Source organism: Zingiber officinale, chromosome 5A (genome assembly GCF_018446385.1).
Source record: "Zingiber officinale cultivar Zhangliang chromosome 5A, Zo_v1.1, whole genome shotgun sequence".
In the NCBI taxonomy this organism is placed as follows: Eukaryota; Viridiplantae; Streptophyta; class Magnoliopsida; order Zingiberales; family Zingiberaceae; genus Zingiber; species Zingiber officinale.
This window is the reverse complement of record NC_055994.1, coordinates 127,261,090-127,333,178: the sequence shown is the minus strand read 5'-3', so window position 1 is coordinate 127,333,178 and position 72,089 is coordinate 127,261,090. Positions and strand designations below refer to the sequence as shown.

At 36.6% G+C, this 72,089-nt stretch overlaps 4 protein-coding genes across 9 annotated transcripts in view; 2 read left to right on the top strand and 2 right to left on the bottom strand.

Moving 5' to 3' along the window:
* The window catches only part of LOC121981672 (transcription termination factor MTERF15, mitochondrial-like), a 12,344-nt gene extending 846 nt beyond the window's left edge, over positions 1–11,498 (top strand). Inside the window, exons 1-2 of one of the 3 annotated variants that reach the window (XM_042534310.1) lie at positions 1–400; positions 11,044–11,498. The exon at positions 1–400 is cut by the window's left edge and continues 846 nt beyond it. In XM_042534310.1, coding sequence (XP_042390244.1) covers positions 1–350 — 350 coding nt within the window. In that variant the 3' untranslated portion in view covers positions 351–400; positions 11,044–11,498. Of the gene's footprint in view, positions 401–3,841; positions 4,550–6,339; positions 7,598–11,043 lie in introns of those variants that run through there. The other 2 variants (XM_042534309.1, XM_042534311.1) reach the window with 2 other exon arrangements.
* Positions 11,499–32,878: 21,380 nt separating this feature from the next.
* On the top strand, positions 32,879–39,455 carry LOC121981671 (transcription termination factor MTERF15, mitochondrial-like). 2 transcript variants are annotated; one of them, XM_042534308.1, is made up of 4 exons: positions 32,879–33,390; positions 33,472–34,138; positions 37,581–37,670; positions 38,484–39,455. In XM_042534308.1, the coding sequence occupies exons 1-2, from the start codon at positions 32,969–32,971 to the stop codon at positions 34,085–34,087; spliced, it is 1,038 nt and encodes a 345-aa protein (XP_042390242.1). In that variant the 5' UTR covers positions 32,879–32,968; the 3' UTR covers positions 34,088–34,138; positions 37,581–37,670; positions 38,484–39,455. The 2 variants fall into 2 exon arrangements, with proteins under 2 accessions (XP_042390242.1, XP_042390241.1); XM_042534307.1 differs by having other exon boundaries at positions 32,880–34,138.
* Positions 39,456–39,971: 516 nt separating this feature from the next.
* Positions 39,972–45,515, bottom strand: LOC121981669 (Golgi SNAP receptor complex member 1-1-like). 2 transcript variants are annotated; one of them, XM_042534304.1, is made up of 5 exons: positions 45,377–45,515; positions 41,593–41,820; positions 41,307–41,471; positions 40,407–40,520; positions 39,972–40,299 (listed from the first exon to the last, which is right to left on the bottom strand). In XM_042534304.1, the coding sequence occupies exons 1-5, from the start codon at positions 45,410–45,412 to the stop codon at positions 40,186–40,188; spliced, it is 657 nt and encodes a 218-aa protein (XP_042390238.1). In that variant the 5' UTR covers positions 45,413–45,515; the 3' UTR covers positions 39,972–40,185. The 2 variants fall into 2 exon arrangements, with proteins under 2 accessions (XP_042390238.1, XP_042390239.1); XM_042534305.1 differs by having other exon boundaries at positions 45,331–45,452.
* On the bottom strand, positions 43,961–49,861 carry LOC121981670. 2 transcript variants are annotated; one of them, XR_006111903.1, is made up of 5 exons: positions 49,550–49,861; positions 47,686–47,709; positions 45,746–46,282; positions 45,377–45,631; positions 43,961–44,481 (listed from the first exon to the last, which is right to left on the bottom strand). XR_006111903.1 is itself a non-coding variant. In XM_042534306.1 (3 exons), exons 1-3 carry the CDS (start codon positions 49,767–49,769, stop codon positions 45,981–45,983), a joined length of 546 nt encoding a protein of 181 aa, XP_042390240.1. In that variant the 5' UTR covers positions 49,770–49,861; the 3' UTR covers positions 45,726–45,980. The 2 variants fall into 2 exon arrangements, 1 of the variants encoding a protein (XP_042390240.1); XM_042534306.1 differs by lacking the exons at positions 43,961–44,481; positions 45,377–45,631 and having other exon boundaries at positions 45,726–46,282.
* Positions 49,862–72,089: the final 22,228 nt, after the last annotated feature.

Sequence of the window (72,089 nt, the reverse complement as noted above, 5' to 3'; positions counted from 1 at the left end):
AGTCAGACTTCTTCACTGCAGTCAGGAAGACGCCAACCTTGTTAAATATTTCTCAACCTGAGATACGTAGGAAGATAGAATTTTTCGTCAAGGAAGTTGGCTATTCTCCTTCTTTCATCACTCAACATCCATTAATTCTGCTATATAGTTTGGATAAAAGGGTGGTTCCTAGGTTTCAGGCGTTGGAGTTGTTGAAGTCCGCAAATTTATGGACTGGAAAAATGAGTCTGCTCTCTTATATATGCCTATCTGACAAAAAGTTCATTGAGAAGTTTGTGCTTCCATATAAAGAGAAGGTCCCTAAGCTAGTTGACATTTTTCGCCGGCCATCAAGGGAGGTGTCCGTCTAATTTTCGGCTCTAGCATCCCTATAAAAGAGATTTTTAGAATATGTATTCAGGTACGAGACTCTTCCTTAGCTAACAGATAAATCAACAATAATTCTGCACTGATCTATTTGTGTTTTCAATCAATCTTCTTTTCCAAACATTTTTCTAGATACTCTCTGCTTCAAAATTCAGTTTATTTAACTAGTGATTGTTTCTATTAAACACCCTGTTATAGCTATTATAAATAGTTAACTGGTCAATAACCTTTCATCATAAGTTTGTTTAAAGAATGTCTTACCATGGATCATAATTATGCATCTCATTATGTAGAAGTCATTCAGGTGTTGATGGGTATGTTTTCCTAGGTATAACACCAAATGAACCCTTCCATCTGTTTGCCATTTGAATGGTTGCTTTGAAGGCTCTGCATTGGTATCAACAACATATTGTCTTCACATTCAAAATTTTGTGTCTATTAAACAGTTGCAGTCTATGTAGTCATTAGAAAGTACCTATTTAGCAACCAACTTCCACTAGGATTGAAAGGTACTCTAATTGTGACATTCTATAGTAAACATTCTATGGTAAACATTCTATTGATGCCAAAACTATAATCTGTTATTCCTATAAGTATGTAACCACACTGCAATGTTCCAAAAGTCTCTTTTCTGTTAACAAGCTCTAAGATGTCCAGTAGAATATGAAACAAAGATGATCCTTTGCATTCTTAGTTGATTCAGATCAATTTTTGCAGTTGCCTTAGACAATAAGCTTAGTTGCTATCTTATGTTTCTCGTTTGCTTTTCTTATATGCAATTATTTATCACAAAGTAAGCAAATGACAATTTTGCTATACTAGATAGGAGCATTCCTGCATTTGTAAATTTGTATTCTTAGGACAGAATAGTGAAATCCTATAACCTAATTGGTGCATTGCTTTCAAATGATATTGATCCAACTGATGAGAGTTTAAATAGATTAACTCAAAGCATGAATTGTGGAGAGAAAGTTTAGAAATCAAATGTTTTAAGTTGAGCAGATCTAATATTGAATATATGATATAATCCATCAAAATTAAAGACTAAAAAAATAGTTTGGATGGACGGACTTGAAATTCAATAAGAAAGAGACATTAATGAAAATTTGAAGAAAGAAAAGGAAGCATTGGAAGTCATATATTATCTTTGTGTGGCTCTTTGGTCTGAAGGGATTTTTTTAAAGAAATATGGTATAACATGCCATAATATATTAGAATGTCAAACAATTAGGAGATAACACACATAAGAATTGATGTAGGAGAGAGGAGAATTCTCAATAGATACATAGAGTTAATATAGAAGATAAAATAAAAATGGTATTTTACGGAACCACGTAAGCAAGTTTCAATATTACTCATTTTATGTACCCAAGTTTCAAAATTCAAAAAATAAGTAGCGTTTTCCCATTATACCGTTTCCTTCTTTCCACATTAAAATTTTTTTCCCTACCCATTCAAAAATTTAGGGTTCTTAATTTACGTTGTCAAATTTATATCTAAGGACATGGATACATTAAGGAGGCTTGTAAGAGTATATTGGTTTTAGTTTGAAATAATTAGGAGTTCCCTAGGTCTATCACCTAGTTTCGAACAAAACTGGTTGATGGACCTAAATAACTCTAAATCACTTCAAACCAAAGCCAATATACTCATGGAAGTCTCCTTAATATATCTATGCTCTTAGATCTGAATTCGACAACGTAAATTGTGAGTGGTGAATTTTTAAACTCGTAAAGGTTTAATAAAATTTATCACAAACTCATTATAAGACCTAGGACAATGATACTCACTAACCAATACCATCAACGGGTTCCTAGGACTCTTCTGACTTGAAAAATATCAAACTTATGAATTTTCGAATGATGTAGGTCCATCAACAGACAAAATTGGTTGATGGATCTAGAGAACTCCGAATCACTTCAAATCAAAACCAATGTACTTCTAAAAGCCTTGTTAATATATCCATGCCTTTTGATTTGAATTCAACAGTGTAAATTAAGAGTAGTGAATCTTTGAATGGGTAGAGCAAAATTTGAATGTGGAAAGAAGAGAAGGGGTATAATGGGAAAGTGCTATGTGTTTTTAGAGTTTTAAAACTTGGATATGTGAAATGAGTAGTACTGAAACTTACTCACACGGTTCAGTAAAATGCAAAAATAAAAAATACTGCTATCAATGATCAATTAGGAGAGAATATGGTACGAAGATGTGCAAAAGCAATTTATAAATCTCTATAGTTAGATATGTTGAACCGAATATAAGATATGTTGAATTGATTTGAGTTGAAGGTATAAGAATAACACATACAAAAATTTGATGTTGCAATATGAAATTCTAAGATGGATGCACAAAGATACTAGAATAGATAAAATTAAATAAAACAATACTACTACCATTGAGGAAATAATAGAGAAAACATATTAAGATGACCTGAACACCTTTGAAGATGATTAATGATTAGGCGGTCACCCAACTACATAGTGTCTAAGAAGTCGACATTAAAATTATTAACATAGGCATAATGATATTAAATTAAGAATGATTAATATTAACTTCTATATATAACAACTGAATCCTTGCCCCAGGGCCTAGCCGATGTAGTCATCATTTGATAGGTTTGCAGAACTAGGTAAGGGTCAATTCTTGGCAAAATTGGCGAAAATACCCTCTCATGTGGTGACCTACTCGATTTCTTAATTTATCTCTCTACAGATGACTGTGGGCTAGCCGTGTAGGGCACTTGTGCCAGCATGACCTTTTGCATAAACTGAATCCTTAATCTATCAAGATAATTTTTGCAATCACAAAAATAACATATTATAATTTATAAATAAACACTAAATAATAAGCATAACCAATAAACTATTTTATATTTTGCATTTTTACAATAAAACATAAAACTTAATAATTCATAGTCATAAATTTAAATTGCAAGAAAAGATATAGTAAATTTATAATTAGTGTTATATTGCAATATTAAAATTAGAAAAGTTAACTATGTCAAATGAATAAACAACTTATTAAAAAAAATCTTAGACTTGTTTAGATCTTGGCATGGACCCCTTTTTAAAAAGAGCCACCTAGCCACTAGGTTGAACGACTATTGTTGAAACCTCCTAGGATGCCTTTTTGAACAATCCAATTCATAAAATTAGGTAGATTTGATTTATAATAGTTTGAAAGCATTACATGTACAAGGAGGTCAAAGAATGCGTATTACTAGAGATTTATTTCTACATCAACCTCAATGGAGATGAAATTCAGGTAGCCAAATGCAAATGCTTAAATAGTTTAGAGAAGCACTGCCTTAGGATTTGATTTGCTGAATTTTGATTAACTTTGAGTATGATATTTCTGTTGATAGCTCAAGAATAATTGAAATTTGATGAATTTCTGAATAGCTTAGCCAAACACAATTTATAGATTTGATTAGGTGCATTTGGATTAACCTTCAAACTCATTTTTTTTATAACAGTTCAAAAAAAATTGATGTTACACTTTGGCACATTCAACTGTCGCGGCTCGAGACACACTTGGACAACCTACCCTGCTCAAACTTAAGCATTTCACCATTCACACCATTCACACATTTGACAACTCAAAAACACTGAATCTGAATTCTTAATTGGCACATCAATAACTATAGCTTGATAAGAAGTCAAGATTTGCTATATTCAGTTGCCATTGATCCTAGAATTATAGAGAGAGAGAGAGAGAGAGAGCAAAGAATGGCATGAGCGTTTCAAGAGAACTGATGGTATTTGTGGCAGCACCGATCTCACAAACATGAAGATGTAAAGGGTATGGTAGTCTAATGTTTTGGAATTTATTGTGTTTTAGGAGAAGAATTTTCTCCATTTCAATCCTACATGATTTGAGTAGCCTATCTTTACGGCTTTGCTGCCCTGCATCCCAATTCATGCCGTTTCTACCATAATTTTAATCAGAGTGCAGATTGAATCATCCTGTTTGACTTGGAAGGAGGATTGTATTGTAGTAAAAGATGATTATACTCATCGTAGGTGCCTTGCACTGATCCGGAGGTAAAAATCCGGAGCCCCATAAGGAGTCAACGCCGAGGGGAGGTCAAAGGGTCCAGTGGCTCGCCGGAAAAGGGCGAGCCGACCGGACTCAGAAGAAAGGGAAATCTGGTAGTAAAAGGCACCCTGGTAGGGACCAGGGGTCCGACGCTCAAATAAAGCAGTGCGTAATAACCGAGCGGAAGGAGGTGCCGCCCGGACGGCGCAAAGAATCAAGGCCGTCCGGACGACGTTCATCGCCCGCTCGGCGGGCCAGGCACCCCACTCAGACGGTGGGTAAAAGACGGGGACATCTTCTGACAGCCGTCAAGTCGTATGGCTGTGCCATACTTCTAGTCTGACAATGGGTGGTCCTGCCGTCCCATCAAAGAACATGCTCGGACTGTGGTAGCATGGTGTCAGGTAAGCTCTCTGACAAGTGCATACCGTGGTATGGGTTGCTGACACGTACGCACCTCGGTGGGTGTGCATCAGTCCCTTCTCCGTCTTATATAAAGAAGCTATTACTTCGCCGAAGGTAGGCAGAATACGAATTTGGCAGCCACTTTCTCCACCACTTACCTGACTTGAGCGTCGGAGGATCGTCGCCGGGACACCCCTCCCGGCTCGGTTTTGTTGCAGGTTCGCCGGAGCACTCGAGGATCCAGCAGAGAGCGCCACGTGCCCAGCGTCCGCTGACTCTTGGTTCGGACAGGATCAACATTGTCAAATCCGTCTTTTAAGTTGTGTGAAGGGAGATAAATTATACAGTTGACTTATAGTCGACCGCATTGAGGGATGGGTGGAATTCTTTTTTTCCGAGAGTATTCCTCCGTTGGAAATTAATTCTTTGTTCCATTGTAGTAAATTTAACATGTGTCATTTGCTACCATTTGTCATTTTCTAACCGTTATTCAACACTTGGTTTCCATTGTGCAACTTTCAATTTGAATAATTGCATTATATATATATATATATATATATATATATATATATACTCTGGAAGCCTCAATATCATTTGCAAAATCATGAGCATCTCCATCGTGTAGAAAAATCAAGTTGCTCGTGATGTTATTTAGGTTTCGGTTTAAAAAAAATTCATTCAATTTCATTCAATTATGTTAACTGAGTTGAACTTGACTTTGATTTTGTGGTCGAAATCATTATGGAGTTGAGTTTAAAAATATTATTAGTATTTGATTTGTTAATCTCTAAACATGTTCGTTTAAAGTCTTGTAATTTTTTTTTTATAAAGAGGTTCGTGAATATATTCCATCGTTTAAGGAAAATTCAATCCCTCTAAATTTAAATTGGACGGAAAGCAAAGGGAAAGAAAGAATAAAAAACAAAATGACATTAAAAACAAAATAATCCTTCGGCGGATAATAAAATTAGGTTTTATTTTACCTCTGCTCTTTCTGTCATCCGTCGTACCAGCACGTCCATATAATTAGGGACCGTCACAGCGACGCAACAATTTGTTCTGTGTAACAGTCCATATAATTGTGAGCTTTCAATCTCGGTGGCCTTTTGTCCTTTTGTCGTTATCAAAAAGCTCGTTTCCAATTAATGTCAGATGAACACCTCCATTTAACACGAACAACGGAAAATTCTTAACTTATTTCATCATTCGGCCCTCTAAAACTAGCAATTAATTTGTATAATAGCAAGTTTATATATTTTAATTTTACTTTTCTGATAATTTAATTAAAATAACATTTCTTTTTAATTAGACACTCGCTATATGCATTTTGGTTAAAATACTTCATCGAGTAAAATAAATATATAGATTCCATAATATTTATTACATATAAAAATTAGTATGTAACTAGCTTCTACAATAATACGGAATCAATGATAAAATGATAGGAGAGCGTCCATTTGATTTAATTTGGAACGCCCTTCTAATTTTCCCCCAATAAAATTTATATTAAAACGTGTCAGCTTCACAGCAACACGTCACTTTTCTCTGCGTAACGCTTCCCATAAGGTGACTAGGTTTCACTTCTCCGTGCGATAAACACTCAAACAGCGCCGCCGCGATGCTGCCGTTCGTCATCCGCTGCCATATCCGTAGTATCCCGGCACACTTCCGACCCAGTAACCTATTCTCTTCTTCCTCCGCTGCCTCCGCAGTTCCTCCGCTGAAACCGTTTTCCGTTGTCGAGTACCTAGTAGATTCCTGGGGTTTATCTGCCGCCGAGGCATACAAGGTCTCCCGCTCCTTATCAGATCTCAAATCTAGTCAGAAACCCGACTACTTCCTCAAATTCTTGAAGTCCCAGGGCTTCACCGACTCCCACATCAAGAGGATTATCAATGTCAACCCCAGAAGTGTCTGCGTAAAGGTGGAGCCAAAGTTCCGATCTTGGCTTGACGCGGGAATCTCTCAGTCCGACCTAGTAGAGATAATTACATCATATCCACGTATCCTCCACTATAACATCCGTTCTGTCGTCTCCAAGTTGGAGTTCTGGGATCGTCTGTTTGGATCGAGGGAGCTTCTTCTTAAGCGTTTACAGGAAAAATGGTTTTTTACCTGCAGTGTTGAGAAAAGAATCCTTCCCAACCTCAAGTTTCTTATGGACGTGTGCGGTATCTCAGAAGAGAAGGCGTCTCAAGTAATGAGAAGCCGCCCTGAGTTCCTTGCCCAGAAACTAGATTCACTCCAGACTTTGGTCGGTAGAGCCGACGAGTTGGGCGTCCCCCGACAATCGGCAATGTATCCACTCTTGCTTATTGTTCTTTACGGTGTCGACAAAGAAAAATTCGAAGCCAAAATCAAATTTTTTAAGAGCCTTGGTTGGTCGGAGTCAGACTTCTTCACTGCAGTCAGGATAACGCCAACCTTGTTAACTATTTCTCAACCTTACCTTCAGAGGAAGATAGAATTTTTCGTCAAGGAAGTTGGCTATTCTCCTTCCTTCATCACTCAACGTCCATTAATTCTGCTATATAGTTTGGATAAAAGGGTGATTCCTAGGTTTCAGGTGTTGGAGTTGTTGAAGTCCGAAAGTTTATGGACTGCAAAAGGGACTTTCTTCTCTTATATGAGACTATCTGATAAAAAGTTCATTGAGAAGTTTGTGCTTCCATATAAAGAGAAGGTCCCTAAGCTAGTTGACATTTATTACTTGCCGTCAACGGAGGTGTCGGTCTAATTTTGAGTTCTAGCAATCCCTATAGAAGATATTTTTAGAATATGTATTCAGGTGCGAGACTCTTCCTTAGCTAACAGATAAATCACAATATATTCTGCATTGATCTATTTGTGCTTTCAATTGATCTTGTTTTCCTAACATTTTCTGGATACTATCTGCATCAAAATTCATTTTATTTAAGTAGTGATTGTTTCTATTAAACACCGTGTCATAGCTATTATAAATAGTTAACTAGTCAATAACCTTTCTTCATAATAAATGAACGGCGCGTTTGTTTAGAGAAAGTCTTATCATGAATCATAATTATGCATCTCATTATGTAGAAGTTATTCAGGTGTTGTTGGGATATGTTTTCCTAGGTATAGCACCAAATGAATCCTTCCATCTGTTTGCCATTTGAATGTTTGCTTTAAAGGCTCTCCATTGGCATCAACAACATATTGTCTTCACATTCAAAATTTTGTGTCTATTAAACAGTTGCAGTCTATGTAGTCATTAGAAAGTACCTATTTAGCAATCAACTTCCACTAGGATTGAAAGGTACTCTAATTGTGACACATTGGATGTGATAAAAGCATTTTTTATGGTGTAAACATTCTATTGGTGCCAAAACTATAATCTGTTATTTCTATAAGTACGTAACCACACTGTGAAGTTCCAAAAGTCTCTTTTCTGTTAACAAGCTCTAAGATGTTCAGTAGAATATGAAACAAAGATGATCCTTTGCATTCTTAGTTGATTCAGATCCATTAATTAATTTTCACAGTTTCCTTAGACAATAAGCTTAGTTGCTATCTTATGTTTCTCATTTGCATTTCTTATCTGCAATTATTTATCACAAAGTAAGCAAATGACAATTTTGTTATACTACATAGGAGCATTTCTGCATTTGTATAATTGTATCCTTAGGACTGAATTGTGAAATCCTATAACCTAATTGGTGTGTTTGCTTTCAAATGATATTGATCCAACTGATGAGAGCTTTAATAGATTAACTCAAAGTATGAATTGTGGAGAGAGAGTATAGAAATCAAAAGTTTTAAGTTGAGCAGATCTAATATTGAGAATATGGTATAATTCACAAAAATTAAAGATTAAAAAATAGTTTGGATGGATGGACTTGAAATTCAATAAGAAAGCGGCATTAATGAAAATTTGAAGAATGAGCGACTGAGATGAAAAGAAGCATTGTAAGTCATATATTATCTTTGTGTGGCTCTTTGGTCCGATGCGTCTTTTTTAAAGAAATACGGTATAACATGCCTTGATATATTAGAATGTTAAACTATTGGGAGATAACACATACAAAGAGTTGATGTAGGAGAGAGGAGAATTCTGAAATGGCGACATAGAGTTAATATAGAAGGTATTTTAAACCGTGTGAACAAGTTTCAGTATTACTCATTTTACGTACTCAAGTTTCAAAATTCCATAAACATGTAGTGCTTTACCATTATACCGCTCCCTTCTTTCCACATTCAAATTTTTGCTGTACCCATTCAAAAATTCACTGCTATTTACGTTGTCGAATTTATATTTCAGGACATTGATACATTAAGGAGGCTTGTAAGAGTAATTGGTTTAGTTTGAAGTAATTAGGAGTTCTCTAGGTTTATTTGCCAACAAAAGTGGCTAATGGACTAGAGAACTCCAAATCACTTCAAATCAATACCAATAATCTGAATTCAACAATGTAAATTTAGAGTAGTGAATTTTTAAACTCACAAAGGTTTAATAAAATTTATGACAAGCTAATTATAAGACCTAGGATAATGACACTAACCAACACTAGTTGATGGACTTAGAGAACTTCGAATGACTTCAAACCAAAACCAATGTACTCTTGAAACACTCTTAATGTATCCATGCCTTCAAATTTGAATTCGTCATCGTAAATTAAGAGTAATGATTTTTTGAATGGGTTGAGCAAAAATTTGAATTTGGAAAGAAGAGAGGGGTATAATGGAAAAGTGCTACGTGTTTTTGGAGTTTTAAAATTAGATATGTGAAATGAGTAATACTGAATTTGTTCATGCGGTTCAGTAAAATGTAAAAATAAAAAACACTACTATTATGGAGCAATTAGGAGAGAAAATATGGTATGAAGATGTGCAAAAGCAATTTATAAATCTCTATAGTTAGTTATGTTGGACTGAATATAGATATGTTGAATTGATTTGAGTTGAAGGTGTAAGAATAACTCATACAAAAATTTGATGTTGCAATATGAAATTCTAAGATGGATGCACAAAGATACTAGCATAGATAAAATTAAATTAAACACCATTGAGGATATAATAGAGAAAACATATTAAGATTGTCTGAACACCTTTGAAGATGATTAACAATGTTTCTAAGTTATAGGCGGTCGCCAACTACCTAGTGTCTAAGAAGTCGACATTAAAATTATTAACATAGGCATAAGGATATTAAATTAAGAATGATTAATATTAACTTCTATGTAGAACAACTGAATCCTTAATCTATCAAGATAATTTTTGCAATCACAAAAATAACAGATTATAATTTATAAATAAACACTAAATAATAAGCATAACCAATAAACCATTTTATATTTTTCATTTCAATTAAGAAATTAAATATTACAATAAACATAAAATTTAATAATTCATAGTCATAAATTTAAATTGCAATAAAATATATAATAAATTTATAATTAGTGTTATATTGCAATATTAAAATTAGAAAAGTTAACTAATGTCAAATGAACAAACAACTTATTAAAAAAAATCTTGACTTGGTTAGGTCTCTGCCTGGGCCCCTTTTTAAAAGAGCCACCTAGCCACTAGGTGGAACTACTATTGTTGAAACCTCCTAGGACGCCTTTTTGAAAAATACAATTCATAAAATTAGGTAGATTTAATTTATAATAGTTAGAAAACATTACATGTAGAAGGAGGTCAAAGAATGTGTATTACTAGAGATTTATTTCTACATAAACTTCAATGGAGTTTAAATTCAGGTCGCCAAATGCAAATGCTTAAATAGTTTAGACAAGCACAGGTTTAGGATTTGATTTGCTGAATTTTGATTGACTTTCAGTATGATTTTTCTGTTGATAGCTGAAGAATAATTGAAATTTGATGAATTTTCTGAATAGCTTAGACAAACACAATTTATGGATTTGATTTGGTGCATTTTGATTAACCTTCAAACTCATTTTTTTATGACGGTTCAAAAAAAAAAAAAAGAACTTTGATGCTATACTGGCACATTCAACTATCTCAGGTCACACTCGGACAACCTACCCTGCTCAAATTTAAGCATTTTACAATTCACATCATTCACACATTTGACAACTCAAAAACACTGAAAATCTGGATTCTTAATTGACACATCAATAACTATAACTTGTTAAGAATTCAAGATTTTTGCTATATTCAGTTGCCATTGATCATTGTCTTTTAAAGTTGTAGTATTGCTATTCTAATGGTTCGTTAAAGAAGTAATAACTAATCCTTGAATTATATCCACAGAGAGATCAAAGAATGGCATGAGACTTTCAAGTGAATTTTGTGATGGTATTTGAGGCAGCACCGAGCTCACAAACATGAAGATGAAAAGGGTATTGGTAGTCTAATGTTTTGGAATTTAGTGTGTTTTAGTAGAAGAATTTTCTCCATTTCCAGCCATCATACATGATTTGAGTAGCAGAACTTTACGGTTTGCTTCCCTGCATCCCAATTCAAGCCGTTTCTACCATAATTTTGATCAGAGTGCAAGATTGAATCATCCTGTTTGACTTGGAAGGAGGATTGCATAATGCTACGATGTGTCATTTGCTAACATGTATTCAACACTTGGTTTCCAATGTGCTACTTACAATTTGGATATCTGCATCACAATTTTCATCTTTCAACACAGTTTATTGTGTTCCTCGTGAAATATGTCTACTCTGAAAGCCTTGATATCATTTGCAAAATGATGAGCATATCTCCGTTGTGTTTACTTTATTAGTTCAGTGTAAACGAGTCAAGTTACTTGCGAGCTCGGGTCTCATTCAAAAAAAAAAGTTTATTTGAGTTCATTCAATTAAGTTAACGAGTTGAGCTCGAGTCTGATTTCGAACTTAAAAATATTATCGAGTTGAGTTCGAGCTTATTAGTATTCGATTTGTGAACTCGTGAATATGTTTGTTTAGAAGTTCACGAACGTATTTATTAAGAGGCTAGTACATAGTGTGTGTATATATATACTAATAATTTTTCTTTTTTCCATCCAATTATCATCATTCAACAAAGACATATTATAGTTAACATCATATTATATATGCACACATACACACGAATTTGATATCTCGGGCGACATCCATGCGCGAGGCGCCTCCTATGCAGAGAGGCGTTCATGCGTGTCATGCACGGATGTCGTCGAATATATATATATTCCCTTATTTACTTTATTGACGTGGGTTCGACAGAGTAATCTTTCGAATGTCATATGACCTTTGGCTTAGGGCACATAATCAGGCTCTATCAGTGCTTGTGTATGTAGAATTCAGAGATCTACATTTATTATTAGGAACCCATAATCACCAAGTTTTGGATCAAAAAAACATCTTTTAGGTCTTTTTTGGAGCCTCTGAAGATCTTTTTACTATTTTTAATAATTTTTATTTTTATGATATTTAGGGTAATTTTGGTATTTCTGATATTTATGGGTTCAAGCTTCTCTTTGTTAATTTTTATTTCTGTTAAGATTTTTTTTTTGAAAGATTTTTTTTTTCTTTATAAGTTAGAAAAAAAGGTCCATATATTGAGATTTCTTTCCTTTCTTTGACTCTTACTAGAGTCTATATAAACAATTGTTTGAATTGATGGAAGAGATAATTTTTGATTAATGCTATTTTTGGCTCCCATTTCCTCCTTGGAATGATATGTTTTTTCTTTTTCCTGATATTCTTGTGTGAATCAACAGGAATTAGAAGGTTGTTTTCGGTATTCGTGTATAAATAAATAGATTTGATAGTCACTTCCTATATTCATGTGTGAATCAACAAAACCGATAATTATCCGCTGCATCAGTTTGGTATCAGAGTCAAGTCGTTCTTGTTGAATCATGCTGCCGAGAAGACAACAACACATTGACGATATCAACTTGTACGAATGTGATTTGGAGCAGCAGGTTTGAGCTATTAGCGAATGGATGGAACAAATGGAATTGGTTGTGGAAAGGATGCTACGATGCTTGAAAATTAAAATAGAAGAAATTTGATTTAACACCCACATTGGGCAAACTTGAATGAAATAGATGATGGAGAGGAGGAGGATGTTTATGAAGAGGAGGTTTCTTATCGGCGACGCATAACAATAATAGAGGGTAATCGCAAGTGTTGGGAGACAAGAATGAGAACGGAAATCCTTGAGCTTTATAATAGCTTGCAACTTGAGGAGTTCTTGAATTGGTTAGCCTATGTGGAGGAAATCTTGGATTTTAAAGAGTTGTCTGAAGACAAGTGTGCCCTTGGTCGCAACCAGATTGTGTGGTAGAGCGATTGCATGGTGGTAACAACTAAAACTGACACAAAATATATTGGGCAAGACCAAAATTTCCATTTGGGAGAAGATGCACAAGCTCATGTGGAAAACTTTTTTGATATACAATTTCTAACGAATAATGTATTAAATTACATAATCTAAAGCAAGACACTCGATTAGTGGAAGAATATACTTCTTTTTTTTTTTTTTAACTAATTGCAAGGAACAAAATTCATGAGACAGAAGATCAATTGGTAGCGCGATATATTGGGAGTTTGAAATACTAGATTCAAGACGTCGTTAATATTTTTGACCATGTTTCTATATCTACGGCACACCAGAGGACGTCAATTGTGGAAAAACATACATGTTGAACAGTGAAATTTTTCCTACAAGTGCTGTTAGAGGGGGTTTGACGATAGGGACGGTTGAAAATGACAATGATATGGGAGTCAATAAAGGTAGTGAAAAATTTAATAGAGGTACTGGTAGAGTTGGCAGCCTAAAGTGTTTCAATTGTGGAGAGATTGGACACAGACAATGAGAGTGTAAGAAGGTGCTAGGAAAGAAACACTATTTTTGACAACGAAAATTGTGAAGAGGAAGAAGTAGAGATCATAGGAGACTTAGTGTTTGACGAAGAAGCCGTAAAACGAAATACTAGTGGAGGGAGATGTTGGGATGACATTGGTCATATGACGCTCCTATTTGATGCCGAAGGTGGTAGCGGATGATGATTTACTATTGAGAAGTGTTTGAAAAAATGCCTTAGGCGGCCACCTAGGCGCTGCCTAGCATTGTGCGACGGCAAGCCGCGCCGAAAACTAGCCAGGTGGATGACCTAGGCGGCTGGGCTGCCTCGGCGGGCTTTGGCGGCCATCGCGGGCTTCGACGGGCCTAGGTATTTTAGGCATATTTTAAGTTTTTTAATACTAAATCGGATTTGCCGAGGCGCTTAGTCTTCTTTAATCACCTACTCTTTGTCTTCTCTCATCGCGGCTTGCTTCCGGTAACTTTTTAACTTTTTATTTTTCGTTTCTGTTAATTTATTTGTTTATTTCTCACGTCGCGGCAACACTGAACACGTCGCAAGGCGTCAGAGGCCTGGTGGCGTCGGGTGGAGGCCGCGCGAACAGTGCATTTTTTTTGTAATTTTTTTTAGCTTTAATAAATTAAAATAATTTCTAACTAGGATGATTTTAATAATAGGGTTCATAAAGTCTAATTAAATGATGCCAATTAAATATATTTAAAATTTAATTTTTTTTATAATAAATATTATTAATTTATATAAAACAAATTTAAATATATAAAATTCTAATAAACATAATTAATTTATATAAATCTGATTATATATAAAAATAATATATATATTTTTAATAAATATTATTAAATATTAATTTATATAACAGATTTAAAAATTTATATTTAAAAAATTCTAATAAATATTATCATTTATCAGATTTAAAAATATAAAAAAATATTTAAAATTTTAAAAATTATAATACATATTATTAATTTATATAATTCATATTTATAAATTTTATATATTATTAGTTTATATTAATTAGATTTATAAATATTAAAATTATATTAAAACTTTAAAAATTCTAATAAATATTTTTAATTTATATAAATCAGTTTTAAAAATATAAAAAATAAATTAAAATTTTAAAAATTTCAATAAATATTATTAATTTATATATAAAACAGATTTAAAAATATAAAAATATATTTAAAATTTAATTTTTTTAAAAAAATATCTAATAAATTTTATTAATTAGAATAAGATATATAAAAAAATATTCTCAGACTTGTGAATGTTATATTTCATTATTTTGTATTGTATGGTATAATTAAATTTTATTATTATGTTATGTTGTTATATATATATTTTTCAGGTTATCTGTTATCATAATGGCAAGCAATCCATCTTCGACAGCATCTGTCACTTAACCCGAACCCGGGATTCTTAGAAGAAAGTCAAATGACATCGGATGGGAGTTTGGGATATTGATTGATCCTAAGAACCTCGACAAAATTAAATGCAAGTTATGTGGAAAAACAATGTAAGGGGGAGTGTATAGGATAAAGGAGCACATTGAAAATATACTTGGAAATGTATCTGGTTGTCGAAAAATATCTCAAGAAGACAAAAATAAGTGCAAACAGACTATTTTAGAAGGGAGGAATAGAAAGAAGAATAAAATAATCGAAGAACAAAGTTGTAGAGTAGAGGTGACTATTTCTCTAGATGAAGAAGAAGGTCTTGAAATTGAAGGGATGGATGGAATTAAAAAACCTCTTCCATTTGGCCCCATGGATAGATATGCATCGACAATTGCTCCAGAAAATGCAGGCTCTGGTGGAAGTAAAGTGCTTTGCCAAAAAAAATATAAATGAGACTCTTTTCAAAGAGAGAACTCAACAAGTTTAACAATATGTTGGGAGATGAGTTTATGAAAATGGAATCTCATTCAATGTTATTGATAATGATAGCTTCAAGCAACTAATGGAGGCAGTGAGCCAATTTGGACCAGGATTCAAGCCTCTAACTTAGGGATGTAAACGAGCCGAACCCAGCCGAACAGTATTAGGCTCGAGCTCGGTTCGTTTAAGTTATATTTGGGCTCGAGCTCGGCTCGAGCTCGAATCGAGCTTTTATCACAAGGCTCGAGCTCAGCTCATTTTAGAATTATCAAGCTCGCGAACAGTTCGAGCTCGGCTCGTTATTAGCTCGATTATCAAAGTTAACGAGCCTAACTCGTTAAGCGAGCTCGGACTCATTTTCGGGCTCGTTTAGAGCTCATTATTAGCTTGATTATCAAAGTTAACGAGCCTAACACGTTAAGCGAGCTTGGGCTCATTTTTGAGCTCGTTTTGGCTCGTTTTTTGGCTCATTTTAAGGCTCATTTTAGAGCTCATTTTTTTAGCTCGTTTTTTAGCTCGGTTTAAGGCTTATTTTTTTGTTCGCGAGCCTATAAACGAACATGTTCGTGAGCTCACGAGCCGAATATCCTTAAGCTCGAGCTCGACTCGATAAAACTGTCGAGCTCGAAATCGAGCTCGAGCTCGGCTCGATAAGATAAACAAACGAACTCGAACGAGCTTTTTACCGAATCGAGCTCCGAATAGTTCGCGAACCATTTGGTTCATTTACATCCCTACTCTAACTCAATATCAACTTAGGGAGCCACTGTTGAAAGCTGGAGTTGAAAGAACAAAACAATTGTTGAAGAAACATGAAGAAGAATGGGCAAAGAATGGATGCTCGATCATGACAGATGCATGGAGTGATAAAAAAAGAAGAAGCATCTTAAATTTGTGTGTTAATTGCAAGGAGGGTACTACATTTTTAGAGTCTAAGGAGTCTTCAGACGAGGCACATACAGCTAAACTTATTTTTGAGTATGTTGACAAGTGTGTTGAATAAGTAGGAGCTTAGAATATTGTTCAGATTGTAACATACAATGCCACCAACAATATGGCTGCAGCTAAATTGATGAGAGAAAAGCAACCTGAGATTTTTTGGAGTTCATGTGCAACTCACATGGTTAATCTCATGCTTGAAAGTATTAGCAAACTTTCACGATATAAAAAGGTTATTGACCAATTCAAGTCTTTTACCAATTTCATCTATGCTCACTATAAGACTTTGTCATTGATGAGAAGTTTCACGAAGAAGAGAGACATAGTCCGACCAAGAGTTACTAGATTTGCATCAAATTTCCTCACATTGCAAAGTTTGATTGAAAGAAAAGGCTAGTTTAAGGGCCATGTTTATAAGTGATATGTGGGAGAAATATAAATGGTCAAAAATAAACAAAGAAAAATTGGCTTACTCTACAGTGATGAGCATGAGTTTTTGGAATGGTGTGACACTTTGTTTGAAAATATTTGCTCCTTTGGTAAGAGTTCTTCGATTGGTAGATGGAGATAGAAAGCCATCGATGGGGTTTCTATATGGGGAGTTTCTTCAAGCTAAAGAAGATATCAAGGTGGCTCTGAACAACGCAGAATCAAATTATCATCCTACCATAGTCATTATTGAGTCAAAAATAAAGGATAGACTTGATATATATTGCATACCACTGTTTTTTTGTTGGATCCTTATTTTTACTATAAAGATAGTTCTATTGCTCTTTATGACGAGGTCGCGAAGAGGATTTTTGAATGCATGAAAACTTTGCATGCCAATGAGTTAGATCAACAAGATACAATTATTAACAAGGAATTTCTAAAATATAGAGATAAGACTGGGTTATTTGGAAAAATATTGGCAGCAAAAGCATATGAAAAAAAATGATGATACATTTGATCCATGTGCATGGTGGAGTACATATAGTGCTCACACACCTAACTTGCTAAGGGTGACATTGAGGATACTTTCATTAACTACAAGTTCATCTGGGTGTGAAAAAAATTGAAGTACATTTGAAGGAGTAAGTTTTAAACTTTCAGTCTTTAATTAAATTAGTTATAATTTTTAATGTCTATACTCTATATTCAGGTACTAACTATAATATTTACTTTCTTTATTTTTTTAGATTCATACAAAGAAAAGAAATAGATCAGATGCCAACAGGTTGAACAATCTAATATTTATCCAATTTAATGTTAGATTGTTGAACAAGCAAAAAAGAGAAAAAGAAAGAAATATCGATGTCCTTCTTGCAAAAGATGCTTCAAATGCACAAGGTTGGATTGTGGATGGTGGGGAAGATGATGAAGTTGAACTAGGTTCCGGGCTCACTTGGCAAATGGTTGATGAAGCAAGTGGAGCAGATGAAAATCTACAACCCTGAAGAAGCTCTAGAGTGAGAGAACTTCATGAAGATGATTTTGCATCCGAAGAAGAAGAGGAGGATCACAATAATGATATTGAGTTTGTGTCTGATGAAGAGCAAGTTATTAAAAATTATGGAGAAGAAGAAGTATAATAAATTTGAGTTTATGAGATATTATTAGTTGTGTAATTTTGAACTCATTTTGTTAAGACATGATTTATGTTATTCAACAATTATATTTTGCTTAGTGGTTACTGGTTCACAATGATGAAATCTTGAATTAAACTATTGCTACTATTTTCTAATATTTTCCACCACTAAAGTTGTTTTAGCTTATAGCAAGGTTTTAAAATTCGAGTTGGATATATGTTCTGTTGTTTACTATATGATTATGATAACTTACTGCATGTTCTACTATTCAACTATTTCTTTTACTCGTATTTACTGAGTCTAGTATATTTCCTTTGCACAAAATTGTTAGTTTTCTTTTATAGTTTTTTATTTTTTGGTATTAGAAAGTATGCATTTATTTCATCATACATAGTTAGATCTCCATTGCTATGAAATTGTTTAAGACAACATTTAGATTTGCATATGACATTGTCTACAGTCCACATAAAATAAGGGATACCGAAGAATCCACCTAGCGGCGCCTAATCCCCACCTAGGCGCTAGGCGCTGGTCTGCCGCCCGACTAGCGTCTAGCGAATTTTAGAACCTTGCTATGAAGTAATATTTTTCAGTCAACTTGTTCCATTGTGTCCGTTAAATTTGTGCAGAAATTGAATATCCAAATTGAGAGTCACCCTAAACCCTATAAATTGACATGGCTTTAGGGTTGGGGGTTTCCATTTTGTGTTGATTCAAAATATAAGGATGTTATTTAAAGTGTTGTTGTAGTGATGGATGCTTGCCATTTGTTGAATCACGATGGGCTCGTCAATACTTACAACTTTGTGTTTGAGGGAATTAAAATTATTCTCCTACCTTGTAGACATTCGGTGGAACGTCCCAAACCTATAAGAGAAGCTGCAACTTTATTGTCTCGGGCTCAACTTGATGAGGAGTTGCTGCAAGCAGAAAAGAGGTATATGTTGATGGGAAAGGAAGTGTCAAAATTCAACACTATTCCAAAATCTGTGGCTCCACTCATTTTCGAATTTAGTGAGTTTTTTCCCGAAGAGCTACCAAGCAAAGGTCCTCCTTAGCGTGATATTCGACATTATATTGATTTGGAGTCTGGAGCAATATTGCCAAACAGAGCACATTATAGGATGAGCCCGCACGAGCATGAGTAGCTAAGGTGATAGTATTGGTCCCTTGGAAGCAAACAAAAGGGGGTAAATTGCCTTGAAATGAAAAACAAACTTTTCTCGACTTTTCAAACTAAATTAGAAACACTTGTTTATAAACAAATAGTAAATGCATAAAATAAGGACAGAAGCAAGAAAGATTTACTTGGTTTGCAATCATAGGATTACTAATTCAAGATAAATGAAGCTCACTAAAATCTCATTTAGGTGGAGTTGTCTCTTTACAACATTGACAGCTCACAAAAATAGTGGAATAGAAAGAGAATTCGTTTATAAGTGTTGTGTCTAACTACTGAAATCAGGGTTGTATTAATAGACCTGATTCGGGCGCCTGGAAGGGTTCCGGGCGCCTGAGCGTGGATAAAATTTTATCCACATCGCAACAGATCGCGATAGCATTACACAGATAGAGTTTTCTTGTCTGGGCGCCTGGACCAGGTTCAGGCATCTAGACCAGGCTGAACCAACCCTCGACCAGGGTGCGAGCTTGGGTGCCTTGGCTGCCCAGGGGGTCTGGGCTGGACAGTCAACCGCTTGTCGACTATCCGGTTTCTCCCCATTCCGACTCCGCTCGATTGGGTATTTTCGGTCATCCGGAATAGGGCTCACCTGAATCAATTTTTCGACATTCTCGAACAACCTTCCGCTCCGATTTCTTGTCCCTCAGAAACGCCATACGCTTCTTTCTCATCCGCTACCGTATTCTTGCTTGACTTCCTATGCTCCTAAGTTCTTGCACACTTAGACACAAGGCATCAGACCACAACATGACCTAACTTGACTTGGTTAATCATATCAAAACCACCACGGGGTATTTACAATCTCCTCCTTTTGATGTGAATCAATTCAAGTTAAGTTAGGGTACAACAATACATTAAATTAAATGAATATGTAAGTTTAAAATATTAGATGTACAATATTTTGAAAAAAAAAATGTATCTCGCCCTTAAACTTTAGCTTCTAACTCTCCTCCTTTGATCACATTAAAAATAGGGATTCTGCTAAATTAAATTGAAATTAAAGTCTAAGGAATACTCGAACAGTGACTAACACTTAGAAAAAAAATGAAATTTATTCTCGAAATTCTGATTTTTGTGATTAAAACGTAATTTTCAACAAAAAAAAAAATATTTTATTTTTTGAAAAATTTTGAAATTTTTTTATAAAGGTTACGCATACATATCCAAAGTAGTAATAAAATTTTAAAAATTGAGTGTTCGAGAATTTTTAATATTAAAAATTAGTATTTGGATAAATAATTCATAGAAAATTAAATATTGATCAAAAAATTTTCAAAAATATTTTGTTGGTCAGTGAATATGATAAGTTTTTACTGAAAAATAAATTTTGTAAAAATAGCCCTATGAAATATTTTTAAGTTGAAAAATATAATATTTGATAGAAAAATTCATAAAAAATAATACAATAGTCAAAAAATTTTAAAATTTTTTCTACAGATAAAAAATAAAATCCTTTTTTTCAGAAAAATTAATACCTTATTAATTTTGAACATAAATTATACGAAGAAATTTATGTTTAGCACATTAGGTAATTAAAAGGAAAATATTAAATCAAAGTAAAATTAGAAATATGTACTTTGATAATATTTAAAATTTGATCATGCAGAATTTTTAAAATTTTATATTCGTTCCTTTAAATTAGCATTTTCAGCTTTTAATTTTTCAAGATCCTCTATTAAATAAGATTTTGCCAAGATTTTTTTTTATTTCTAAATTCTCCTTTTTAAAATTTTTATTTTTAGTTTTAATTTACACATTGATTTAGACATTGATTTAATACCATAATACAATTTATTTGGAGTTAAGAGACATACCTTATTTTTCATATCAGATCCGAAGCTTGATTCTCCCCCTTCTTCGTCGCATTCAGCTGATGTTACTCCCCCTTTATTGATACTGGCTTTTGAGGTGCTTTGTTCTTCGTGACTAACCATTGGTGTTAGTCTGGCGTATGCTTCTATTTCTGACTCGGATGACGAGCTTTCGTCCCAAGTGGCCTTGAGATTCTTGTGCTTCTTTTGCTTGAGTCCTTTGTCTTTTTTCCTTTTTGAGCTCTGGGAAGTCCTCTTTTATGTGTCCTTTTTGACACTAGTAGCATCAAACCTTTCTTCTACTTCTTGGATTTTTTTATACTGTATTTCTTTAAATTTATTAGATTTAAAAAAAAAATTTAAACTTCCTTACCATATAAGCTTCTTGGTCTGCTTTGAGATCTGAGTCTGACTCGGGCTCGTCCTTCTTGGTATCTCTTAGTGCCAGGTTTTGGCTTGACTCTTTTATTGTACCTGCACATCTAATTTCATGTAATTCTAAAGTTGAAAAAAGTTCCTCTAGTGTACTTACCTCCAGGTCCTTCGAGATGTAGTAGGTGTCTATTATTGAAGTCCATTATAGAGTTTTGGGAAAAGCGTTGAGTGCGTAGCGTACAGTGTCTTGGTTGGTTACCGTTTCGTCGAGGTTGACCAGTTCGGTGATCAACTCCTTGATCTTCGCGTGTAGTTGGGTTACCTTCTCACCTTTTTCTAGATGAATGTTTGTTAGCTTGTTCCGAAGGATGTCCCGTCGTGTAAGCTTCGCTTTGGATGTGCCTTCATGGAGTTCTAAGAATTCTCCAAGAGATCTTTGGCCGAAGTATAGCTTCCAATGAGATTGACTTCTTGATGCGATAATACACTTAGTAAGTGATATATTCCACTCTATTGTTGGCTATGAAGTCACTTTGCTCCTTCTTCGTCTAAAGGTACTCTTCTTTCTTCACTCCTTGTTGATCCTTAGGAATTACAAAATCATACTTGATTATTAAAAGTATTTCGAAATCAGTTTTTAGGAATACCCCTATTCGGCGTTTTCAGTGTGCGAACTCTCCCTCGAACTTTGGTGGGATGAGGCTTGGTCCAGTCATTAATTTCATTGCTTCGGTAGATGGTTAGTCCTTCTGAAGCGCCCTTGCTCTAATATCAATTGTTAGTCCTTTGGAGGTTGGCAAGAGGGGGGTGAATTGCCCTGAAATGAAAAACAAACCTTTCTCGACTTTTCAAACTAAATTAGAAATACTTGTTTATAAACAAATAGTAAATGCATAAAATAAGGACAAAGACATAAAAGATTTACTTGGTTTGTAATCAGAGGATTGCTAATTCAAGGTAAATGAAACTCACTAAAATCTCCTTTAGGCGGAGTAGCATCTTTACAACGTTGACAGCTTACAAAAGTAGTAGAACAGAAAGAGAATTCATTTACAAGTATTGTATTTAAATACTGAAATCAGGACTATATTTATAGACTTGATCCAGGCGCTTGGAAGGATTCTAGATGCCTGGGCGTGGATAAAATTTTATCCACGTCGCAACTAATCACGACAGCATGACACAGATAGAGTTTTCTGGTCCGGGCGCTTGGACCAGGTCTGGGTGCCCGGACCGAGTTGAACCAGCTCTCGACCAGGGTGTGAGCTTGAGGCGCCCTGGCTACCTCGAGGGTCTGGGTGCCCAGACCAGGCTGGACAGTCAATCGCCTGTTGACTGTGTTGGTGCAGCAGGGCCGACAAGAGGGGAGGGTGAATTGCCTACAAAATAAAATATACCCTCCTCGTGCTTTCAACTCTTAAAATAACAACAGTAAAATAAAAGAAATAGAAAAGAAAGAAAGAAGACTCGGAGATTTAACTTGGTTACAACCTAGGTAGTTGTTAATCTAAGGCGGATGAACAACTCAGACAGAATCTCCTTCTTTGAAGGCGGAGAAGCCTTTTACACACCAAAAGCTCTTAAGCGTTGTTAGGAATTGAATACAGAGTTGAATTGATAATTTCCTAGCTCCAGGGGCCTTTATATAACTCCTGGAAATCTTATCTCGAATCTTGAGGGTGCCTTCAAAGGGGTTGACAGCGCCTCCAAGGGGATAAGCGGATAAAACTTTATCCGCTTGCAAACGGTCTGTTTGATCCAGTTGAGGGTGCCTCCAAGGGCATTGAGGGCACCCTCACTCTGGTGAGGGCGGAGGCACCTCAACAGTTGTTGAGGGCGCCTCCAGCTCTTCTTCGTCTTCTCTTTGGCTTCCGAAGTCCCGATAGCTTGGATGATTGTGGCCAACTGAAATAGGGTTCACCCGAACCTAATTTCTGGCATTCTCCTCGAGCAGGCTTTCGCCTCGGCTTCTTATCCTTCGAACGTCGTGCACGTTCTTCTTGTCCACCGGTGTACTCTTCCGCAGCTCTTTCGTCCTTCGAATGCACGGAGCCCATCAGCTCCTTCCCGTGCCATCCTTCTCGCTAGCTGCGTCTTCCGCTCGACTTCCTACGCTCCTAAGCTCCTGCACACTTAGACACAAGGATCAAAATCAAATAGGACCTAACCTAACTTAGTTGATCACATCAAAGCAACCATGGGGACCAACAGAATGTCTAATTTCTCCTCGTTTCTAACTCCGCTCGTTTAGGTGATTTCATCTATCTGGAATAGTGTTCACCCAGCCCAAATCCATTTTCTGGCATTTTCGTGCAACCTTTCATTTTGGCTTCTCGTTCCTCGAAAATGACGCACGCTTTTTTCTCATCTGTCAGCGTACTCTTCCGCAGCCCTCGTCCCTCGGACACACCGAGCCCATCGACTATCTCCCGTTTACTAGCTGCGTCTTTTGCTCAACTTCCTGTACTCCTAAGTTCCTGTAGATTTAGACACAAGGAATCAAACCACAACATGACTCAACTTGACTTGGTTGATTACATCAAAACCACCACGGGATACTTACAGATAGGTTGAAGAATTGTTGGTTAAAGGTCACATCAGAGAGAGCATGAGCTCTTGTGTTGTACCTATCCTTTTAATACCAAAGAAGGATGCCTCTTGGCATAAGTGTGTGGACAGTAGAGTCATCAATAAAATCACTATCCGGTACCAATTTTTCATTCCTCGATTAGATGATTTGCTTGACCATATTAGTGAATCTATTGTGTATACTAAATTGGATTTGAAGAGTGGGTACTAGCAAATTCGTATCAGGCATGGGGATGAGTGAAAGACAACTTTGAAAACTAGGGAAGGATTGTATGAATGACTAGTGATGCCTTTTGGGTTGTCTAATGCTCTCAGTACTTTCATGTGGGTGATGAATAAGTTGTTGCGGCCATTTATTGGGAGGTTTGTTGTGGTATACTCTAATGATATTTTGATATATAGTTCAGCCCTTGAACAACATCTTCAGCATGTGAGGGAGGTTTTTAACATGTTGCGTAGGGAGATGTTTTGTATTGTTATGAAGAAGTGTGTGTTTATGATCCCAATGTGTTATTTTTGGATATTAGGAGCTGGTTTGGAAATCGACAAATTTAAGGTACAGGTAGTGAAAGATTGGTCCTCATTGATGACCTTAACTGAAATAAGGAGATTTCACGATTTGACCTCGTTTTATAGACATTTCATTGCTTCTTTTATCACTATCATGACTCATAACAAATTGCATGAAGGGTGGTTGATTTGAGTGGATTGAGGAGGTAGATTTGACTTTCTGTCTGGTTAAAGAACGACTCACAATGACACTAATCTTAGTACTCTCAGATTTTTCTGAGTCTTTCGAGTTACACGTGGATGATTCTAAAGTTGGTATTGACATAGTACTTAGTCAAAACATTCGACTTGTGATATTTTTTTAGTGAAAAATTATCTAGAGCAAAATTGAATACAGTACATAGGACATTGAGTTTTATGCGGTCGTACAAGTAGTGAGACATTGGCATCATTATCTATTTCACATGGAATTTATTTTATACACGGATCATGATTCATTGAGACACCTATACCATTAAAATAAAGTGTCGCCACAACATGCAATGTGGGTTGCTTATTTGGAGCAGTTCACCTATGTGGTTAAACATAAGGTAGAGATTGTTAATCGGGTGATAGCTGCTTTAAGTCGCAGGAGAAGCTTACTAGTTATTATATCGGTTAAGGTGCTAGGTTTTGACTCTTCCTGATTTGTTGTTGTTCATCCCTACTTTTTGGTGATATAGTAAGGATGTACAGACTGGGAAGAAAATAAAAATTTTACTGCATGATGAATTTCTATTTAAAAGTAATCAATTATGTATTCTAGATTGTAGTCTCCTCTTGTAAATAATTAAAGAGTTGCATGGTGTGAGGTAGGTTGGGTGAGACAAAACATTGCAATTGGTTCAGACTTCCTACTTTTAACCTTCACTATGACAAGAAGTCAAGAAATATGTGCAGAGGTGCAAAATTTATCAAGTCTCTAAGGGGGTAGCTACAAATGTGGATTTGTACATGCCTTTACTATTTCCTTCTCGGCCTTGGGTTTATATTAGCATGGATTTGTGCTAGGTCTACCGCATACTCAGTAAGGTAGTGATTCCATCGTTGTTGTTGTTGTTGATAGATTTTATAAGATGATTCATTTTATTCCTTGCAAGAAGACTACTGATGTTGTTATAGTGGCATGACTATTTCTTAGCCATTTGGCGTAACTTATGGAAGATGGTTAATACACAGTTAATTTTACTAGTGCATATCATCCTCAGACAGATGAACAGACAGAGGTTGTGAATAGGTCTCTCAAAAATTTACTGTGTTGTTTAGTGGGAGACTATGTGAAGAGTTGGGATCAGAAGCTGTGGCATGCAGAATTTGCTCATAACCATGTGTGAGTCGTAGTCCATTCCAGGTGGTTTACTTAGCTCAACCTCATGGTTCACTGGATTTCAGCTCTCGACCAGGGTGTGAGCTTGAGGCGCCCTGGCTACCTCGAGGGTCTGGGTGCCCAGACCAGGCTGGACAGTCAATCGCCTGTTGACTGTGTTGGTGCAGCGGGGCCGACAAGAGGGGAGGGTGAATTGCCTACAAAATAAAATATACTCTCCTCGTGCTTTCAACTCTTAAAATAACAACAGTAAAATAAAAGAAATAGAAAAGAAAGAAAGAAGACTCAGAGATTTAACTTGGTTACAACCTAGGTAGTTGTTAATCTAAGGCGGATGAACAATTCAGACAGAATCTCTTCTTTGAAGGCGAAGAAGCCTTTTACACACCAAAAGCTCTTAAGCTTTGCTAGGAATTGAATACAGAGTTGAATTGATAATTTCCTAGCTCCAGGGGCCTTTATATAACTCCTGGAAATCTTATCTCGAATCTTGAGGGTGCCTTCAAAGGGGTTGACGGCGCCTCCAAGGGGATAAGCGGATAAAACTTTATCCGCTCGCAAATGGTCTGTTTGACCCAGTTGAGGGCGCCTCCAAGGGCATTGAGGGCAACCTCAATACAGTTGAGGGTGCCCTCACTCTGGTGAGGGCGGAGGCACCTCAACAGTTGTTGAGGGCGCCCCAGCTCTTCTTTGTCTTCTCTTTGGGTTCCGAAGTCCCGATAGCTTGGATGATTGTGACCAACTGAAATAGGGTTCACCCAAACCCAATTTCTGACATTCTCCTCTAGTAGACTTCCGCCTGGGCTTCTTATCCCTCGAACGTCGCACACGTTCTTCTTGTCCACTGGTGTACTCTTCCGCAGCTCTTTCATCTTTCGGACGCACAGAGGCCATCAGCTCCTTCCCATGCCGTCCTTCTCGCTAGCTGCGTTTTCCGCTCGACTTCCTACGCTCCTAAGCTCCTGCACACTTAGACACAAGGATCAAAACCAAACAGGACCTAACCTAACTTGGTTGATCACATCAAAGCAACCATGGGGACCAACAGAATGTCTAATTTCTCCTCGTTTCTGGCTCTGCTCATTTGGGTGATTTCATCTATCTGGAATAGTGCTCACCTAGCCCAAATCCATTTTCTGGCATTTTCGCGCAACCTTTCATTTTGGCTTCTCGTTCCTCGAAAATGATGCATGCTTCTTTCTCGTCTGTCAGCGTACTCTTCCGCAGCTCTCGTCTCTCGGGCACACCGAGCCCGTCGACTCTCTCCCGTTTACTAGCTGCGTCTTTTGCTCAACTTCCTGTGCTCCTAAGTTCCTGCACATTTAGACACAAGGAATCAAACCATAACATGACCCAACTTGACTTGGTTGATTACATCAAAACCACCACGGGGTACTTACAGATAGGTTGAAGAATTGTTGGTTAAAGGTCACATCAGAGAGAGTATGAGCTCTTGTGTTGTACCTATCCTTTTAATACCAAAGAAGGATGCCGCTTGGCATAAGTGTGTGGATAGTAGAGTCATCAATAAAATCATTATCCGGTACCAATTTTTTCATTCCTCGATTAGATGATTTGCTTGACCATATTAGTGAATCTATTGTGTATACTAAATTGGATTTGAAGAGTGGGTACTAGCAAATTCTTATCAGGCATGGGGATGAGTGAAAGACAATTTTGAAAACTAGGGAAGGATTGTATGAATGACTAGTGATGCCTTTTGAGTTGTCTAATGCTCTTAGTACTTTCATGTGGGTGATGAATAAGTTGTTGCGGCCATTTATTGGGAGGTTTGTTGTGGTATACTTTAATGATATTTTGATATATAGTTCAGCCCTTGAACAACATCTTCAGCATGTGAGGGAGGTTTTTAGCATGTTGCGTAGGGAGATGTTTTTTATTGTTATGAAGAAGTGTGTGTTTATGATCCCAATGTGTTATTTTTGGATATTAGGAGCTGGTTTGGAAGTCGACAAATTTAAGGTACAGGCAGTGAAAGATTGGTCCTCATTGATGACCTAAACTGAAATAAGGAGTTTTCATGATTTGACCTCGTTTTATAGACATTTCATTGCTTCTTTTATCACTATCATGACTCATAACAAATTGCATGAAGGGTGGTTGATTTGAGTGGATTGAGGAGGTAGATTTGACTTTCCGTCTGGTTAAAGAACGACTCACAATGACACTAATCTTAGTACTCTCAGATTTTTCTGAGTCTTTCAAGTTACACGTGGATGATTCTAAAGTTGGTATTGGCACAGTACTTAGTCAAAACATTCGACTTGTGATATTTTTTTAGTGAAAAATTATCTGGAGCAAAATTGAATATAGTACATAGGACATTGAGTTTTATGCGGTCGTACAAGCAGTGAGACATTGGCATCATTATCTATTTCACATGGAATTTATTTTATACACGGATCATGATTCATTGAGACACCTATACCATTAAAATAAAGTGTCGCCACAACATGCAATGTGGGTTGCTTATTTGGAGCAGTTCACCTATGTGGTTAAACATAAGGTAGAGATTGCTAATTGGGTGATAGCTGCTTTAAGTCGCAGGAGAAGCTTACTAGTTATTATACCGGTTAAGGTGCTAGGTTTTGACTCTTCCTGATTTGTTGTTGTTCATCCTTACTTTTTGGTGATATAGTAAGGATGTACAGGCTGGGAAGAAAATAAAAATTTTACTGCATGATGAATTTCTATTTAAAAGTAATCAATTATGTATTCTAGATTGTAGTCTCCTCTTATAAATAATTAAAGAGTTGCATGGTGTGAGGTAGGTTGGGTGAGACAAAACATTGCAATTGGTTCAAACTTCCTACTTTTAACCTTCACTACGACAAGAAGTCAAGAAATATGTGCAGAGGTGCAAAATTTATCAAGTTTCTAAGGGGGCAGCTACAAATGTAGATTTGTACATGCCTTTACCGTTTCCTTCTCGGCCTTGGGTTTATATTAGCATGGATTTGTGCTAGGTCTACCGCATACTCAGTAAGGTAGTGATTCCATCAATGTTGTTGTTGTTGATAGATTTTCTAAGAGGATTCATTTTATTCCTTGCAAGAAGACTACAGATGTTGTTATAGTGGCATGACTATTTCTTAGCCATTTTTGGCGTAACTTATGGAAGATGGTTAATACACAGTTAATTTTACTAGTGCATATCATCCTCAGACAGATGGACAGACAGAGGTTGTGAATAGGTCTCTTGAAAACTTACTGTGTTGCTTAGTGGGAGACTATGTGAAGAGTTGGGATCAGAAGCTGTGGCATGCAGAATTTGCTCATAACCATGTGTGAGTCGTAGTCCATTCCAGGTGGTTTACTTAGCTTAGCCTCATGGTTCACTGGATTTGTTGACATTGCCTAGTACGAGTCTAGTACATAGGAGGGCAGCTGACTTCTTGGATAGTTTGCTAGAGATCGATAAAACAATACACGATCATTTGTTTATCTCTAATTACAAGTACAAAGAAAGAGCAGATCAAAACTGGTGACACTTGGAGTTTGATATTGGTGATTTCGTGTGGGCAGTTTAAACAAAGGATTGTTTTATCGCTGGGGATTACAATTAATTATCAACTAAGAAAATTGATTTGATCGAGATCCATAAAATGGTACACAATCATTTGTCTATCTCTAATTCCAAGTACAAAGAAAGAGCAGATCAAAACCGGTGACACTTGGAGTTTGATATTGGTGATTTCGTGTGGGCAGTTTAAACAAAGGATTGTTTTGTCGCTGGGGATTACAATTAATTATCAACTAAGAAAATTGATCTAATCGAGATTATTGAGAAGATAAATCCCAATGTGTATCGTTTGAAATTGCCTAGTCTACTTATACTGTCGTTTTTAATGTGAAGCATTTGATTGCCTTCTATGATGATTCTTTTGATGTTGAAGAGGCCGACAATTCGAGAGTGAATTTTCTCCACCCTGGTAAGAATTATGCGAGTTCAACAGAGTAATTTTTCGGAGACTATAACTTTGTTCATGGGACTCAGAATTAGAATTTGTCAGCACTCATGTATGTAGAATTCATAGATCTACATTTATTATGGGGGAACACATAAAAGTATGGATTAGGTCCTTTTCGGAGCCTCTGAAGCTCTTTTTGTTTTTTTTAGTAATTTTTATTTTTATGATATTTAGGATAATTTTGATATTTCTAGTATTTATGAGTTAGAGGTTGTCTATATCAGCGTCCGTTTTGTTAATTTCGATTTCTGTTAAGAAATTTTTATTTTTTTCATTACAAGATAAGAATTAAGGTCCGTATATCAAAGATGATCAGTAGAATATGAAACAAAGATGATCCTTTGCATTCTTAGTTGATTCAGATCCATTAATTAATTTTTACAGTTGCCTTAGACAATTAGCTTAGTTGCTATCATATGTTTCTGTGCTTTTCTTATCTGCAATTATTTATCACAAAGTAAGCAAATGACAATTTTGTTATACTACATAGGAGCATTTCTGCATTTGTAAAATTGTATCCTCAGCACATAATTGTGAAATCCTATAACCTAATTGATGCATTTGCTTTCAAATGATATTGATAACTCTAAGCATGAATTGTGGAGAGAAAGTTTAGAAATCAAAAGTGTTAAGTTGAGCAGATCTAATCTTGAATATATGATATAATTCACAAAATTTACAGATTAAAAAATTATTTTGGATGGATGAATATGAAATTCAATAAGAAAGAGACATTAATGAAAATTTGAAGAAAGAGTGACTGAGATGAAAAGAAGCATTGTATATATTATCTTCTTTATTAGAATGTTAAACAAATAGGAGATAACATGATGTTGGATAACACATACAAATTTCATGTTACAATATGAAAATGCTAAGATGGATGCGCAAAGATACTAGCAATGATAAAATCAAATAAAATAATACTGCTATATTTGAGGAAATAATAGAGAAAATATATTAAGAGACTGCTTGTTTAGAGGGTTTGATGAATAGGGAATGGAAAAGGAATGAAATATAGATGTTTGATTTGAGGGTTTCATTCTTTCACAAGGGTTTCATTCCTTATTTGTTAGCAATCATTCATTCCTCACTAAAACCAGTGGTTTGAAACTCATTCCTTGAAAAAACCTCCCATTACTAATGATACTCATTCCCCTTGCTAAACCAAGCAATCCCATTAAATTAATGATACTCATTATCATTCCCCACTAATATCATTCTCATTCTTATTCTCATTTCTTTTATTGAACCAAGCAACCCCTAAATTCGTAGGACCACCTTTGAAGACAGTTAAAGATGTTTCTAAGTTGTAGGTTGTCACCCCATGACCTAGTGTCTAAGAAGTCAACATTAAACTTATTAACCAAGGCAATGAGATATTAAATTAGGAATGATTAATATTAACTTTTACATATAACAACTAAATCGAAGGGAGCCTTGGTGTAATGGTAAAATTATTATTGTATAATCTGAGGTCAAGGATTCGAGTTTCATAAACAAGTTCTTGCAAAATAAGATAAAACCGCCTACAATAGATTTTTCCTAGACCTGTATTGATGGAAGCTTCATGGCTACCCTTTATATAACAACTAAATCCTTAATCTATCAAGATAATTTTTCCAATCATAAAAAATTATCCAGATTATAATTTATAAATAAACACTAAATAATAAACATATAATACTGATAAACTATTTTATATTTTTCACTTCAATTATGAAATTAAATATTACAACAAAACATAAAATTTAATAATTCATATCGATAAATTTAAATTGCAAGAAAATATATAGTAAATTTATAAGTAGTGTTTTATTGCAATATTAAAATTAGAAAAGTTAACTAATGCCGAATTAACAAACAACTTATCATCTTAGACTTGTTTATTCCACCTGGTTGGTCTCTTCTGGGGCCCCCTTTTAAAAGGGCCACCTAGCCACTAGGTGGAACAACTCTTGTCCTCCTAGGATTGCCTTTTTGAACAATACAATTCATAAAATTAAGTACATTCAATTTTAATAGTTAGAAAGCATTGCATGTAGAAGGAGTTCAAAGAATGTGTATTACTAGAGATTTATTTCTACATCAACTTCAATGGAGATGAAATTAAGGTAGCCAAATGCAAATGCTTAACTTTCATTATGATTTGGTTTGGACAAACACAGCCTCAGGATTGGATTTGGTGAATTTTGATTAACTTTCATTATGATTTTTTGTTGATAGCTGAAGAAGAATTGAATTTTGATGATTCCTAAATAGCTTAGACAAACGCAATTTATGGATTTGATTTGATGCATTTTGATTAACCTTCAATCTTGTCTTTTTAGTGACAGTTCAAAAAAAGAAAAGAAATGAACTTTGATGTTACACATTGGCACATTCAACTATCTCAGGTTACACTTGGACAACTCACACTTCTCAAACTTGCATTTTACAATCCACACCATTTGCACATTGGACAACTCAAAAACACTGGAAACCTGAATTCATAATTGGCACGTCAAAACTATAGCTTGTTAAGAATTCAGGATTTGCAATATTCAGTTGCCATTGATCATTGTCTATTAAAGTTGTAGTATTGCTATTCTAATGGTTCATCAAAGAAGTGATGACTAATCTTAGAATTATATACAGAGACAGAGCAAAGAATGGTAATGAGAGTTTCAAGAGAACTTTGTGATGGTATTTGAAGCGGCACCGAACTCACAAACATGAAGATGAAAAGGGTATCGTAGTCTAATATTTTTGAATTTAGTGTGTTTGAGGAGAAAAATTTCTCCATTTTAAGTCATCGTACATGATTTGAATAACAGATCTTTGTGGCTTTGCTGCCCTGCATCCCAATTCATGCCGTTTCTACCATAATTTTGATCAGAGTGCAGATTGAATCATCCTCAACTTCAGCGAGTAAAATAAATATATAGATTCCATAATATTTATTGCATATAAAAATTAGTATGTAACTAGCTTCTACAATAATACGGAATCGATGATAAAATGATAGGAAAGCGTCCATTTGATTTAATTTGGAACGCCCTTCTATTTTTCGCCCAATAAAATTTATATTAAAACGTGTCAGCTTCACAGCAAAAAAGTCACTTTTCTCTGCGTAATTAGGTTTTGCTTCTCCGTGCGATAAACACTCAAACTGCGCCGCCGCGATGCTGGCGTTCGTCATCCGCCGCCATAGCCGTAGTATCCCGGCACACTTCCGACCCAGTAACCTATTCTCTTCTTCCTCCGCTGCCTCCGCAGTTCCTCCGCTGAAACCTTTTTCCGTTGTCGAGTACCTAGTAGATTCCTGGGGTTTATCTGCCGCCGAGGCATCCAAGGTCTCCCGTTCCTTATCAGATCTCAAATCTAGTAAGAAACCCGACTACTTCTTCAACTTCTTGAAGTCCCAGGGCTTCACCGACTCCCACATCAAGAGGATTATCAATGTCAACCCCAGAAGTGTCTGCGTAAAGGTGGAGCCAAAGTTCCGATCTTGGCTTGACGCGGGAATCTCGCAGTCCGACCTAGTAGAGATAATTACATCATATCCACGTATCCTCCACTATAGCATCCGTTCTGTCGTCTCCAGGTTGGAGTTCTGGGATCGTCTGTTTGGATCGAGGAAGCTTCTTGTTAAGCGTTTAAAGGAAAAATGGTTTTTTACCTGCAGTGTTGAGAAAAGAATCCTTCCCAACCTCAAGTTTCTTATGGACGTGTGCGGTATCTCAGAAGAGAAGGCGTCTCGAGCAATGAGAAGCCGCCCTGAGTTACTTGCCAAGAAACTAGATTCACTCCAGACTTTGGTCCGAAGAGCCGATGAGCTGGGCGTCCCTCGACAATCTCCAATGTATCCACTCTTGCTTATTGTTCTTTATGGTATCGACAAAGAAAAATTCGAAGCCAAAAGCAAATTTTTTAAGAGCCTTGGTTGGTCGGAGTCAGACTTCTTCACTGCAGTCAGGACAACACCAACCTTGTTAACTATTTCTCAACCTTACCTACAGAGGAAGATGGAATTTTTCGTTAAGGAAGTTGGCTATTCTCCTTCCTTCATAACTCAACGTCCATTAATTCTGCTATTTAGTTTGGATAAAAGGGTGATTCCTAGGTTTCAGGTGTTGGAGTTGTTGAAGTCCGAAAATTTATGGACTGCAAAAGGGAATTTCTTCTATTATATGAAGCTATCTGACAAAAAGTTCATTGAGAAGTTTGTGATTCCATATAAAGAGAAGGTCCCTAAGCTAGTAGACATTTATTCCTTGCCGTCAACGGAGGTGTCCGTCTAATTTTGAGTTCTAGCAATCCCTATAAAAGATATTTTTAGAATATGTATTCAGGTGCGAGACTCTTCCTTAGCTAATAGATAAATCAACAATATATTCTGCATTGATCTATTTGTGCCTTTTCAATTGATCTTGTTTTCCTAACATTTTCTGGATACTATCTGCATCAAAATTCATTTTATTTAACTAGTGATTGTTTCTATTAAACACCCTGTCATAGCTATTATAAATAGTTAACTGGTCAATAACCTTTCTTCATAATAAATGAATGGCGAGTTTGTTTAGAGAGAGTCTTATCATGAATCATAATTATGGATCTCATTATGTAGAAGTTATTCAGGTGTTGTTGGGTATGCTTTCCTAGGTGTATCACCAAATGAATCCTTCCATCTGTTTGCCATTTGAATGTTTGCTTTGAAGGCTCTGCATTGGCATCAACAACATATTGTCTTCACATTCAATTTTTTGTGCCTATTAAACAGTTGCAGTCTATGTAGTCATTAGAAAGTACCTATTTAGCAATCAACTTCCACTAGGATTGAAAGGTACTCTAATTGTGGCACATTGGATGTGATAAAAGCATTTTTTATGGTGTAACATTCTATTGGTGCCAAAACTATAATCTGTTGTTTCTATAAGTACGTAACCCAACTGTGAAGTTCCATAAGTCTCTTTTCTGTTAACAAGCTCTAAGATGTTCAGTAGAATATGAAACAAAGATGATCCTTTGCATTCTTAGTTGATTCAGATCCATAAATTAATTCTCACAGTTTCCTTAGACGATAAGCTTAGTTGCTATCTTATGTTTCTCATTTGCTTTTCTTATCTGCAATTATTTATCACAAAGTAAGCAAATGACAATTTTGTTATACTACATAGGAGCATTTCTGCATTTGTATAATTGTATCCTTAGGACTGAATTGTGAAATTCTATAACCTAATTGGTGCATTTGCTTTCAAATGATATTTGATCCAACTGATGAGAGTTTTAATAGATTAACTCAAAGTATGGATTGTGGAGAGAGAGTTTAGAAATAAAAAATTTTAAGTTGAGCAGATCTAATATTGAATATATGATATAATTCACAAAAATTAAAGATTAAAAAAATAGTTTGGATGGATGGACTTGAAATTCAATAAGAAAGTGACATTAATGAAAATTTGAAGAAAGAGCGACTGAGATGAAAAGAAGCATTGTAAGTCATATATTATCTTTGTGTGGCTCTTTGGTCCGATGGGACTTTTTTAAAGAAATATGGTATAACATGCCTTGATATATTAGAATGTTAAACAATTAGGACATACCACATACAAAGAGTTGATGTAGGAGAGGAGAATTTTGAAATGGCTACATAGATATAGGCATTTTACTGAACCGTGTGAGCAAGTTTCAGTATTACTCATTTTACGTACTTAAGTTTCAAAATTCCAAAAACATATAGTGCTTTCCCATTATACCGCTCCCTTCTTTCCACATTCAAATTTTTGCTCTACCCATTCAAAAATTCACTGCTCTTAATTTATGTTCAATTTATATTTGAGGACATTGATACATTAAGGAGGCTTGTAAGAATAATTGGTTTAGTTTGAAGTAATTAGGTGTTCTCTAAGTTTATTTGCCAACAAAAGTGGCTAATGGACTAGAGAACTCCAAAACACTTCAAATCAATACCAATCATCTGAATTCAACAATGTAAATTGTGAGCAGTGAATTTTTAAACTCGTTAAGGTTTAATAAGATTTATGACAAGCTCATTATAAGACCTAGGATAATGTCACTAACCAACACTGGTTGATGGACTTAGAGAACTCCGAATGACTTCAAACCAAAACCAATGTACTCTTGAAAATGTTCTTAATGTATCCATGCCTTCAAATTTGAATTCGACTTTGTAAATTAATAGTAATTATTTTTTGAATGGGTAGAGCAAAATTTTGAATTTGGAAAGAAGAGAGGGGTATAATGGAAAAGTGCTACGTGTTTTTGGAGTTTTAAAATTAGATACGTGAAATGAGTAATACTGAATTTGCTCACGTGTTCAGTAAAATGTAAAAATAAAAAAATACTACTATTATGGAGCAATTAGGAGAGAAAATATGGTATGAAGATGTGCAAAACCAATTTATAAATCTCTATAGTTAGATATGTTGAACTGAATATAGATATGTTGAATTGATTTGAGTTGAAGGTACAAGAATAACACATACAAAAATTTGATGTTGCAATATGAAATTCTAAGAGGGATGCACAAAGATACTAGAATAGATAAAATTAAATAAAACACCATTGAGGAAATAATAGAGAAAACATATTAAGATTATCTGAACACCTTTGAATATGATTAACGATGTTTCTAAGTTATAGGTGGTCGCCAACTACCTAGCGTCTAAGAAGTTGACATTAAAATTATTAACATAGGCATAAGGATATTAAATTAAGAATGATTAATATTAACTTCTATATAGAACAACTGAATCCTTAATCTATCAAGATAATTTTTGCAATCACAAAAATAACAGATTATAATTTATAAATAAACACTAAATAATAAGCATAACCAATAAACTATTTTATATTTTTCATTTCAATTAAGAAATTTAATATTACAATAAAACATAAAATTTAATAATTCATAGTCATAAATTTAAATTACAATAAAATATAAAATAAATTTATAATTAGTGTTGTATTGCAATATTAAAATTAGAAAAGTTAACTAATGTCAAATGAACAAACAACTTATTAAAAAAAATCTTGAGTTGGTTAGGTCTCTGCCTGGGCCCCTTTTTAAAAGAGCCACCTAGCCACTAGGTGGAACTACTATGTTGAAACCTCCTAGGATGCCTTTTTGAACAATACAATCCATAAAATTAGGTAGATTTAATTTATAATAGTTAGAAAACATTACATGTAGAAGGAGGTCAAAGAATGTGTATTACTAGAGATTTATTTCTACATCAGCTTCAATGGAGATGAAATTCAGGTCGCCAAATGCAATTGCTTAAATAGTTTGGACAAGCACAGGTTTAGGATTTGACTTGCTGAATTTTGATCAACTTTCAGTATGATTTTTCTGTTGATAGCTGAAGACTAATTGAAATTTGATGAATTTTCCAAATAGCTTAGACAAACACAATTTATGGATTTGATTTGGTGCATTTTGATTAACCTTCAAACTCATCTTTTTTTATGACAGTTAAAAAAAAAAAACTTTGATGCTATACTTTGGCACATTCAACTATCTCGGGTCACAATCGGACAACTTACCCTGCTCAAATTTAAGCATTTTACAATTCACATCAGTCACACATTCGACAACTCAAAAACACTGAAAATCTGGATTCTTAATTGGCACATCAATAACTATAACTTGTTAAGAATTCAAGATTTTTGCTATATTCAGTTGACATTGATCATTGTCTTTTAAAGTTGTAGTATTGCTATTCTAATGGTTCATTCAAGAAGTAATGACTAATCCTTGAATTATATCCACAGAAAGAGATCAAAGAATGGTATGAGAGTTTCAAGAGAATTTTGTGATGGTATTTGAGGCAGCACCGAGCTCACAAACATGAAGATGAAAGGGTATGGTAGTCTAATGTTTTGGAATTTAGTGCGTTTTAGTAGAAGAAATTTCTCCATTTCCAGCGATCATACATGATTTAAGTAGCAAATCTTTACGGTTTGCTTCCCTGCATCCCAATTCAAGCCGTAAACCTACCATAATTTTGATCAGAGTGCAAGATTGAATCATCCTGTTTGACTTGGAAGGAGGATTGCATAATGCTACCATGTGTCATTTGCTAACATGTACTTACAATTTGGATATCTGCATCACAATTTTCATCTTTCAACACAGTTTATTGTGTTCCTCATGAAATATGTCTACGCTGAAAGCCAAAGCCTTGATTTCATTTGCAAAATCATGAGCATAGCTCCATTGTGTTTACTTTATTAACTCGGTGTAAATGAGTCAAGCCACTTGCAAACTATTCGGTTCTCGGTTCAAAAAAAAAAAATTATTTGAGTTCATTCGATTAAGTTAACGAGTTGAACTCGAGTATGCTTTCGAGCTTAAAAATATTATCGAGTTGAGTTCGAGCTTATTAATATTCGGTTTGTGAACTCATGAATTTGGTTGTTTAGAGATTCATGAATGTGTTTTGGATGTCATAACTTTTGACTTAGGGCACATAATCAGGCTCTATTAGTGCTTAGACACGCAGAATTCAAAGATTTATATTTATCATTGGGAACCCGTAATCGCCAAGTTTTGGATCCAAAAAACACCGTTTAGGTCCTTTTTGGAGCCTCTGAAGATCTTTTTGCTATTTTTAATAATTTTATTTTTATGATATTTAAGATAATTTTAGTATTTTTGGTATTTATGAGTTTCAGTTTGTCACATCCTGATGCGTCCCCAAGTTGGAGTTCTGGGATCGTCTGTTTGGATCGAGGGAGCTTCTTCTTAGGCATTTGAAGGAAAAATGGTTCTTCGGCTTCAGTATCAAGAAAAGAATCCTTCCCAATCTCAAGTTTTTCATGGGTGTGTTCGGCTTCAGTATCAAGAAAAGAATCCTTCCCAATCTCAAGGTTTTCATGGGTGTGTGCGGTATCTCCGAAGAGAAGGCGTCTCAAGCAATGAGAAGCCGCCCTGAGTTCCTTGCCCAGAATCTAGATTCACTCCAGTCTTTGGTCGGCAGAGCCGACGTGCTGGGGGTGCCCTGACAATCTCCAATGTTCCCATTGTTACTCGTCATTCTCCAGAGTATCAGCAAAGAAACCTTGGAAGCCAAACATAAATTATTGTCGGGCCTTGGCTTGTCAGAGTCAGACTTCTTCACTGCAATCAGGAAGAAGCCAACTTTGTTGAATATTTCTCAACCTAACATGCGGAGAAAGATAGAGTTCTTCATCAAGGAAGTTGGCTATCAGCCTTCTTTCGTTGTCCAACAGCCATTGTTACTTCTGTTTAGCTTGGAGAAGAGGGTGATTCCAAGATTTCGGGTGATGGAGTTGTTGAAGTCGAAAAAATTATGGACCAAACAAATCGTGTCTGCTCTCTTGTTTATGCTTATCTGATAAAAAATTCATGGACAGGTTTGCTCTCCCATATCAAAAAGAAGCTCCCTGAGCTACTTGACATTTGTGATTCGCCATCAAGCGTGCCGTGCCTCTGATTGAGTTCCAGAATCATTATGGAAGAGGTTTTTTTGGAAGATTTATTCAGATGTGAGACTCTTCTACTTGGGCTTTTAATTTATGCTGTTGCATGGCATTTTCTGGGTACTATCTCCATCCAAATTATGTTCTGTCGGTGTAGTGATTGTTTCTATCAACACATGCAGTAAAGCTATTATGTTTTCTTCACTGGTCATAGGTTGTCAAGAATTGGCACATCAATAACCACAGGTTGTCAAGAATTCAAGATTCACAATATTCAGTTGCGATCAGTCGTTGATTAAACTTGTAATATTGCTATTCTAATGGTTCATCATAGAAGTCATGATTAATTGTGGTATTATGTCCACAGTAAGAGAGCAAAGAATGCAAGAGAGTTTCAAGAGAACTTTGTGATGGTAATTAGGGCAGCAACTAGCTCACAAACATGAAGATGAAGATGAAAATGGTAAAGAGCATCAGATCAGTATATACTTTATCGTTAATATGTTTTTGCACAATAAAGTTCTTAAAAATCAGTGTTTTCAATACCAGTCAGACGGACCGACTCAACCAATTAACGTAAAACCAGAAGGCAGGCAAACGGATCCAGTTAGATCGATAGTAAATTTCCAGTCCAATCCTAATCAACTAGAAAAAGCTGGAACCGGCTGTCAATTTGACCCATAAAACCGGTTTTATAAAAATACTACTTAAAACACTGAATTGGATCTTTCAAATTTTCAGTATTTAAAATCACATAAAATAGCAAGTTACTGAATACACACAGACTCAAATGTACCTGTAAGTTACATACAAAACCGTCAAACCGATAACCTGTTGAGTGTTCACGTAGATTTGTTCTGATGGTATAAATGAAAAACTTTATAAAGTACATAATGGTGATTTTTTAACAGGCTTCATTTGTTAACGACTACTTTCACTTAGACAACCAGTAAATTAACATGAGAAATGTACAAAGAGAAGCGACGAGAGAGAGAATTATGGTGTCCATAGACTTTTTCCTTCTAATTGAAGACAAAATGTGATTTACCTGCAGAGAAAGGCAAAGGTAGATTATATGATGCTATGAATTGTATTGATAAAATAATAATAAAAATAAAAAAAAGAGTGTGTCCATCCCATATAGTATTAGCATACCGTAGGAAGTCTGCTGCTGACATTGCTGATCTTTGTGGTGATGCCACCGAATGTGGAACGCTGAAGAACAAGTGTTCCTAGAGTAGCTTGGGCGTGAGAAATCACATGATCCATCTGCAGTAAGGCAAACATGGAGTGCAATTAGAAGTTAAATGAATAAGAGGATTAATCACTTAATATAAAAGATAATTTCCAGGCTAATGATGTTTGAGGCAATTCTTTGCATGGATGGGCAATCTACCGTCGTATTTGGAATCCTTGGTTCATATGTGAATGAGCAGGATTAAATGTGACTATAAAACCTGGGAATTGTTAGTAACTTCTAAATTATTATGCTGTGAAGCACTCTGCAATCCTTCAAAATGATTGACCTCGTCATTCATAGAAGTAACTTTCTTTGTATATATATCTCATTCCCTACGGCCAACACTTTTTTTAATGCAAATGAGGATGGCAGTGTTGCGGAGAAGAGATTTAACTTCTCTCCTTTGCCCCACCTTTTGTATGAGGTGGAGTGGATCAAGTTAGACACAAAACTAAGACATTGTTACTTGCATTCACAAAAAACAATATTTATAATGGTACGTGGTAAATCAACATTGGACAAAGTGGGTTCGAATTGAACAGATACTCTAGATACTCGGTTAGGTATTTACAATCAAGACCTGAATAAACAATTTACTTCATGTTATTTGACACCAAACTTTTAGTAATTTTGCCTGCATCCAGTAAAATACATCCAGAGTAGGCTCATGAAAGTTCTAATTACGTGCTCATATGTGACTACAGCAAAAAGGAAAATATGGATGGAGATTAAAATGGAATCCATACGATAGAGTAAAATAAGATTTAAAGGGGATACATAGAAGTTGAGATGGAGTGATGAGACAGAAATGGCACCTGCCCTGAACTTCTACTTATAGTTGCTTGTTCTTTAAGTAAAGCGTGTTCAGCAGAATCAGCACCATCTTCCATGTCTGCTTTTGCTCTATCATAATCTCTAAATTCTAGAAGCGATGATCGCTCTTGCTTTACTCTAAGGCCAGAATGAAGCCTATAAAATTCCTGAAAGATCCCACATTAAATGGCAGGTTAATTGCTACAATTTTTGTGTACCATAATCTTATTTTTAAAAATTTTGCAAAACCTTTTACAAACTAAAAAAATATTAGTAATATATTTGTACCTGAGTAAGATCTTGTAGTATTTCTTTATGTCGCGTCAATGTATGGGAAATGATCTGAGAGCCTCCGGAAGATACCCAAGTCTGCATTTGCAAATTGACTTGCTGGAGTTGCTTCAGTAAATGTTCAATTCCAGATTCCAAAGCGGCTACCGAACCTTCAGGTTTTGATGAAACCAGTCTACGATATGAGGTCATCTGTTCATCCAACTGAGCTTCAAGCTTCCTTGCCTATCAAAAAGAAAGAAATGTATCTACTGAATAAGGAGAAAAATGCATAATGGTTGGACATTCTGTCTTTATACCCATCATAAAATATTGTCCTAAGAAATAACCATAAATTGTCTATCATGATTGCCAAACAAGCCCCAAACTGAAATTAATCCACAAGCTAACCTTACATGCTGACATTGACTTGTAGCGACAAATTGAGGTAGGTTATCTCCACCAAATAAAATACAATATCACTAGAGAAAATAAAATTTCTGTGCATCATCTCATTACTACTGTTCATTTTCTTGGTAGTATTTTTGATATAATTTTTTTTGTTATATGGAGCTAAATGTTGGGCTATAACTCGAGCACATGAGCAAATATGAGAGTTGCAAAGATGAGGATGTTAAGGTGGATGTGTGGACATACGAGGATGGACAAAATAAGAAATGAGAGCATTAGAGAAAAAGTCGGAGTTGCATCTATTGAGGAAAAGCTCCGAGAGACACATTTAAGATGGTACGGACATGTATTTAGATGACCAATAAATGCTCCAGTTAGACGATGTGAAACTATGATAAACATGCATATCAAACGAGGAAGAGGAAGACCAAAAAAGACTTAGTTAACAATAATAAAATAAGATAAAATTTATTTAAATATAGATGATGATATAGTAGGAGATAGAACTCAATGGCGTAAAAGGATTCATACAAGTGGGAAAAGGCTTGGTTGTTGTTGTATTCATGTTGTTTTCCAGGTGAACCAAGAACTAAGACAATTCATAATTAGAAAGATAGTAAATGAAAATATATACCCATAATGTTAAAGGGTAATGCTCCTAAGTATAATTACGCAAGGCAAGGAATAGAAAATAATAGTGACATTTGATATAGATGTCCCCTCTTGAATCATGGAGAACTGAGTACCCTTGGGTTCCTTGATAATGTACTTAAGTTTGACAGTGGCTCAATACCAATGAGTTCAGTAGTGGCCATGTAGTTTATCATGAACCCAGACATAAATCAAGTTTTGTGTTGCTCAGGGTTGTTTGGTAAGGTAATTGATCAAAACCGAGCCTAAAATTAAACAAGTTGCTAAAATGACCGAGCCAAGTTTGGTTCTTATTTTGAGCTTGAGCTTGGTTCAAGCATGAGCCAAGCTTTGTTCATTTAGATGTTATTACTCTCTTAATTTAAGCTTGTCAACAAGCTTGATGTTCCAAATTTGTTTGTTTGTTTTGTGAATTATTTAATTATATTTCTATAGTTTGATTAAGAATATGTTTTGTTACTGAATATGTTCATAATAGTTCACAATCTTTGTTCACGAATATTAACAAATTAAACATATGGATTTATGGTTGTTAATTTATTTTAATGAGTGTTCAAGTTCGTTTAATTAATTCGTACATATCGTATGTCCATAAACAAGCTCTCACCAAGAAGAATACAAAGCTTGTTCACGAACGTTTAGTTCATTTACAACTCTATAGGTAAACAAAAAAGGAGAAAAGAAAAATCCCTCTAGAAGTTGTTGAAATGTATGGTCTGGAAACAAAGGTATCTTGTATAAATCTGCTGACATGTTTTATCATAAGTAACTTCTTAAAGTTTTAAATGAAGATAATTTAATTCACTGACAACTTCAAAAAATAACAAAGAAAGTGCACAATCTCAATGCTTCCCCAGGAAAATAAAGCAATTTCTTGCTGAAAGGATCATGAATGCCATGTTTAGCATATTTCATTCTTTTTTCTTTTTGAAACTTTTGTGTTTCTTAAAGCACTATATTTGGCCATACGTGAGTAAAGTGAGATAATTTTGCTTATCGTGCATGAAACAATTAGAGCATCTTCAGAGCTCCCACTGTGAGCGGGCAACAAGGGAAAAAGCTCCCTCCATAGTGGAGGGAGGTTTTTCCCTTTAATCGAAGAAGCGGCTCCATGGTTATGGAGCCGATCTTCGACTTTTTGCTTTTTTTTAATATTATTTTTTTTAATAATTGTATTAAAATTTAACAATTTTATTTATGAATTTAAATTTTATTAAAATTTAATTATATAAAATGTAAATATGAAGGAGAGATAATGAAATATATATAATGAAAAGTGTGAGACCCATGGAGAAGTTGTTGAGAGGTTTTTTGATAGTGGAGAGGGGTGTGAGGTTTTTAACTTTTGATGTGGCGTAGATATGACAACGAAAGAGCTCTCAATAGGCTCTAACCACTGTGGATGCCCTTAGTCACAACTACAGAAAACCGTTGTAAACCTAACTAATGGCGTTTGCTCCATAAATTTTATCCTTGCATTGAGCTCTATGCAAAGAATAAATCATCAAATAAAATTTCTTTGGTTACCATCTACATCTTGCATTGAGCATCTAATAACGACAATACAAGATATACATATCCATCAAACAAAGTCAATTGTTTAAAAATACAAGATCAACATATATATCAAATAAAGCATCAATAGACAATGGTTTGACATACACACCTTTTTTTCCCTTGGTACATAGTTTGTTATCATTTTTCCATTTTCTTCTTTTTCTTCTTCCTTTTTTTTTTTGTTTTTGCATATGGCAGTGTTGTTTTTTGTATTGGGTACAATAGACCCAATGTAGTCCGACCCTTCTATGGACTTGCACTGACGGGAGCTTTGTGCACCTAATTGTTCTTTACATGCTGACACAGTCATTATATTGCCCAATAGAGTGGGACCAAAGTCAAAGACCATATCACTACCAGATCACATTCTGACTATTTTATTAATTAATAAGTCAAACATTCATCACTAAAATATAGAAAATAAATTTAAAATACTAATTATGGTTCATAAGATTGTGAATTAGCCTCCATATAGCCATCATGCTTCATCAGTTCTGGTCGCCAAAGGTCTTTTTACTTTTTTTCTAGAATAATTTCTATGATTGTCCAAAATGCACTTCAATATAAGCTTTTTCCCAAGCATCTTATTCAAATATGGATAACAGGAAATCATAATTAAGAAAAGTGAAATGTATAAAAAAAAATTATTAACATGAACGGTAGGAGTAAAAAGAACTTGATAGATTATTTGTATTTTGTGCGGTAACAGCTGATCCGAGTTATCATAGGTACTAAATGCTTATTCTTACATATTATATGTCATCAATATATTTATTCCATGATACAGTGAGATAGTAGCAACTAAGAATTTAAGTCGCCTAAACATTTCGAGGATCTGAAGCAAGCTTCCATGCTTTCAACTTCAAAGCGATGTAATAAAGAAAACTCTTTTAACAAAATTGATGAAAAACGGCCTTTAGGCAAACTAAAACAATTAACAATAGATCTTAGGCACAACGAATAAGACGCCCACATGTCCTACCAACGGAATCCAAATCCAGAGCAATCAAAATTTTACGGATCCATGATCAGACAGTCAGTTCAAGACAAAGTTAGCAGAATAAAAAGGAGCGAAGTCTATAAAAACAAAAACAAAAAAAACAATTCAGACGTTCGTAATCCGATCAAGACCCAAACCTCGAGCAGATAAGATTTTACAAGGGATCTGAAAAAGTCAGGGCACCTGTTTCCTAAGGGCGTCCCATGAGGACGCCTCCATGCCCGCTCACCAGAGATCGACGGCAAGATCGACGCGTTGATCGAAGCGGCGAGGGTAAGCGAGAACGAAGGTTGCTTCGCGTTTCCGGGACGAGAACTTCTATCACGGAGAGTTGAAATCGATGGCCGAACCGATGGAGTTGGTAACTCCGCCAACCTCTAACGCCTACGCCCGGTTTAATTCGAGGCCAAGGAAAATAAACCGCCAGAGTCCGACCGGCTGGCTAGATCGGGAAAGGATCAGTAGTTTCAACCAGATATCGATTCGACCGGTTAATTGGTGCAAAAGGCGATAAATACTAACATGAATCAAATGAAGATTCGGTTCAAATACCTTAATAATGATTAGGAGATTTCTTCCTGTTCCTTGTAAAGATAACACACGTCCAAATCCAACTAATAACTAATCAAATACACAACAAATAACAAGTCTTCATGTTAGTTAACTGAATCTGATTGAACTCTACATTTTGCAAATTTTGATATTTTGATATTTTGATTCTAAATAGTCCGCTTTATGCAGTTACTGTCACCGAGCGATGTTCTGGAGCAGTTACTGAAAACTTGGCTCATGCAGCTTGCCACCCTAGTTGACGGGCTCGTCGTTCCCAAAGAGCTGTTGTCTTCTTTTCCTTCCTCAGGGATGCCTCAGCTCGTTCTCTAGCCTCCTCACATATCTCAGTTGCCGCAATGCACTTCTGAGCCTCTTTCTGGTACTGAGACGCTGATTTCTTGGCGTCGAGAAGGCTTGCATTCATGTGATGAGCATGCTCCTCAGCAACAGCCTCTTGTAGCTTCACTTCCTCTGTGAGGAGATCCACAAACTGCTTCTCCATCTCCTTGCTGAGCTCAGGATCATTTTTCCCACAATCTTCAACGCAGAGGGGTGTGTTAGATAACCATAGCTGATAACATTCGCAAAGGTGGATGTAAACATGATCAAGAACCACAAAATGTGTGGATAACCGTGCCAATAGTTAATGAAAATGACTAGTGAAAGCAAATAAATGAAATATGCAATATATTGTCTAAAAACAGCTATTGTTTACTTCAGAAATACAACACTGCATTATCATTCAGTTTCTCCACTCTGGGAAGAATTTTGAGTGTCTGCAGAAGCCTCAGTAATCTATTTCAATCACCATAAGCACAAAGGATTGTTTTATTTTTATTTTTATTTCGAGTAAGGAAACTACAGCCACTAATTATGAATCTTTATCAAATGATTCCAATCCATATGTGATATAACTGTAATAGATTCATGTTCTTCTCTGTCCATTGTCAACCAATTCAAAACTCTTATTAATTTGACATGTTGAAATAAAACCATTAATCAAATATGAGTTCAGTTTGATCAACTAATATAAACTCAGTTCCCGTAGGGCAAACAATGTCCATGAAGGTGTGATTAACAACTGCTGTAATCATATTCAAGAGGGATGCATGTAGCTGACTCTAATTTGTACAAATGACAGTTGTTAGTATCAATTTGCATACTGTTCACACACTGCGATGATGAAGAGAGTTGATTATGCTCCACCAGAATATAATAGATGAATAGGAATGACTCAAACTGGTCGTTTTGAGGTTGACTTGAGCAAGAAACTTACTGGTTCAGTTCATAATATGTCATTGACTAGGTTGGTAATGTCAGACTATACTTATATATCATAGGTCATTGACACAATCTGAGCTAGTTTTGGAAAGATAAGAAACCAGTAGTGAGATCCGAACCTTCAGAGAAGTTACTAGCTTTTGGATAAAAGATCCAATCAGAAATATTTCTTGGAACATTCTAGTCCTACAACAGCAAGCTGTTTGACAAGATAGGTGAGTCTCAGAGATGATGATGGTGGTTCTTACTCTTGTTGGTTGAATTCTATCTCAATCATTCTGGAAAACCATATCTTCATGATAAAAGAATACAATATGGAACAGGAATTGCATGTGCAACATCTTTCAAGCTCATAGTAACCTATCTGGAAATTCGTTGATCAGAATAATAAAGATGGATGAACAAAGGCATGATTTATCCAATCATTGCATGTTTCCATAAAAAGGAGTTAGAAAATAATTATTCTTGCACCAGATGCTTTTTATCCCTGGACACACATGCCTAGGTTTTATAGATATTCGAAGGAACACAATGAAAGTTAAAAGAAATGAAAGGAGAAACCAGCCACCATGCCTAAATTCACTACAAAATATAGTTGGAAAACTTGGCACCATAATATAGCTTCAATGTCAATAAACAAACTACAAATGCTTCTTTACCTGTCACAGAGAGGTTCAACAATCCTGAAAAAGGTAAAAAAGGAAAATTACATTAGTACCAAGAAATAGAATGCAGTAGAATCCTTTATAAACTTCAAATAAACAATTTCATACATTGAACAAGAATAGAACTTGTACAAAGCTTCATACAGTTGGATGAAACAACAAACATGTGGGGTAAAATTCTAGATTGTAAAACTTCATACATGATTTGGCAACTTCAAATATCTCCAAAACAGGGCATTGAGAAGCAGAGAGAAACAACATGCTCTAATAATCGATTGAAGAGTGATGGAATTACTTTTAATAAATTTCTTATCAAGAAGGGTTTAACTTCAAGTGGGATTTGGTTGGGTTTTCATGAGAAAGAGAGATTCAAATGATGGAAGACCTGTGGATGTTGAGTGTTGGGCGATTAATGAATGTTGGCGATCTAGGCTTTCATGGCATTTAAAAGGTAACTAATTCTCTTCAATAACTAGGATAGATATTAAGAGTAATTTTTCAGGAAGAGGATGAAGGATATATAATAGGTTGCCATGCCAGGCTCGGATTTGGATGAACTCACTAGATCAGTTATTCACTTGATTTTCTACACCGGATAGAAGTTCTATTTCCATGTATTTTATCTTACAGTGAAAACCCCCAAAACTCCCAAAAAATGACTGAAATGTTCAAGAGATGGTAGCCTATGGAGGCCAATTGAAGCATATTTGTACGACTGATTTGAATTTGCTGTTTATGGAATCAATTGTTGGACTGTTATATTGTCAATGAGAAATGAAATTTCTCAGCAGAATAATGAGTAGGAGGCTAAAAGCGGCTAACTTTATTGCAAGTATGGAGCCTCTTGGGATTGGCTTAAGTTGATGGCAACTAAATGAAATCATGAATCATGTTGAATTGCTACTTGAATGGAAGACTTTTCAGATGAACAATAATCCACATAGTGGAAGGATATTAAGTTAAGAATGTTATGAAATGGATTTGACCAGTTTTTTCTGGGTTCAATGAGATTGAATGTCAATCCAGGGACACTTCTGTCTAGCAGTAGCAGGTTAGGGAGGTTGGGAAGAATTCTTCAAACATGGTCAGAGAGAGGGGGCAGAAATTTAACTTAATAGAGCTTATCTCTCCTACAAGAAGAACTATTACATCTTCATGGATTAGGCAAAATCATATTCAATCTCAAATTATGTATCTCGAGTCATAATTTTTTTTGCTATAAAGGAACGAGACCAATCAAAGGGCAACGGGACACACTCTTCAAAATATATTTGTAACATAAGTATGTATGAAACGTTCATAAGTGCATTAGAAAAAGGTAAATTTGTGCGGGGTGACAATGCAATGTCAAAGACTAGGTTAGTTTCAGAAATAAAAACACATAACATTCCCTAGAAAACAAGTTGATAAAATGGCGATTATAAATTCCCAATACCATCTTAATGTATGTTCTCGTTTTGTTATTTATAGGATCTAGTCCTAATTACCCTTCAACGACACACGCTTTTTGCCTGTCCTAGTAATTCGCATACTGTATCACGAAATTGGACAATCCCGAAAACTCCAACGAAGCAAAAATCCAATTATAGATGAGATAGAATGTCATACGCCTACAAGGAATTGCATATACAATGCATTAGTAAAATTTGCCAAATCTGAAACCGAGCAAATTTGGATGAAGCATATCTTCCCAGTCACTGACAGTTCCTAATTATCAAAATTTTCCAATTTTGACCAGATCCATCCTTCTAACTACGAAAAATATGGATCGGATCAACCACAATACCCAGATCAGTATTGAAGAAAGATAAACCAAGGGAGGAATTAAAAAAAAAAAAAAAGAAGAAGAAGAGATCACCAGGTGCGACGGCGTCGAGAGAGAGCGGCGGCGGGCAATCGCAGATGCAAGGGGCGCATCCGGGAAGGGTGGAGGAGGTAGAGAGAGATCGGGCGGTGGCGAAGCCTTTCTTGAAGCGCCAGTAGAGGGCGGGGCCGGAGACGCACAGCGCTGAGGTGACGGCGAAGGTCACCAGCAAGCATTTGAGGCACGCCCCCGACAGCCGACCTGCGCTCGACATCTCGTCCTTTTGTTTTCCTTCACTGAACGGCTTCGTCGTTCGAGTGGGCTTCAAGCTCAGTGAAAGCAACGGAAAGCGGAAGGAAGGAGCAGCTCGAATCAATAATATCATTCGGGTAAGTGAACCGCTCTTGGTCCGGTTCTACTCGTTAAACCGACTTAAACTTCGAGTCGATCAAAATTCTTGAAATGTGTCGGTCTTGGTCCGGTTCTACTGTCGACGGTAGGCAGCCTAGTAATTGGTTTCACTTCACGTGAGACGAAAAAAAACGACTGAACTCTTCCATTAGTTTGTCATTTGAATGTTTGCTTTGAAACTAATTTTAAAGTAATTTTAACTAAAACTATTTAAAATAGTTTTATTTTATATTATAATGATTTTAATTAATGTTTTAATATGAGATGTTGGTTTGATAATAATAAAAATAACGAAAGTATTTTTTTTTTTTAACCAAACGCACGGGATGAAATTGGAAAAAAAACAGTAAAAATTTTTAGTCTTGGACAACAGTCAAATTATTACTGATCAATACTTCTTATAAAAAATAGGATAAAATTATGTAAATCCTTATGCAGGACTACATATAATGGAACATTCGTGCATTGTATTTTGTTTTTTATTTAAATTTTTTTGAAATGAAGTAAAGGACTTATGCATAGTGATATATGTGGTCCTTTCAATGTCACTGCTAGAGGCGATTATAGGTACTTCATTACATTTACTGATAACTTCAGTATATATGTTTATATGTACTTAATGACACATAAGTCAGAATCCTTTGAAAAATTTAAATAATTCAAGAATGAAGTACAGAACCAGCTTGACAAGAGTATTAAGATACTTCAATCAGATCGAGTTGGAGAATACCTTACCCATGAGTTTCGTGACTACCTAGCTGAGTGTGGGATTCTATCCCAACTCACTCCTCCTGGAACACCACAGTGGAATGGTGTATCCGAAAGGAGGAATCGTACCCTATTAGATATGGTACGATCTATGATGAGTCACACAGATCTTCCGACATACCTTTGGGACTATGCTCTAGACACGGTAGCTTTTATACTCAACCGAGTTCCATCCAAGGCTGTGATAAAGAAACCATATAGGATATGGACTGAAAGAGATGCCCAGGTGTCTTTCATGAGGATTTAGGGTTGTGAGGCTTACATTCGACGTCAAGTCTCAGACAAGTTAGGACCCAAATTCGACAAGTGCTACTTTATTGGATATCCCAAGGAAACTAAGGGATATTAATTCTACATTCCCAGTCAACACAAGATAGTTGTGGCAAAGACTGGAATCTTTCTAGAAAGGGACTTTGTTTCTAGAAAAACTAGTGGGAGCACGTTCGATCTTGAAGAAGTTCAAGATGCGAACAATAGCACTGAAGCCTCGATGGAAGTTGAACTGGAACAACAAAGTGTTGTGGATGATGTTGTTCCACAAAGAGTTGAGGAACAACAACCAGTTCAAGTAGACATACCTCTTCGCAGGTCTGATAGGATACGTCGTCAGCCTGAGAGATATTCATTTCTCTTGTCTGACCATGATGACGTTATGCTCATAGAGGATGAGCCTACGACCTATCAGGAAGCTGTGATGAGACCAGATTCCGAGAAATGGTTAGAGGTCATATGATCCGAGATAGAATCCATGTACACCAACCAAGTATGGACTTTGGTTGATCCACCTGAAGGGGTAAAACCCATTGGGTGTAAGTGGGTCTTTAAGAGAAAGACTGACATGGATGGACTTATCTATAAGGGTCGCTTGGTAGCTAAAGGTTTCAAGCAGATTCATGGTATTGACTACGATGAAACCTTTTCTCCAATAGCGATGTTTAAGTCCATTCGGATCATGCTTGCTATTGCAGCTTACCGTGACTCTGAGATATGGCAGATGGATGTCAAAACCGCGTTTCTGAATGGAAACCTACTCGAGGATGTGTACATGACACAACCTGAGGGTTTTGTAGATCCACAACATACTAGCAGAGTATGCAAGCTGCATATAGGTCCATTTATGGATTAAAGCAAGCTTCTCGGAGCTGGAATCTTCGATTCGATGATGCAATCAAACAGTTTGGTTTCATCAAGAACGAAGATGAGCCTTGTGTCTACAAGAAGGTTGTAGGGGATATAGTTGTCTTCCTCATATTGTATGTGGATGACATATTACTCATTGGGAAGGACATCCCTATGCTTCAGTCTGTCAAGACCTGGCTAGGGAGTTGCTTCTCAATGAAGGACTTAGGTGAGACATCCCGCATTCTAGGGATACAGATCTATAGAAATAGATCTAAAAGATTACTTGGCCTAAGTCAGAGTACATATATTGACAAGGTACCCCTTCGGTTTACCATGCAGAACTTCAAGAAGGGTTTTCTGCCGATGTCACATAGCGTGAGTCTTTCAAAGACTCAAGGTCCCTCTTCTAGAGAGGAAAGAGACCACATGGATCAGATCCCTTATGTCTCAGCCATAGGATTTATCATGTACGTCATGCTATGTACTCGACCTGATATCTCGTATGCTTTTGAGCATGACGAGCAGATACCAGTTAGATCCAGGTGAAAGTCACTGGATAGCGGTCAAGAATATTCTTAAGTACTTAAGAAGGACTAAAGAATATTTCTTGATATATGGAGGCAATGATGAGCTAGCTGTAAAGGGTTACAGTGATGCCAGCTTCCAGACCGATCAGGATGATTATCGATCGCAGTCAAGGTTCGTATTTTGCATTAATGGTAGTGCTATGAGCTGGAAGAGTTCGAAGCAGGACACAGTAGCTGATTCTACGACAAAGGCCGAGTACATTGCTGCATCAGAGGCAGCAAAGGATACAGTTTGGATCCGCAAGTTCATCACTGAACTTGGGGTGGTTCCCAGTATCGCTGACCCTATTGAGCTATATTGTGACAACAATGGAGCTATAGCACAGGCGAAGGAACCTCGCTCACACCAGCGAACCAAACACATACTACGGCGCTTTCATCTCATTCGAGAGATTATCGAGAGAGATGTGAAGATATGCAGAGTACCTACAGAGGCTAACATCGCAGATCCCTTGACCAAGGCTTTGGCATAGAGGAAGCATGATGGTCACGCTAGGTCATTGGGGCTTAGAGCCTACACTTATTGGCACTAGTGCTAGTGGGAGATTGTTAGTTAGAGCCCTAGAGCCAATCATTTGATGATTGTATTATGGATTTGTTGTATCATATTCTTATATATAAATAAAGGCATTTATTGTTTTGGTTATTATACTTACTTGTATTGGTGTCAAATAAACTAAGTATAATAGCGTCCTTGAGTAGAAGGTTCTCACCTATATCAATCGGTTAGTTGAACCGATAGTGAGATGATATAGGGAACACTACTCTTAATCATTCCTAGTCGAGTATTAACATTCAGGGACAATGTTAATGCAATAAGACTAGCATGTAGGTCAACTCGATGACTTGATCTCACAAATCATGGATATAGAGATATCAAGTTGACACATGGGTATGTATTGGAGAATGTATACTGAATGACCCGCCATGAAAAAGTATCATGGATCGTTATATGAGTGTCATATACTTTCTCATGTGGCTATTAGTATGACTACTAGTCCTTAGACCTGAAGTCACCATGGTTCCCTACATAAGGAGTTATGTACTTTGGTTTCGTCAAACGTCACCCGTAACTGGGTGGACTATAAAGGCGATTACTGGGTATGTAACGAATTATGCAAAGGGATGTGAGTGATGTAGATGGGATCTATCCCTCCTATATGACGGGAGCGACATCGATATTCTTGATAGAGTGAGACCACGAAGTGCATGACCATGCCCAAATGAGTCAATATAAGATATTGAGCTCATTTGATTTAATGAGTCTACTTGGAGTTCAAGATTTAGTTTGATCAGAGGATGACACGGTCTATGCCTCACACTGATCAATCTAGATATTTTGGATAGAAGGACACTTGTCATATATTGTGAGGAGTCACAATTAGTAGTCACAAGGTGATGTTGGATCTCAACATTCTTGTAACTTGGGTAGTAATGATGTGTTGCTAGATACCGCTCATTACTTATGCTCCCAAATGGGTTTAGGGGCATTGCCAACGTTACAAGAACTTATAGGATCACACACTAAGGACAATTAGATGGAGATTAGGTTCATATGATGAACCAAGAGGATTAGATTCATTTGATGAATCAAATTATATTAAGAGTAATCCTAATTGGGCTAATTGAGTTGGACTCAAGTTGATTTATGCGTTCAATGAGTCTAATTTAGATTATGACTCATTGAATCAATTTAATTAAATGAATTAGATTCATTATATTAAATTGGCTTGAATTAAATGGTTGGATTAGATCAACCATGAGATAGATTAAGTCAAGTTTGACTTGACTTGAGAGGAAGATGAAGAGTCAAGTTTGACTTGACTTTATGCCACATCATTTGTGACTTGGCATTAAGTTGCCAATGATGATGTGCCACATCATCAAGGCTAGCACACGTGTGTGCCACCTCATGGAGGTTACAAATTCCCTTTTAATGGCTACATTAAATGAGAAAGGAGATTACACTTCTCCATGGGTGGCCGACCACTTTAGTGTGGATGAAAAATTGATTTTTTCATTCAAGTCATTTGGTAACTCCATCATCTTCTTCCTCTCCTTCTCCTCTCCCTCTCCTCCTTCTTGGCCAAACATCCTAGGTGCTAGCACACCTTTGTTTGGTCTTCTCCATCTAGTGTGTTCGTGTGGATACACATAGAGAGTTGTCTACCTTGACAACTAGAGATCCGGCATCTCTTTGGACGAGCGGGATACGAAAAGGGCACGCATCGAAGGTATAAAAAGTTTCCCCTTTGTAGATCTACTGTAGATCGAAGTTTAGAAACTCGTACTCATATTTTTTGAAAGTTTTTATTTCGCACGGATCCGGTGACTGGGGCTTTCGGGGTTTTCGCGACGCGAAAAGCGATTTTCGCGGCCCAAAAAACCCAACAGTGGTATCATGCCAATCAGGGTAGGCTCTAAGCCCCAATGACCTAGTGTGACCATCATGCTTTCTATGTGCCAAAGCCTTGGTCAAGGGATCTGCGATGTTAGCCTCTGTAGGTACTCTGCATATCTTCACATCTCCTCTCTCGATAATCTCTCGAATGAGATGGAAGCGCCGTAGTATGTGTTTGGTCTGCTGGTGTGAGCGAGGTTCCTTCGCCTGTGCTATAGCTCCATTGTTGTCACAATAGAGCTCAATAGGGTCAGCGATACTGGGAACCACCCCAAGTTCAGTGATGAACCTGCGGATCCAAACTACCTCCTTTGCTGCCTCTAATGCAGCAATGTACTCGGCCTCTGTCGTAAAATCAGTTACTGTGTCCTACTTCAAACTCTTCTAGCTCACAGCACCACCATTAATGCAAAATACGAACCCTGACTGCGATCGATAATCATCCTGGTCGGTCTGGAAGCTAGCATCACTATAACCCTTTACAACTAGCTCATCATTGCCTCCATATATCAAGAAATATTCTTTAGTCCTTCTTAAGTACTTAAGAATATTCTTGACCGCTATCCAGTGACTTTCACCTGGATCTGACTGGTATCTGCTCGTCATGCTCAAAGTATACGAAATATCAGGTCGAGTACATAGCATGACGTACATGATAGATCCTATGGTTAAGGCATAAGGGATCTGATCCATGCGGTCTCTCTCCTCTCTAGAAGAGGGACCTTGAGTCTTCGAAAGACTCACGCCATGTGACATCGGCAGAAATCCCTTCTTGGAGTTCTGCATGGCAAACCGAAGGAGTACCTTGTTAATATATGTACTTTGACTTAGGCCAAGCAATCTCTTAGATCTATCTCTATAGATCTGTATCCCTAGAATACGGGATGTCTCACCTAAGTCCTTCATTGAGAAGCAACTCCCTAGCCAGGTCATGACAGACTGAAGCATAGGGATGTCCTTCCCAATGAGTAGTATGTCATCCACATACAATATGAGGAAGGCAACTATATCCCCTACAACCTGATGGTTGCTACTCGGAAAACCTAGAGGTTCCACTGTACAAAAATTTTGTACAAAGGTCTGAACCTTTTTCCTAGCTACCATGTGTTCTTTTAAATTAAATTTTGGATCGCCTGCGGAACTTAACACGTTTGATCCAAAACTTAATCTATTTGTTCTTTTAGGTTTTAACTTGGATCTCCTGCGGAACTTAACACGTTCGACCCAAGTCTCCTTAAGTTATTAATTCCATTAAATACTAATTTCCATAAAAGGTTCCCAGTACTGACGTGGCGAGGCACATGACCTTCTTGGATATGGGAGCAACCATCACCGACTAGACAAAACCTTTAATAGAAAGCTAATATTTAATTTCCTAAAATAACTTTAGGTTAACCAAAGAGAACAATCAAATCACAAGGAAAAGAAAGAAAACAAAAGAACACAACATCGAAAAACATATTCGAAATACTAGATCATAAGCCTCTTGTATTTGGTATTATTTCCATAAATAACTAGCATAATGCGGAAATAAAAATTACTAATTATACCTTGTAGAAAAACCTCTTGATCTTCTACCGTATTCCTCTTCTAACCTCGGACGTTGTGTGGGCAACGATCTACCAAGATGAGAAACCACCAACCACCTTCTTCTCCTCCAAGCAAGGTTCGGCCACAAAGGAAGAACTTTACCAAAGAAGAAAATCAAAATACTAACCAAGCTCCAAGAGATGCTAACTTTCTCTCCTTCTTCTTCTTCTTCTCCAAGTAGTATCCGGCCACCACAAGAACTCTAAGAGAGATGAAGTATTCGGCCACCACAAGAGGAAGAGAGGGAGAGGGTAATGGCCGGCCACAACACCAAGGAAAAAGGGAGAGAAAACAATAGAGGTTGTCTCCCATGAAGGCACCCTCACCCCTTCTTTTATATTCCTTGGCCTAGGCAAATTAGGAAATTTAATTACAATAAATTTTTCTTAATTTCCTTGACTTGATTTAATTGAGAGAAATAAAATAAAATTTCCCAAATCAATTTCAAGTGGTCGGCCACATCATTGGAAAACAAAAGAGGACAAGTTTTAATCAACAATTAAAACTTCCTAATTTGTTTCCGGAAATTTTAAAAAATAAAATTTCTCTTTAAAATCTCTTCATGGTTAATAAAAGGAAATATCTATAATTTTAATTTTATTAATCATGTGAATAATTTTAAAGAGAAAATAAAACATCTCTCCAATCTACAAATAAGGAAAGAGATCTAATCTCTTTCTTTAATCTTCTGTAAATCTTTTACAAGAGAGATATTTTAATTCTAATTCTCTTTAAATTATATCTTCCACATTATAATAAAAATTAAAATTAAAATCCCTTTTTAATTTAATTTGGCCGGCCCTACTAGCTTGGGTTCAAGCTTAATATACCTAGGCCGGCCTAGCTTGGTTCCCAAGCTAGCTTGGCCGGCCCCTTATTGATGGGTATAAAAGGTGGGTATAGGTGGATATAGAACTCTATAAATAAGAGGCTACGATAGGGACCGAGAGGAGGAATTGGTTTTGGTCTCCCGATAAAATTAAGCATCCCGTGTTCGCCCCGAACACACAACTTAATTTTATCAATGATAATTCATTCCACTAGAGAACTATCATTGAACTACCGCACCAATCCCAAATTACATTTTTGGGCTCCTTCTTATTATGAGTGTGTTAGTTTCCTGTGTTTAAGATATCGAATGTCCACTAATTAAGTGAGTTACTGACAACTCATTTAATTAATATCTAAGTCCAAGAGTAGTACCACTCAACCTTATTGTCATGTCGGACTAAGTCCACCTGCAGGGTTTAACATGACAATCTTTATGAGCTCCTCTTGAGGACATTATCAACCTAGTATCTCTAGGACACAGTTTCCTTCTATAATCAACAACACACACTATAAGTAATACCATTTCCCAACTTATCGGGTTTATTGATTCAACGAACTAAATCTCACCCATTGATAAATTAAAGAAATAAATATCAAATATATGTGCTTGTTATTATATTAGGATTAAGAGCACACACTTCCATAATAACTGAGGTCTTTGTTCCTTTATAAAGTCAGTATAAAAGAAACGACCTCAAATGGTCCTACTCAATACACTTTGAGTGTACTAGTGTAATTATATAGTCAAGATAAACTAATACCTAATTACACTACGACCTTCTAATGGTTTGTTCCTTTTCCATTTTGGTCGTGAGCTACTGTTTATAATTTATAAGGTACTGATAACATCATCTTCTGTATGTGACACCACATACTATGTTATCTACAATATAAATTAAATGAACAACTACAAACAAATGTAGACAATTAGACCAAATGTGATTCTTTATTCATAATAAATGTTTACAAAGCTTAGGCTTTCAGTATACATTCCAACAATCTCCCACTTATACTAATGACTAAGCTGCCATATCTTCTACCATACATCTGATTCCCATTCCCTCCACATGCCGATCGAAAGCTTTCGCCGGAAGGGCCTTAGTGAAAGGATCTGCCAGGTTATCCGCTGATGCAATCTTGGCGATGACAACTTCTCCTCGCTTCACAATATCTCGTATCAGGTGGTACTTGCGCTCTATATGTTTACTTGCCTTATGAGCTCGTGGTTCCTTCGAGTTTGCAACTGCACCACTATTATCACAATAAATTGTGATGATCTTGGGCAAACCAGAAATCACATCTAAGTCCATTAGAAAGTTCCTGAGCCATATCGCTTCTTTAGCTGCCTCAGAGGGTGCTACATATTCACTTCCATGGTTGAGTCCGAAACACATTTACGCTTAACACTCCTCCATGAAATGGCTCCACCTCCTAAAGTAAACACATAGCTTGATGTAGACTTACTGTTATCCCTATCTGATTGGAAATCTGAACTGTGAACCCCTTGCCGGATCGGCTTCTTTACAGGTTAATCGGAGATCCAATCTCTAGTCGGAGACAGTGGATAGCGCCACGCCCCCAGTGTCCATCGACTCAACGCTCAGACAGGATCACATAGCATTGCATACATTAGGCTTCCTACAGCCGAAGCATAAGGAACTGCTTTCATGTCCTCTATCTCTTTTGATGTCTTTGGAGACATCTCTTTAGATAGAGCTACTCCATGTCTAAAAGGTAAGAAACCTTTCTTGGAATCCTGCATGCTAAAGCGAGCAAGGATTGTATCTATATGAAGCTTGGGATAGACACAACATTCTTTTCTTACGATCCCTTATAACTTTGATCCCAAGAATGTGTGCACATTCTCCTAAGTCCTTCATATCAAATTATTTGGACAACCATACCCTTATCCGATAATACCTTGACATTGTTGCCAATTAACAAAATATCATCTACGATAGTACAAGAAATACCACCACGTCTCCGTTACACTTCTTATATACACAAGACTCATCCGGACTTTGAATAAATCATGACTGGATTACTTCATTAAACCGGATGTTCCAAGACCTTGAAGCTTGCTTCATCCATAAATGGACCGATTGAGCTTGCACACTAGATGCTCTTTGCCTTTTTCAATGAACCCTTGGTTGCTTCATATGGATGTTCTCTTCAAGACTTCCATTAAGGAAAAGTCTTGACATCCATTTGCCAAATCTCATAATCCATATGAGCAAAGAATGGATAAGAGTATCCGGATAGACTTAAGCATGCTACCGGGTGAAAAGGTCTCCTCATAATCGATTCCCTCTTTTGAGTGTACCCTTTGCAACAAGCCTAGCTTTGAAGGTTTCTACCTTCCGTCATCCCTCTTTTCCTTTTGTAGATCCACTTGCATCCAACGGCTTTTACACCATCGGTGGTTCTACAAGCTCCCAAACCTTATTAGAGTACATGGACTCTATTTCGAATTCATTGCCTTTTGCCAAGATCTGCATCTATATCTTGGAGTGCTTGTCATATGATCGGGGATGTTTACAGGGATCAAGTCCAAGACTCTCCCAAAACATGAATCTTTCAGTGCCTCACAACCCTCCCACTACGACGAGGCACTATCGTGGTTGTGTATCATGTGTGACACGTGTTGCGTCTCTTGTGGTACTTCATCTTGTCTTGTTAGTGAAGTAGACATGTCCTCTCTAAGTTCTTCTAAAACAACTTTACTCGGGCTTGTGATCCATTATATAGTCTTCTTCTAAAAGCGGGCATTGGTGCTAACAATGACCTTCCGGTCTTTAGGACTATAAAATAAACCACCTTTCGTTCCTTTGGGATATCCTACAAACACGCGAACTTATGACGAGATTCTAACTTATCAAGATCTGGTTTCAACACATGTGCTGGACTACCCCAAATCCGAATATGTCTTAGATGGGTTTTCGCCATTCCACAATTCTATGGGAGTAGAAGAAACCGATTTAGAAGGTACTAAGTTCGAACGATATCTTCTGTTTCCAGAGCATATCCCCAAAATGAATTTGGTAATTCGAATAACTTATCATCGATCTAACCATTTCCATAAGAGTCCTATTCCTTGGTTCTGCTACACCATTGTTGAGGTGTTCCAGGTGCGAATAATTAGGATTGAATCGACCTCTAATAAGTAATTCCTAAACTCTCCTAAGAGGTATTCGCCACCACGATCCGATCAGTAGTGTCTTGATACTTTACCTAGTCGTTTCTCCACATCGACCTTGTATTCTTTGAACTTATCAAAGCACTCGGACTTCGGCGCATTAGGTAAATGTATCCATATCTTGAATAATCGTCTATGAAAGAGACAAAATATTCAAACCTCCTCTTGCCTGGACGGACATAGGACCACACAAATCAGAGTGAACCAACTCTAACACTTCTTTGGCTCTATACCCCTTGGCCTTGAACGACCTCTTGGTCATTTTACCTTCCAAGCAGGATTCACAAGTTGGAAAATTTTTCAACTCTAATGAACCCAAAAGTCCATCGGCTATAAGCCTCTGAATCCTACTTAAGTTAATATGACCAAGCCTTAGATGCCAAAGATATGCTTGGTTCATTTCCGAAGGTTATTTTCTCTTATTAGAATTAGAAGATGAGTTATAAATTTCCATGTTTTGCTTTGTGGAAGAAATTGGATTTAAAGTATATAAATTGCCAACTAATGCACCAGAACAGATAATCACTTTATTTCTTTTAATAACTACATCGTTACTAAAAGAAACTGAATATCCATCTAAAAACAGTTTAGAAACTGAAATTAAATTCTTTCTAAAATTGGGTACATAAAGACAATTTCTTAAAACTAAATTCCTATTTCTACTAAAAGATAAGTAGACGTCTCCCACTGCAACAGCTGCCACCTTAGTAGCATTGCCCATGTAGACGGTAATTTCTCCTTCAGATAGTCGTCGGGTTTCCTGGAACCCCTGCAAGGAATTGCAGACATGATCAGTGGCTCCCGTATCTACACACCAGGTGCTGGTAGATAACACCGCTAAACATGTTTCAACAACTAGAGTATGAGATATACCTTTGTTTTGGTTCCTACGAGGACAGTCCGCCTTCCAATGTCCTGCCTGCTTACAGATGAAGCACTTGCCCTTCGGCTTCTTCATTCCAACTGTTTGATCGCATCATCGAATCGAAGATTCCAACTCCAAGAAGCTTGCTTTAATCCATAAATGACCCTATGCAGCTTGCATACTCTGCTAGTATGCTGTGGATCTACAAAACCCTCAGTTGTGTCATGTACACATCCTCGAGTAGGTTTCCATTCAGAAACGCGGTTTTGACATCCATCTGCCATATCTTATAGTCACGGTAAGCTGCAATAGCAAGCATGATCCGAATGGACTTAAACATCGCTATTGGAGAAAAGGTTTCATCATAGTCAATACCATGAATCTGCTTGAAACCTTTAGCTATCAAGCGACCCTTATAGATAAGTCCATCCATGTCAGTCTTTCTCTTAAAGACCCACTTACACCCAATGGGTTTTACCCCTTCAGGTGGATCAACCAAAGTCCATACTTAGTTGGTGTACATGGATTCTATCTCGGATCTCATGACCTCTAGTCATTTCTCGGAATCTGGTCTCATCATAGCTTCCTGATTGGTGGTAGGCTCATCCTCTATGAGCACAATGTCATCATGGTCAGACAAGAGAAATGAGTATCTCTCAGGCTGACGACGTACCCTATCAGACCTGCGAAGAGGTATGTCTACTTGAACTGGTTGTTGTTCCTCAACTCTTTGTGGAACAACATCATCCACAACACTTTGTTATTTCAGTTCAACTTCCATCGAGACTTCAGTGCTATTGTTCCCATCTTGAACTTCTTCAAGATCGAACGTGCTCCGACTAGTCTTTCTAGAAACAAAATCCCTTTCTAGAAAGACCCCAGTCTTTGCCACAACTACCTTGTGCTGACTGGGAATGTAGAATTAATATCCCTTAGTTTCCTTGGGATATCCAATAAAGTAGCACTTGTCAGATTTGGGTCATAACTTGTCTGAGACTTGACGTCGAACGTAAGCCTCACAACCCCAAATCCTCATGAAAGACACCTGGGCATCTCTCCCAGTGCATATCCTATATGGTGTCTTTATCACGGCCTTAGATGAAACTCGGTTGAGTATAAAAGCTGCCGTGTCTAGAGCATAGCCCCAAAGGAATGTCGGAAGATCTGTGTGACTCATCATAGATCGTACCATATCTAATAGGGTACGATTCCTCCTTTCGGATACACTATTCCACTGTGGTGTTCCAGGAGGAGTGAGTTGGGATAGGATCCCACACTCTGCTAGATAGTCACGAAACTCATGGCTAAGGTATTGTCCACCTCGATCTGATCGAAGTATCTTAATACTCTTGCCAAGCTGGTTCTGTACTTCATTCTTGAATTCTTTGAACTTTTCAAAGGATTCAGACTTATGTGTCATTAAGTACACATAACTGTTAGAGTGTATACTAAAAGCCTAGCTTTTGGTATAAACATTTATCTAGAAATAAGAATCACATTGATCAAATGTCTACATTTATGATAAATGTAGTTGTTCAATTAATTTATATTGTAGATAACATTGTGTGTGGTGTCACATACAGAAGATCATGTTATCGGTTCCTTATAAATTATAAACAGTAGCTCACGACCAAGATGGAAAGGAACAAACCATTGGAAGGTCGTAGTGTAATTAGGTATTAGTTTATCTTAACTATATAATTACACTAGTACACTTAGAGTGTATTGAGTAGGACCATTTGAGGTCGTTCCTTTTATACTGACTTTATAAAGGAACAAAGACCTCAGTTATTATGGAAGTGTGTGCTCTTAATCCTAATATAATAACAAGCACATATATTTGATATTTATTTCTTTAATTTATCAATGGGTAAGATTTAGTTCGATAAATCAATAAGCCCGATAAGTTGGGAAATGATATCACTTATAGTGTGTGTTGTTGATTATAGAAGGAAACTGTGTCCTAGTAATCTAGGTTGAGAATGTCCCCAAGAGGAGCTCATAAGGATTGTCATGTTAAACCCTGCAGGTGGACTTAGTCCGACATGATGACGAAGTTGAGTGGTACTACTCTTGGAGCTAGATATTAATTAAGTGAGTTGTCAGTAACTTACTTAATTAGTGGACATTTGTTATCTTAAACACAGGGAGACTAACACACTCATAATAAGAAGAAGCCCAAAATGTAATTTGGGATTGGTGCGGTAGTTCAATAATAAATCTTTAGTGGTATGAATTATTATTGATGAAGTTAAGTTGTGTGTTCGGGGCGAACACGGGAAGCTTAATTTCATCGGGAGACCAAAACCAATTCCTCCTCTCGGTCCCTATCGTAGCCTCTATATATAAAGTCTTGTATCCATCTAAGCTCATCTTTTAGTCCATGTTGTTGGCGTTGCTATCCAAGGATGCTTCATGTTGTTGTGATCAATGTGAACAACAAAATCATGATTGCTGGCTGTGAGATGTTGTGTGCTTAAACAAGAACAGCAACTCATGTTTACTTGCTTCAACATTTTGTTTGCTGATGTGTCAACGTGATTAAGTTTTGAATAAACTTGCCAATGTTGATGTAAGAAGCTTTGAGAAACTTGCCGAACGTTGATATGATCACGTGAGAAGCTTGGTTTTGTTTGTCAATTGAGTCAACGTGAGAAGCTTGCCAATTGCCAACGTGATCACATGGAATTAAGAGGAAAGAAATTTTAATTAAAATATTTCTTTTTGTGGAGTGATGTTTTAAAAAGGGAAGTTTTAATTTTGGTGAAAACTTTCCTTATTTGTAAATCATCCACATATTTAAAAGAAAGATTTTAATTTATAAAAATTTCTTTTTATAAACCACCATGAAGGGAAAAATTATTGGAGAATTTTTTAAATTTCCTAAAGCAAATTAGGAAGTTTTAATTCTTGTGTGAATTAAAATTTCCTTGATTGGGAGAAAAGGTGGCCGACCATTATTATTGAGAAAAGAAAATTGTTTTAATTAAAATAAATTTTCTTTTTCATGGCAAAGGAATTAAGAAAATTTTTATTAAATTTTCCTTATTTGCCAAGACCAAGGATTATAAAAGAGGGGGTAGAAGAGCCTTCATGGGTGAGAACTCTATTCTTTTTCTTCCTCTCTTTTCTTCTTTGGTGTGGCCGGCCCCTAGAAGTTCTCCTTCTCCTTTTCTCTTCTCCTTCTTGTGGCCGAGACTTCATCATCTCTTGGAGGCATAGAAGTGGCCGGATCTAGCTTGGAGAAAAGGAGAGAAAGGAGTCTCATTTCTAGCATCCCTTGGAGCATGGTGGTGGTGGTCGAACCTCTTCATCCTAGAAGAAGTTTTGATGGCCGAAACTTGCAAGGAAGAAGAAGGTGATTGGTGGTTCTCATCTCAGAAGATCGTTGCCCACACAACGTCCGAGGTTAGAAGAGGAATACGGTAGAAGATCAAGAGGTCTTTCTAGAAGGTATAACTAGTAATTTTTCCTTTCCGCATCATGCTAGTTATTTATGGAAATAATACCAAATACAAGAGGCTTACGATTCTAGTATTTCGAATATGTTTTTCGATGATGTGTTCTTTTGTTTTATTTTTCCTTGTGATTTGATTATTCTTTTCGGTTAACCTAAAGTTATTTTAGGAAATTAAATATTAGCTTTCCATAAAAGGTTTTGTTTAGTCGGTGGTGGTTGCTCCCATATCCAAGAAGGCCATGTGCCTCGCCACGTCAGTATTGGGAACCAATTATGGAAATTAATATTTAATGGAATTAATAACTTAAGGTGATTTGGGTCGAACGTGTTAAGTTCCGCAGGAGATCCAAGTCAAAACCTAAAAGAACAAATAGATTAAGTTTTGGATCAAACGTGTTAAGTTCCGCAGGCGATCCAAAATTTAATTAAAAAAGAACACATGGTAGCTAGGAAAAGGTTCGGACCTTTGTATAAAATTTTTGTACAGTGGAACCTCTAGGTTTTTCCGTGTAACAACCAACAATAACCATATCTACTGAAGTCATCAGTAAATGTGATGAAGTACCTATAACCTCCTCTAGCAGCGACATTGAAAGGGCCACATACATCACTATGTATAAGTCCTAACAAATCAGTCGCTCTCTCGCTGTGCCCACTAAAGGGAGTCTTGGTCATCTTGCCTCGTAGGCATGACTCGCATATTTCATATGATTCAAAATCAAATGAGTCCAGCAAACCATCCTTATGGAGCTGGGATAAGCGCTTGTCATTTATATGACCTAAGCGACAGTGCTAGAGGTAGGTTTGGTTCATGTCATTTAACTTGAACCTCTTGGCATTTATGTTATAGATAGGTCTTTCAAGGTCTAGAATATAGAATCCGTTCATCAGAGGTGCACTACAATAGAACATATCATTTAAATAGAGGGAACAATATTTGTTCTTTATTGTAAACGAAAATCCTTTCTTGTCTAAACAAGAAACTGAAATTATGTTCTTAGTCAAGGCAGACACATAGCAACAATCATCAAATTCTAGTACAAGCCCAGAGGGTAGAGATAGATAGTAAGTTCCTACAGCAATAGCAGCAACCCGTGCTCCATTGCCTATTCGTAGGTCTACCTCACCCTTCGTCAATGCCTTGTTATTTCTCAGTGCTTGTACATTAGTACAAATGTGCGAAGCACATCCGGTATCTAATACCCACGATGAAGAAATAGAGAGGTTGACTTCTATAACATGTATACCTGAAGTAGAAATCCTATTTCTTTTCTTCTTAAGATCTTCCAAGTATTATTTGGAGTTCCTCTTCCAGTGCCTTGCTTGTCCTTGATATAGGTGACAAAGATGTTCAACCATATCGTAAGCGCCCATTAACTTATGTTGCTTCTGAAGCTCAGAGTTCATGGTCGCGAGCATAAGACAGGACACATCTAATGCGTCATCTTGATGCTTCTTATAAGCATCTCGGTCTGCTCGCGTGGTAGTGGCAGGAGGAGCCTCCGGAATGGGCTGCTCCAGAACGTACAGTTTACGTTCTTGGGTGAGAACTATTCTCAGATTCCTGTACTAGTCCAGGAAATTTGCTCCGTTGAGCTTGTCCTTCTTAAGGACAAAACGCAGAGAGAAGTTGTTCGTGTTTGACGTCATGGAAATTCTACAACAGGAATAAATGCAGAAATAAATATCATATTCTTTTAAATTATTTAATTAGGCCTTCAACTAAATGATGCTCACACTGAATTCTATAATTCATGTGGGACAAGATCCACATCATACTAACCCTTGAGTTAGCTTTGGCTAATACGCCCAAGATTTAGTATGATCGGTAAGTAACTAATTACCAATTACATCTCTATGCAACTCTTGTTTATAGGATCAAAATCCGCATTTATATTAAAACTCGAATTAGCTTTGGCTAATACGCCCAAGAATTAATATAAATGTGATTTATGTCCTATCTTTCCAACCGTCGGAAGAATGCCTATAGTTGTACTCGATCCAACCGAGTTAACTAGTTACTCAATCTAATTGAGTTTGACTCACCCATGCGTTGATAGACGGGACCAAGATTGTCCCTCCGTACCCTACCAAGATAATATGTGTTGCTCTGCTTTGGCAGATTCAACAATGACATGTGATCGAGGTAGTAGTAGGTATCACGACACGGTAGGCATTTTGAGTTGTCGTGATTTAAATCTAATCTAAATGTCGATGTTGTATCATATACTCGATATAGATCTAATCTAATTGATAGAGTGCATCTTGTACACGATGTAGATCTAATCTAATCGTAAGGGTGCATCTTGTGCACGATTTAGATCTAATCTAATTCGGTAGACACTAATTAATTACTTAATTAAGCATGCATCACATACACAAGTAATTAACTAAATTTTGTGATTATGTCATAACCCTACTACGATCTTCTCAAGCCAATGAGAAGATCGGATGGTCAACCTAAGGTCAGCAGCTTCTCAAGCTCCTTCCTTTTGACCACCTTGTGTTGCTCGCGCCTTCCTCGTAACTTCGTCTTGAGTGGACCTTCCGCCGCTTCAAAATTTACATTACAATTTTGAAACTCGAGTTACATTCGAATCTAAATCTAATTTACAACCAGAATATAAATAGGGAGGCACGACGCGCAGGTCGCGTATTGATGTAGCGAATCTATCACATCCGCTAATCAAATTGTACAAATGTATTTTCCACTGAACCCCTTAATTAAACAATAATGTTGTAGTAACGAGCCCAGGATCGATCCGAGGAACCAACGGTAGAATGTAATTTAGGATTGTCTTTTTATTCCTATTTTTGGGGTTTTCGATATAAAAATAGAGTTGGGGGTTTTAAAAGCTTTAAATCTAAATCTAACAGAGGAAAAACACAGCAATTAAGAAATTAATCTAAAGCATAACTAAATCCCTATGTACCAACAATCAAATCTTAACGCATTGTCACTCCTACATTGAGATTAAATCATTGACACACTCTTAAACTAAGAATAAACAACAAGACATGAATGAATACGTTCTAAAGCAAAATTTGAATCTTAACTACTAAAACTAAGCTACTCAACAGTGCTAAAATTTAAGCTAAAGCTAAATTAACAACAACTTCAAAAGCGATTAAAACTAAATTACTCAAACACTTGAATTAAAACAATTAAGCTAAGAAGAACTATGTTAATGAATTCAACTAACATAAACCGAAATGTAAATCTATCAACAATAAAATGAATGCAAAAATTAAACCCTAAACCATCTCAACTCCAAGCCAATCTTCACGGCAACTTCTCCTTGCCGTCACACAAGGAAACAACGGAGAACACTCCAACTGTAATCGGAGAAGACAATCTCAATAGCTACACTCAGTTCAACCTTTACCAGCGCCATCAGAGACCACTCCAAACAGAACTAGTGAAAATCAGAGCCGCCCAACTCAAGAAATCTGCAAATCTGCGACTGCAACCTTAGATCTGATGTGGAGAAGATGATGGATGAAATGTCGTCGGAAATGGTCCAGAAGCAGTGGAGGAACACCGCCAAAGCTCACGGATGAAAACGGAACCACCGATTGGAGGAACACCTCACAATCAGCAGCGGCAGAACAGAGGTTTGCAGACACAATTCTCGCTGAAGGACCACCTTGGAGCGAGGTCAGATCGCCGGAAGCTGGATGCTAGTAGTTGGGAGCATCGTCGCCGATGAATTCGCCGGAAAATTGATGTGGAAATGGAGATGGTGGTCGGAATCTCGCTGGAGACGCGCGATGCGAAGCACAGGAGAATCGACGAAGAAGCTCACTGTAGCTTCTCAGATTTAAATCAGATCTGGATATGAAATGAATGGCTGAGATGATTCCGGGCTAAATCAACGGTGAAAAGTCATCCAAAATCTGATCCGAAGGTACTGATGTTGATCTAGGGTCTGGATCTACCCTCCCGTAGGTCGGATCGATCAGATCATCACTGGATGGCCCAGATCGGCCCAGTCTTCAATAAACGGTCAAGATTAAGTCGGGCTGGATCAATAGCTAGATGAACTCAGATCTGCATCAAAACTTCTGGATTTTCATCAATGGCTCAGATCTGCTCCCCATTAAGTTGGATCGGCTAGATCTTCAACGGATGGTCCAGATCTGTCCTATTCTTGATAAATGGCCCATAATGCTTCAAAGCTTGATCTTCTTGTTTGAACTCCGATTTGAGCCCAATTTCGGTCCAAATAGATCCAAATCTAAGATCCTTTGATGCCTACAAAATAAGAATCAAATATTAGCATCAAATAACACCAAAAATAATATCATTTGTAATTAAGTCCAAAAATACACACTATGCACAAAATGTGTTGTAACCATGATTTACCTATAAAATCAACCTCAAAACCATGCATAAATGAATCAAAATAATGCAGTAAAATCATGGTTATCACGTATCAAATACAGCACACACAAACACATGACGGCACGCAGACCGTATTATAAATTACAACACAAATCCAATCATATTGGGTCTTTTTGGGCCATGACTATCACAAAAATAATATATAATTCTAAATTATATATTTTCATAATTTTCTGTAATTTTTCATAATTTTTACAATTTTTTATGAGTAAATTTTTCCCGGCGGTCCCGATTAGCGATTTCGGGTGCAATCGCGAAGCAAATCCCCTTGCGGGGTTAGGGGCAGTACCCCTACCCGCGATCTAACCATCGCGAGTTGCTCCTAAGCGATCCTACAGCGCCTTAGCCCGCTGTCCCAAAAGGTTTTGGGTCGAAACATTGCCGTTACGGAAAAATCTTCTCGGTAGTCGAAGCCTACAAGTGTCTAAACACTTGTGCTTCGCTTCTACGAGAAAAATACCCTTTAAAACTATAAAAATCATGAAATTACAGAAATTCATAAAATGTTTATTTTTCATAAAACCAAAATAAACTCGTATTCCTTTTTGTGATAGTCATGGCCCAAAAAGACCCAATATGATTGGATTTGTGTTGTAATTTATAATACGGCCTGCGTGCCGTCATGTGTTTGTGTGTGCTGTATTTGATACGCGACCTGTGCGTCGTGCCTCCCTATTTATATTCTGGTTGTAAATTAGATTTAGACTCGAATGTAACTCGAGTTTCAAAGTGTAATGTAAATTTTGAAGCGGTGGAAGGTCCACTCAAGACGGAGTTACGAGGAAGGCGCGAGCAACACAAGGTGGTCAAAAGGGAGACACTTGAGAAGCTGTTGACCTTAGGTTGACCATTCGATCTTCTCATTGGCTTGAGAAGATCGTAGTAGGGTCATGACATAATCACAAAATTATTTAATTAATTGCTTTTGTGTGTATGTGATACATTCTAGTTAATTAAGTAATTAATTAGTGTCTAACGATTAGATTAGATCTAAGTCGTGCACATGATGCACCCTTCGATTAGATTAGATCTATCGAGTATATGATACGCATCATCGTTTAGATTAGATCTAAATCGCGACAACTCATAATGCCTACCATGTCGTGATACCTACCACTACCTCGATCGCATGTTGTTGTTGAATCTGCCAAAGTAGAGCAACACATACTATCTTGGTAGGGTACGGAGGGGCAATCTTGGTCCCGCCTATCAACGCATGGGTGAGTACAACTCAATTAAATTGAGTAACTAGTTAACTCAATTGGATCGAGTTTAACTATAGGCATTATCCAATGGTTGGTAGATAGGTCAAAATCATGTTTATATTAATTCTTGGGCGTATTAGCCAAAGCTAATTCGAGTTTTAATATAAATGCGGATTTTGATCCTATAAACAAGAGTTGCATAGAGATGTAATTGGTAATTAGTTACCTACCGATCATACTAAATCTTGGGCGTATTAGCCAAAGCTAACTCAAGGGTTAGTATGATGTGGATCTTGTCCCACATGAATTATAGAATTCAGTGTGAGCATCATTTAGTTGAAGACCTAATTAAATAATTTAAAAGAATATGATATTTATTTCTGCATTTATTCCTGTTGTAGAATTTCCATGACGTCAAACACGAACAACATCTCTCTGCGTTTTGTCCTTAAGAAGGACAAGCTCAACGGAGCAAATTTCCTGGACTGGTACAGGAACCTGAGAATAGTTCTCACCCAAGAACGTAAATTGTACGTTCTGGAGCAGCCCATTCCGGAGGCTCCTCCTGCCACTACCACGCGAGCAGACCGAGATGCTTATAAGAAGCATCAAGATGACGCATTAGATGTGTCCTGTCTTATGCTCGCGACCATGAACTCTGAGCTTCAGAAGCAACATAAGTTAATGGGCGCTTACGATATGGTTGAACATCTTTGTCACCTATATCAAGGACAAGCAAGGCACTGGAAGAGGAACTCCAAATAATACTTGGAAGATCTTAAGAAGAAAAGAAATAAGATTTCTACTTCAGGTATACATGTTATAGAAGTCAACCTCTCTATTTCTTCATCGTGGGTATTAGATACCGGATGTGCTTCGCACATTTGTACTAATGTACAAGCGCTGAGAAATAACAAGGCATTGACGAAGGGTGAGGTAGACCTACGAATAGGCAATGGAGCACGGGTTGCTGCTATTGCTGTAGGAACTTACTATCTATCTCTACCCTCTGGGCTTGTACTAGAATTTGATGATTGTTGTTATGTGTCTGCCTTGACTAAGAACATAATTTCAGTTTCTTGTTTAGACAAGAAAGGATTTTCGTTTACAATAAAGAACAAATATTGTTCCGTCTATTTAAACGATATGTTCTATTGTGGTGCACCTCTGATGAACGGATTCTATATTCTAGACCTTGAAAGACCTATCTATAACATAAATGCCAAGAGGTTCAAGTTAAATGACATGAACCAAACCTACCTCTAGCACTGTCGCTTAGGTCATATAAATGACAAGCGCTTATCCCAGCTCCATAAGGATGGTTTGCTGGACTCATTTGATTTTGAATCATATGAAATATGCGAGTCATGCCTACGAGGCAAGATGACCAAGACTCCCTTTAGTGGGCACAGCGAGAGAGCGACTGATTTGTTAGGACTTATACATAGTGATGTATGTGGCCCTTTCAATGTCACTGCTAGAGGCGGTTATAGGTACTTCATCACATTTACTGATGACTTCAGTAGATATGGTTATGTGTACTTGATGACACATAAATCTGAATCCTTTGAAAAGTTCAAAGAATTCAAGAATGAAGTACAGAACCAGCTTGGCAAGAGTATTAAGATACTTCGATCAGATCGAGGTGGAGAATATCTTAGCCATGAGTTTCGTGACTATCTAGCTGAGTGTGAGATTCTATCACAACTCACTCCTCCTGGAACACCACAGTGGAATGGTGTATCCGAAAGGA

Bases quoted from the DNA above. Each gene is read 5' to 3' on its own strand.
- LOC121981669 (XM_042534304.1), bottom strand. From the start codon at position 45,412: ATGGAGGCGTCCTCATGGGACGCCCTTAGGAAACAG. The intron at 41,472-41,592 runs GTACAAATATAT...GGGATCTTTCAG, and splicing joins TACTACAAGATCTTACTCAG to GAATTTTATAGGCTTCATTC. The intron at 40,300-40,406 runs GTATGCTAATAC...CTTTCTCTGCAG, and splicing joins TCAGCAGCAGACTTCCTACG to GTAAATCACATTTTGTCTTC.
- LOC121981671 (XM_042534307.1), top strand. From the start codon at position 32,969: ATGCTGGCGTTCGTCATCCGCCGCCATAGCCGTAGTATCCCGGCACAC.
- LOC121981670 (XM_042534306.1), bottom strand. From the start codon at position 49,769: ATGTCGAGCGCAGGTCGGCTGTCGGGGGCGTGCCTCAAATGCTTGCTG. The intron at 47,710-49,549 runs GTGATCTCTTCT...TACCTTTTTCAG, and splicing joins TCTCGACGCCGTCGCACCTG to GATTGTTGAACCTCTCTGTG. The intron at 46,283-47,685 runs GTAAAGAAGCAT...TCTGCGTTGAAG, and splicing joins GTTGAACCTCTCTGTGACAG to ATTGTGGGAAAAATGATCCT.